Source organism: Balaenoptera borealis, assembly GCF_965194805.1.
Source record: "Balaenoptera borealis genome assembly, chromosome: 8".
Classification (NCBI taxonomy): Eukaryota; Metazoa; Chordata; class Mammalia; order Artiodactyla; family Balaenopteridae; genus Balaenoptera; species Balaenoptera borealis.
The window spans coordinates 64,752,885-64,824,973 of NC_138865.1; positions in this window are offsets into that span (position 1 = coordinate 64,752,885).

Here is a 72,089-nt window from a genome sequence, read left to right on the forward strand (position 1 = left end):
ACTGCTGGTAACACGAAGCTCCTTTGTATTCTGACTCTTCTCTTTCTCTTACATCAACATCAACAAGAATTTTGTGGGAAAGACTGAAATGTCAGTCTTTCCGAGGAGCAAGCAAGTCCAGTTTATTCTTCGCTCTGTAATTAAAGCCTGTTTTTGTGAGAAAAGTAAACCAATACCCAGCAACCCAAGATAAACTGCCATGCTATTTTTAATCTACAGCAACCCTTTCAACAGTATGAACCCTTGGAGACTTGCTACAGTTTTTCATTCTTGAGCCAATAGAAGAAAGATTCACAGAAGACAATAGTGGGTAATAGTCTTACAGTATTAAAATGGGATGTCTTCTTTTAAATGCTTGTTTCTAAACAAACAGCATTACAAAGGAGGAGGATGAAAGTGGAGGATTTGATACATGTGCTTCACCCACCCAAAATATGGATGCAGTCCTTCCTTCCATTTCCCTGAGGAAGAGCCTAACCAACTCCAATATTTGACTTTGTTACAGACTTGAGAATAAAAAAAAAAAAAAAGAAGTTCCAAGACAGAAAGGGAGAAGATCTTAAAATTGGTTATTAGACATTACTTCTCCTCAAGTTCCACCATAAGGGGTCCCCTAGAGCCAGCTTCCCCCTTAGCTTTCAGATGACAGCCACGTTCTAATTCTAGGCCACCCTCATCCTCAGAAATATAGATACTGTGCTCAGCTAACTCTTTCCTGAATCCCAGGCTCCTCTTCTCATGTTTGGCCACTAGCTTATCTCTCTAGAAAAGAGAAAAATCTTAACTCCACAATAATTTCATCAATTCAGGAAAGCAACTTTTTCAGTTTTTAATACCAGTTAGGGATTCCTCCATTCAATCCCCTTCTTCTATTATTTGATACTTATATAATCTAAAGGTACTTTAAAAGGATTTCCTAAACCAAAATGCAGCCTCTCCCCAAAGATATGTAGAGCCAATCCTATGAAATTTTTAAATAGTAAGATTTTGAACAGGTGAGTCTTTTCTCCTTAGCTCCTGAGTCCAAAAAGGGCCTTCTCACTACAAACTGCTTTGTCCTGGTTATGGAAAATGTATACTATGTGAGCATTTGTAAAGGATTTCTCAGGGACAACATCACCCTCACTCCCGAGACTTTAATATGTCAACCCTCTATTCCAGTGCTGTCCAAGAGGAATACAATGGAAGCCACAAATGTGACCTACCTATGAAATTACAAATTTTTCTCCTGGGCACTATAAAAAAAGTAAGAAGAAAGAGGTGAAATTAATCTTAGTAATATATTTCATTCAACCTAATATATCCCCAATATTATCATTTAACACATGCTCAATATTAAAATATCACTGTTATTTTTCTCTCTTTTTCTTTTTTCATAAGGAGGCTCTGAAATTCAGTGTGCATTGTACATTTACAGCACATCTCATTTCAAATTAGCTACATTTCAAATGCACAATAGCCATACAAAACTAGAGGCTACTGTACTGGACAGCACAGCTCTACACCTTCACTGTCAGCTGAGTCCTTTATCTAGACTGAGAGAGTGAATACACAGATAGACAATGGCCAAATCATATATGACATAAACTCTGACCTAAATAAGAAGCCCAGGAAGTCAACCCACAATGTCTGCAGCAATTGGCCCAGAATAATAAGGACTTGGTCAAGGACTGCCAACTTTGCTTTCCCTCTCCCACCTCATCCCTGCATTTCAGGATCAACCAAAGAAAGTCAAATATGCTCCCCAATCAACCACATAAGATACCCACTTCTAGTTAGCTGCCTCCAGTTTTGCATATAAACAAACTCCAATCAGAGCATACCTGAAACCTCCTTTTTCACTAGAAAGCTTTCCCACTCCCTTGCCTGCCATTGAGTCATTGTCGAACACAAATGGTGGCAGCTGACTGCTTCAGAGAGTTCTGAATTAATAGCCTCTGTTTGTTATCATTTGGGTGGTCTTAGGTTATTTCTATAAGACTTGAGCTTCACTTTTGATTATGTAGAAATTCTCCCTTACATTTGAAAATCCAAATATGTGAACTCAGTGAGGAAGGGGAGGAGGGTGGTATAGGGAAGGTGCTTTTGGCCCAAAGCAACATGAAGTAGAGCAGCTATATTTTGCTGAAAACACACACATTGTGGTGTTTTGTTGTTGTTGTTGTTGTTGTTGTTGAAGATATTACTTTCAGGTAGTGGCAGATAAATGTTCACCAAGATTTAGGCATAATGTGGTATTATGCTGGTAGGGAGCTGAGAAAAGAGTGCTTCCTCATCTCTGCTTAAAAGACATGTACTTTCAAATATGGAGAGGAAAACAGTCCTTGATATTCCTGGATTTTTCACAATCCATTTTCTACTCTGTAGCCTGTGCCTGTAGAGACACATTTTAAAACCTCTCTGATAATACAGGCTGGCGGTTGAGGATTCTAGGAGCAGGCAAGATGTCTGCCCAAAATGTGGGATTAGCACTTCATTTTTGGCTGAAGCTAAAGTAGGGAGAAAGCCCAAAGGAAAATCACATTACTTCTGTGGCTGCACAAACAGTGGAATAATATATATAAGTGGTACTAAGACAATCTAGAAAAATCTTTGCAAGCCCAGCAATATAAATGCTGTTTTTAAGACTTGAATTAAAGGAAAATTTAATCAAGGGAAACAGATAATGCCTTTTTTTTTCAGTTAAGTGAAAACTGGATCCATCTCTTGTTAAAGAAATTTAAGGAATTTTTTTCCAAATAGTGCCTCTCTGCTTAGAATTCTGACCTATTAAAATGGGTTTAAGGTGGACAAAATGAAAGCCTTTGAGTTTTGAAGTTGCCTTTAAATAGAAATACTTTATTTTAGGAAAAAAATTAAATGAAATCCATTTAAGGGAATTATGAGGCTCTACAGAGAAAGAATATCTAATTATTTGCAAAGCATTTATGACCTGAGAGTCCAGGGCTCCCTGTTACTGTATTTACCACGTTATAGCCACAGCTCAACACAAGGAACCTTGGGGACTTGAAAGGGCCCGCAAAGTTAATCACTTCCCACTCCTGCAGTAACTAGTTATCTGGCAGTGTCCCACTCAATCTGTTTTAAAATGTTATATGAAATGCACTATTTTTATATGAAATGCACTATTTCTCAGATTCTATTAAAAAAAAAAAAACTTCCTCTCACTATAGGCCCACTTTGAGATAGTATTACATGGCGAGAATGTAGCATTCCTGCCCTCTAAAAGATTTACAATATAAATATCATCTAAAGAGGGAGAATTACATCACCTCACTAAGAAGATGAGCTCTAGTTCATCAATCACTAATTGGGAAACTTAGCCAAATAGTAATATAAATGTCATATCTCTGTCAGACAGGACACAGAGAAGCGGTTTTGATTTGGTCATAACTTACATCGTCTGTGAGCCTTGATGTCTGCTATCTTGCCTGTGCAGCAAGGGTCTTATCTAGGATGTGAATTTCACTGGAAAGCTGGCTGTCTTGAAAAGGAAAGAAGAGATGAGAAAGAAAAACTAGACTCAGAGGACCAACAGCATTTTCATTCATGAACAGTTCAGATTAACTCATAAACAACAGAAACATTTCATGGCTGGGCCATGGCACTCTGTCTGCTGTCCACATTCCTCATCCTTTGGAGGAAACTGGCCCAGCCAGGGTGACCTCTCTCACTAGTAATATGGAGACTTAAACTGCTTCTAGGACATGGTTCTTGCCACAGTGTAGCTACATATGCTGTAAGACATTAGAGAGCCAGTGAAGAAATTTAGTAATTACAATTCCCTCCTTTTTCTGTTTCAGACCTTTGGTATCTGTTGATATTTATTGAAACAGAAAATGTCACAAGGTGATATAAGAGTAAGAGAAATCCCTCCCTACTGCCAAGTGCACACACAAGGGGAAAGGTAGCAACTGGGCCCTCTGCTAAAAACCACATCATATGTGATTTGAAAGCTTCCAGAGATTAAGTCTATTAAGGTATCCATTTTGTGTCATAATTATGTGATCCACAACCATCGCTGCTAAACCTGAGTTTGGTGTTTAATTTGCCATTCAAAGTGTGTCACTCCAGACTTCAGGAATTTGGCTTCAACCCCCTCACGTTAAAGTCGTCTTGTAACATATGTCTTCCCTACCAGATTATACCTGTCTAAGAATATTTACGTATTGTTTATATGTTGTTAGCATTTTACTCTAAGTCACTTTTATGTATTAACTCACATTAATGCTCACAGGAAATTTTTGTAGTAAGCAATAGAACTATTTAATCATACAGATGAGGAAACAGGCACAGAGTGATTAAGTAACTAGCCTAAGATTTCTCAGCCAGAAAGTGGCCAAGCCAAGTTTGGAACCCGCCTCTCAGCTCTTAACCACCTACATACACTACGGCTTTTTGAGGAACAAGCCTATGTTTTCCTTATCTCTTTGTTCTCAGCCCCTAGTACGAGGCCTGGAACAAATGTTCAATGAATCGGGCATGACACTGAAAGCAAAATCTCTATGTAGTACTCATCACACTGAGGTGTAGGTGCTCAGTTAACATGATCCTTGAAGCTTACTAAGTGCTGCATCCTCTATCAAGCTGACCTTGCTGTCATCTCTATTACTCAATCTGGACTCCTCTTTCTTGCCTGGGATTATTAATAAAGCCAAGGTGATAATAGCACTGCGATCATATCGCTGCCTTCTAACCTGTTCCTTCCTCTAACACTAGTTTACCTCTTTCAGTCCCTCTTTCTATTTCTAAATGAAATGTGAAACCCCTCTGTACTAAACAATGGAAAAAAAATGGCCAGATATTGATTTGCTAATTATATAGCAAAGGAGACTTATTTAGTAAAGTCTGCCTTGTATAGTCACTTTAACTTTTGGTCAGTCATAATCTTCAGGAATATCACTGGTTAAAGAAGTCGATATGGGCTTCCCTGGCGGCACAGTGGTTAAGAATCTGCCTGCCGATGCAGGGGACATGGGTTCAAGCCCTGGTCCAGGAAGATCCCAAGTGTCGTGGAGCAACTAAGCCCGTGAGCCACAACTACTGAGCCTACGTGCCACAACCACCGAAGCCTGCGCACCTAGAGCCTGTGCTCTGCAACGAGAGAAGCCACCGCAATGAGAAGCCCACACACCACAATGAAGAGTAGCCCCCACTTGCCGCAGCTAGAGAAAGCCCATGCATGGCAACGAAGACCCAACACAGCCAAAAATAAATAAATTAAATAAATTTTAAAAAAAAGTCGATATGATCATATCACAATCCTATCCCTGAACCAAATCCCCACCTAGTAGAATGTCAGTTCCTTTTGCTTCATAACATTCTCACCTCATCTATGCAACTAAAATGTTTCCTATTCTCCTCAGTATATGTATTTTGGAAACCAATCAAAGCAGGAGAAATAGGCACATGTCTTCTATGTGTTTCTGGAATATGAGTGCTAATAGTTTCAACATTGGGAAGGTAAGGATCCACATCCTGAAGTGGATATTCAGACTGCCTAGAGGCCAAGCACTTCCCTAGAAGTCAAACACTTTCTCCCAGTTAGGAGAGTATTATGGAATGGGGAGGAGGGCATTACTGAGCCTTGGGCTTCATCACTGGTACATCAGTACTGAGGATACAATGATGAATAAGACAAGTCCCTGGCTTCAAGGAGCTCATAATCCATCAGAGGAGACAAATTATTTCTCAATGTGTTACCTACTATACTAGTCATCTACATAACATATCACAGAATAAACACATGCAGGAGTGGCTACATAAGTTTCAGGGTCCAGTGCAAAATGAAAATGCAAGGCCCTTAGCCACAGCGATCAGTCAAGCAAGAAAAAGAAATAAAAGAAATCCAAATTGGAAAGGAAGAAGTAAAACTGTCACTGTTTGCAGATGGCATGGTACTATATATAGAAAATCCCAAAGATACTACCAAAAAACTATTAGAACTCATCAATGAATTCAGTAAAGTTGCAGGATAAAAAATTAATATACAGAAATCTATTGCATTTCTATATACTAACAATGAACTAGCAGAAAGAGAAATTAAGAAAATAATCCCATTTACAATTAAATAAAAAATAATAAAATACCTAGGAATAAATCTAACCAAGGAGGTAAAAGATTTGTCCTGGAAAATCTCTAAGACCCTGATGAAAGAAAATGAAGACAACAAAAACAAGTGGAAAAATATACCATGCTCACAGACTGGAAGAATTAATACTGTTAAAATGTCCATACTACTTGAGAAAATCTAAAAAGTCAATGAAATTCCTATCAAAAAACTCCCTGATTTCAAGCTGTACTACAAAGCTACAGTAATCAAAACAATATGGAATAAAAAAGACACATTTTTATTAGAATAGAATAGAATAGGGAGTCCAGAAATAAGCCCACACTTACAAGGTCAATCAATCTATGACAAAGGAGTCAAGAATATACAGTGGGAAAAAGACAGCCTCTTCAATAAATGATTTTGGGAAAACTGGACAGCTGCATGCAAAAGAATCAAACTGGACTACTTTCTCACACCACACACAAAAATAAACTCAAAAATGGATCAAAGACTTAAATGTAAGACTGGAAAACATAAAACTCCTGGAAGAAAATATAGACAGTATGCTCTTTGACATTGGCCTTAGCAATATTTTTTTGGTTATGTCTTTTCAAACAAACAAAAGCTAAAATAAACCAATGGTACTACATCAAACTAAAAAGCTTTTGCACAGCGAAGGAAATATCAACAAAACAAAAAGATCACCTACTGAATGGGAGAAGATATTTGCAAATGGTGTATCTGATAAAGGGTTCATATCCAAAATATGCCAAGAACTCATATAACAACATCAAAAACACAAACCACCCAATTAAAAACTGAGGAGGACCTGAATAGACATTCTTCCAAAGAAGACACAGAGATGGCCAACAGATACATGAAAAGATGTGCAACATTGCTAATCATCAGAGAAATGCAAATCAAAACCGCAATGAGATATCACCTCACACCTGTTAGAATGGCTATTATTATCAAAAAGACTACAAATAACAAGTGTTGGTGAGGATGTGGAGAAAAGGGAACCCTTGTGCATTGTTGGTGGAAATGTAAATTGGTGCAACCACTATGGAAAACAATGTGGAGATTCCTCAAAAATTTAAAAAGAGAACTACCATGCAATCCAGCAATTCCACTTCTGGGTATTTTTCCTAAGAAAACAAAAACACTACTTTGAAAAGATATATTCACCCCTATGTTCATTGAAGCATTATTTAAATAGCCAAGATAGAAAAATATAGAAGCAACCTAAGTGTCCATCAATAGATGAATGGATAAAGAAGATGTGGTGTGTATACACACACACACACACACACACACACACACACACAAACACACATAAGAAATATTAGCTGGCCAAAAAAAAAGAATGAAATCTTACCATTTCAAACAACACAGGTGGACCTAGAGGGTATATGCTAAGTGAAATAACTCTGAGGAAGACAAATACTGTATGATTTCACTTACATGTAGAATCTAAAAAACAAAACAAATGAACAAACATAACTAAACAGAAACAGGCACGTAGATACAGAGAATAAATAGGTGGCTGCCAGAGTGGAGGGGGGAGTAGGAGGATGGGTGAAATAGGCAAGGGAGATTAAGAGCTACAAACTTCTAGTTACAAAATAAATGAGTTAGGGGGATGAAATGTATAGCATGGTGAATATAGGCAATTATATTGTAATATCTTTGAATGGTGACAGATGGTAACTAGACTTATCATGGTGATCATTTTGTAATGTATAGAAATGTCAAATCACTATTTTGTGTGCCTGGAACTAACATAGTGTTGTAGGAAAATTATACTTCAGTTATAAAAAAAATATGGAGACACTGGGAGGAAATGCGTCAAAATGCTAATGGGTTATCTCTGTGGGGGGGATTATTGGTGAATGTTATTTTTTACTTTATGTTTTTATGCATTTCTAGTTGTCTGTTACGAAAATGTATTGCTTATAGAATTAGAAAGAAAACAATAAATACTATTAAAAATAGAAAAAAGAAAAGAAAATGCAGGGTTCTTGTTCATAAATTCTTAAGAATTTCAAAAGGCATTAAACCAAGCGCAGATCCCTTGGACTGCACATCCATGAAGCTGGCCTTGAACACATGGAAGAGGTAATGGGATCAGGGTATGGAGCATTGAAAAGGCTTCAAAAGAAAGTGATATTTGTGCTGGTTCTTGCAGGATGACTAGGAGTTTGGCACATGGAGAAGGAGGAAAGCACATTCTGGGCAAGAAAAGAGGTTAACAAAATAAAAAGGAAGAGTGTGTGAGAGCAGTTTGCCAGTCTATTTGGGGGATAACAAACTGAGACCAGAGAGTCTTGGACTGCAGGATGCCCGAATACATCTATAGAGGAAAGTTGAGGCCAGCGTGTCAGGAGCTTAGAGAAATAAACACAGGAAAGAATGAGGCAAATCATAATTTAATTGTAGTTTCTCCACTTACTGCCTGTGAGCTCTTTAATAAGTGACAACATCCCTAGCTTCAATTTTTTTCATCTGAAAATTGGAGAGTTCTAACCTTGGCTCAGCCATTAATTAGTTGTGAGACCTTAAATAAGTCACTTTCCCTATCTGAATCTTAGCATCTCCACATATAAAATGAAAAGCTAAGGCTAGATGAGTGGTTTTCAAACTGAGCTCTGAGGAGGTACCTCAGGAGATGTGGGGAAGGTGGGTGAGGACGAAGGGACAGCCCAGCAGGATTTAGCCGCCAAATATGTAAACTAGAGCGGCAACATCTTTATCAATGTTATATATGTATATGTGTACATATGTATTTGTTTTTATATATGCATATATGTGCATATTTACACATGGATAAATATATATTTATGTGTATTATGTATAGCATATGCTATATGTTATATGTTATAGTATGCATTTATGTATATGTATGTTACATCACTTAATAAATATGTGCTATATATTATGGTATAATAAAATATATTATAACATATTTGTTACATACGTATTATTTATTCAACAAAGCATCTCAGTTGCCACATCTGAAAACTGGGGATATTTAATAGTACCTCACTTATAGGTTAGTATGAAGATTAAATGTCAAAAATGTGTGTAATGTTCCTAAAAAAGTATCAGGAACAGAGTAAGCATTGCTTAGTCTTAGCCCTTACTCTTTTATAAGTCACAGTCTAAGCCCAAGGAGTCAGGAATATGTGCATCTTTTGTTCACTACTGTCTTCCCAACACCTTGACAAGTGCTAGCACTTAGTGGATATTCACTGTATTTGCTGAATATATGAATATACAGTGTCTACAACACACTAGTTTCTAGGCTAATGTTTGAGACGCAAAGGTAAACAAAAAATATGGGCCCAGCCCTTGTGGCTGTTAAACATATAAACACACAATTAAAGAACAACTGGAATTTGTGTTTAGTGCTTTATCAGGATTACAGATAAGAATTAGTTTGAAGAAATGGCTTCCTCTCTGCTAACAGTTGGAAACCTCCAAGAGTGAATAGTCCCAAATGCCTGTCAAAGTTGTAAATTTTTCTAATATGTGAGGAAATAGGCAGAGAGATGGAGGGAATACTTCTCATCGAATAGCAGGGAACAACCTGGCTAAGCCTTTGGGCAACTAGAAATAGAAAGTAGGAATGACTGTCTTAGGAAAACAACTATTTCCCTAATAGGCTATATTCTCTATATTCCTGCTGTGTCATCCTGGGAAGTGAAGAAGGAAGAAGAGATGGGCCCTGTCCTTAAGGAATTTCCCATCCCCTGGAAAAGAAAACATTACGATACATTCATAAAATAGTAGCAAGACCTTTCCTCCACCCACTGCTGCCATAAGCAAAGATATTCCCAGGGAACGATGCTGAATGGATTGGATGTGCTCTGGGACGGTTTAAGAAACAGATGAATTTACAGCAGAGCAAAGAGAAGAGGTGACTGAAAATCTGGCACGGAGCAACTGGTTAAGTGACGAGCCTTCTATCTTGGGGCCAAGGACATAAACAGGTGCTAGTGTGAGGCAAACGGGTTAGCAGAGATCAGTGTCTTGGGGGTGATGAATGAGTTAACAAACGCCCCTATGGACACTTCCTGTTACTCAGATGGCTGAGTATTTTCACAGCAATAGAATTTCTTTGAACCCAGAGGCCTGATTGGACTGCTATAGCCGTTTGTCAATTAGCTATGTCGCAACAATTATTTAATCCTACAAGGACAAGGAAAAGTAAAACTAGGACCCCCAGGGCAATCATAACTCACCCACATGGCTCATACATGTTCATTTGGTTTCTAAGTGGATTGCTTAGTTTATGGCATGCTCAGTATGTAAGAGTTTTCTTAGAATTAGTTTAAATTGTCTTTAATTGGAAATATGTCATGCAACAGTCTTTTTCTCCAAATGAGTATTTTACTAGTGGCACACAGCCTGTGGTCATTAAGCCCAAAATTAAAGAACATGAAACAATTAACATTTTTCATACCTACTGTTTCTTTTTCTTTTTTTTTCTGTGCCTACGTTTGCGGAAATGGGAATGTTTTAGTTTCTCACAGAATCATTTGAGTAATGTTATTCTAACAATTTGAAATTCTTATCTTCTTTAAACCATGTAGGTGTGTACTAAACAAGGTAGGAGAAAATGCCTTTTCACTCACATTTTCCCCAATGCAGAGACTGTGACGAAAATCAGATAGTAGAGATTTATGTCTGCTGGGCTGGCAGTCATTTCATATTTACTTGGACTATGAGATTGAAATCACATTGGAGGCTCCCTATCCAGGAATGTGTTATTTGCTATCTAAATAACTATATGTGAGCAAATCAGATGTGGATAAGATGTTTCCATCATCACTGTGTGTGTTAGCTCTGATTCTTGAAGTCCTAGCTCCATCTATGCTAGTTTTATCAAAGCTGCTCTTTTTGGTTTTATGTATTTGCTATGGTTGGACAGGAGAGTCTGTTCTCATTAATTTCTCAACTGGTAATAACAAAGGAAAAATTTAATGAAAGGAACCAAGGAAATACATTTTGTACATGAAAGTGGTTAATAGACAAACCCACTGCTGGATAAGGAATTAAGGGGGAAATTGTTCGAAGAATTTGTGGAAGCAGCAGGAGTTTGTTTTGTTCACACTATACAAGCCTCAAATTCCAAAATGCCAGATTGGAGACTATTTATATTTCCATTCTTCTATCTGGGGTCTTTTGTCTACTTCTTACTAACAATCTTACCTTTAGTTTGCAAGTAGAAAAAAAATATGATGCAAACCTATTTTTGTCATACAACTTCATAAACTCTATTTGACCTTAACTTTGTGAGTAGAAATATGCTTATTTACCAACACTTACGCTATCAGTCAAGGGTCTTGTTTGCAAACCTACAGCTGATTTTGGATATTTTAAACAAAAAAAGGAATTTTTTCTTTCTTTTTTTTTTTTGGAAAGAACACAACAAACACATCAAAGATATTTTAACTGGAACTCTCTGGCAAGGAAAGCCTTTCACTGCTGCAGATTCCCACTGCTCCTGGTCACTCTCACAGCTACCAGGAATAATTCCTACGCCTCTTTTCGTTAAGGAACTCAAGGCCCCAGGTAAGAGGGTCCAGCTGGCAGAGACGAGGTCTTGTGGCTGCTTGTGCCCTGCTATGAAGCCATAGAGAGACGGAGCATCTTTCCTGTTCAGGTTCTACAATGGAGGAAAGACACCATCCCCTTCAATGCTATATCCATGGGCTGTTACCTCCAAATGGGAGAAGGGATTATATATTAGAATCCCCCGAAATGACAAAGGTTTGCTACTTCCTCTTTATTAATGATTTTATTTAAAGTAACAGATGATAAACATATTGATACTTTTAAAAAAAGTAAAATTGAACATTTCTGCACTCTTGGTATTTGATATGCTGTACAGTAAACCTTTTGGGACTCATTTTGTGTTTAATGGGAATATAAAATTAGAGGGAGCTTTCATCTTTAACTGATATCAGTATTATCTCTCAGATATCTATAAGTAGTTTAAATGTTTAACTCTCCTTCTTAATTCCCAGCTCCATGAATAGCATGTTTATTTCAAAATGACTACTATGCCCTTACTACCTAAGGAATCTAGTGTGGATGGTCCCCAAAACCATTGTCAGCCCCCTTCTCCCTTGAACATTCCAATATAGAGACTGGAAATGCACATAATTTCCCAGCCTTTTTTGCAGAGAGGGGTTTGTATGTAAGCCACTTCCAGATCATGACATATATGCAAAATTCAATCAGGGAAGCTTCTAGGAAAGTTATTGTTTACTGAAATTAAAGGATAGATGCAGCCTAAGCAATGTCCCTCACTTCCTCTACTTTCTACCTTGAGCATGGTCAGTGATACTTAGAGCTAAAATGAAAAGGCCAAAGAACTGAGAGATGTTAGTGCTGACATATCAAGTCTCACACTGTTGGGTCTGCGACAATCTACATCCAACCCCTCCCTTCCTTGCGGAATGTAAGTCAAGTTTGCAGTAACTTGCAGCTGAGAGCATTCCTAAGTGATATGATGGTTTCAACAACTGACATCCATACATAACTGGACATTTCAAATAACCTACTCCTACTATTTATTGAGCATTGATTTCAGGCTAGCACCATGGGAAGTGAGGTACAATCCAGACTCTCAAGGAGAAAAATAGTATATATAAGAAGATACATAAATAATACAATGTAGTAAATGCTAAAATGGAGTCATGTTCCCTGAGCTGTGAGAACACAGGTCAATTTTGGTATGAGCTATTAGGACTATCTCCAGTAAAATGGAATAATCTGGTAATAGAGCAAGTTGTGGCCTATTTACCATGTTAGCAGGGATACTTAGTATTTGACAATGAATATTATTATAGTAAATTATTATTTACAATGAATAATGAGAATAGAATATATTTGTTATTTATTATTATGGACACTTTTACATCATTATCTCATTTTATCTTAGAAAAACTGGTGTGAGGTGGGACACATATGTAGATGGGGGAAATTGAACTCCAAAAATCTCTAAATCAGGTTTTGTCAGCCTTAGCACTGTTGACATTGTAGGCTAGATAATTTGTTTTTATTTCACTGTGGTTATTAGAAGAGTTAACATGAGATCTACCTTCTTAGCAGATTTTAAAGTGTACAATATGGTATTGTTATTTATAGGCACAGTGTTGTACAACAGATCTCTAGAACTTATTCATCTTGCATAACTTAAATTTAATACCCGTTAATTAGCAACTCTCCATTTCCCCCCTTCCCCTAGCTCCTGGAAACCACCATTCTATTCTTTGCTTCTGTGAGTTCGACTAGTTTAGATAATTCATATAAGCGGAATCATGCAGTATTTGTCTTTGTATGACTGGCTTATTTCCCTTAGCATCATGTCGTCAAGTTTCATCCATGTTGTTGCATATTGAAGGATTTCCTTCTTTTTTAAGGCTGAATAATAGTCTATGTATATACCATATATTTTAATCCATTCATCCATCAATAGACATTTAAGTAGTTTCCATATCCTGGCTATGGTGAATAGTGCGTCAGTGAGTATGGGAGTGCTACTGTCACTTTGAGGTCCTGACTTAGGATAAGACTTCATTTGTCTGGGGCTATCCTGCGCTCTGTAGGATGCTTAGCGGCATCTTTGGTCTCTATCCACCTAGAGTACCATCTGCCTCAATCCTGCTTATAGTACCAGCCTCCCCCCAGTGGTGAAAACCAAAATTGTCTCCCGATATATAGCCAAACGTCCCCTGGGATGGAGGAACAAATTATCGCCTCCCCTCCAGTGAAAACACTGGTTTAGGGGACTTGAACAAAGTCACTCAGAAAGTGTGACAAAACCAAAACCAAAACCTACTCCACCTGATTTCCTGGTCTGTCCTTTCATCTTTGGAGAACTGGAATTCAGGGGATAAGATTACCCAGCTACTATAACCACTTATATACAGATATATGCCCAAGGATAACTCAGAACATACACTTTCCAGATATAAAATCAAATCATCAAGTATAAATAGACACCCAACACATGAAAAGGATTACATGAGGCGCTCTGAGGGCAACTGTAATAATGTGCCACCTATTTCATGTGCCTATTTCTCATATTTCTCATAACCTCTGCAACTGGGCCAACCACCCTAGATTTTGAGGCCAAGCTTATTCCCAGTAGGAGAAATTTAAACAAATGCATATCAGTGGACCACAATCACAAAATTAATTTAGCCTTTGTTGAGACTGTACTCTAGTTCAGGGCAAACTTTCTTTGTCAAGGGCCAGATAGTAAATATTTGAGTCTTTGTTGGACACATAGTCTCTATCACAGCTATTCAACTCTGCCTTTGTAGCTAGAAATCAACCATAAATAATATGTATATGAATGGATGCAGCTCTGTTCCAACAAAACTTTATTTACAGAAACATGTTGGACTTGGCCCATGGGGTATAAAGTTTGCCAACCTCTGCTCTAGTTGGATGAACTCCGTTTTTTCTTTATTTCTATGTCAAATCCTTCTTCTATCCATCCCAGTATCCAAATTGCAGTCTATAAGCTCAAAGGTACATGATTTATAACTTCCTTTACTTTTCTATAACTTAGATTGATTTCTGTTTCAGGCCTGCTTTCTGGTAGGTGGTAAAAACTAAATCACAGCCAATTCAGATTCATCTCAGCTTATTCATAATACATTCATGATTATCTCATTGATTTTAGAGCTTTCTCCATCAAATCAGGATGTTTCCCTCCATTCCCAGGTTGTGTCTCTGTTTAGGAAGGCTCCTGTAGTGTCATGTATCAGGGGAGAAACTAACAGGTCCCTGGTCTTGATCTGTCCACTGGCCTTAACATTCCTTCTGGTTTCTGCTTATTGATCTCAATGTACTTCCTGTTTTAATATAGGTTTTATTATTATTTAGCTATGGTCAGGCCAATAGATCAGGATATAACTGCCATTGTAAAGATAGTTTGTTTACTCACAGATTCCAAAAGGAAGAGGCACACCACATGCCATGGGGGCCACATGAGGAAGCACTAGGGTCTCCAGGAAGCAGAGGGAGAGGTGAAAACCATGGACGAGAGATCTTATTGTGGTTTCTGTAGGAAGAAAGGAGTGAAGCAGGTTAAGCAGGCTTAGGATTGGCTGGTTTGAATAATTTCAGCCGGGTCTGGGACACAGGAACTCTCCCTAGTTGTCTGGTACCTGGCCATGGGGTGATTAGGATAGGTGGATAGTGGCGTAGAGTGTAAGAGTTTAAAAAGGAAAGGTGGTTGGGAGCGTGGGCTCTGGATTGGTTGGTCTGCACTTGAAAACCTGGCTATCTGGACTAGCAAGTTGCTTACTATCTCTAGGAATTGGCTAAACCTGGGAGGGACAGTCCCTCCAGGATCCACAAGGACACTGGTATTAAAGTACCGTAATACATAAAATAAAAGACACTGTTAATACACGTCCCTCTTCAGACTACAAGGCCTTATAGACCAATGCTCCTTGGGCTGAATTTATACCACTCTCAGGCATGTGGTGAAAGTTCTGAGGATCCTAACACCATGCTCAGGACACAGGAATTTCATAAGGTTACCTTACAGTGAACCAGAATCTTTCTGGCCATCTCTACTCCTCTGCATGGCACAGAGGAAACAGCCAAAGCCGGCTGCCTCCTCCAAGTCCAGTTAGGAAGTAAGGCACTGATCTATCCTACCATCAGTCCTCCCAGACTTATTTGGGTTTCTAAAGTTTCAATAGGATGGAAAAACAGAGGCACAGGACCCTTCCTCATGTGTCTAAAACCTTGCTTTCCTCTGGTTTAACTCTCTCATCCAGCCTAAAGAAATATAACCTTGCTGGAGGCAGAGGAGAGATGAGGTGGGAAAAACTAGCTCTTGCCAGCTTTGTATTTTTCCCCCATCTACTGCTTAGTGCATAAACGTTATGCCCGGTATTCCTCGGCGCTGTGGATTTTGAAAAGAAAAACCAAGGCTTTTGAAACTCATATCTCTTTTTCTCTCACACCACTCTCTACCACACTATTTAAAAAGTTTATTTTGACACTTAAAAGCTGAGCTTTGACTCTTTTTTTCTTTTGTAGTATATCATAGGAAAAGCCCTGAGAAGGAGAAACATATTGGTAAATATACCAAAATATTATCTTGCAATACCAGTTATATGCACTGCGTACCTGTCTTATTCCCCTTGCTTAACTTCCACCTTGAATGCCTGACTCTTCCGTCCTGGACTTTCTCATCCTGCTCCTTCTCCGGCAATCCTTATACCCTTCCCTTCCCTGGTGGAGCTGTGCTCCTACTGCTGAATAATTTTCCCAGATATACAGACATAAAAAAGGAGTTTCTGTCCTTGAGGAAATTATGGGAATTACATATTCTGCAATTTCACCTAATATAACTTTTCTCTTCTTTTTCTTTCTTTCTTTTCTATTCTTTTTTTTTTTTTGGTCTCACAAACCTGTATACCAGAACATCTGGATAAAAAGGGAAAAGTTTAATATGTCAATTCTCTACCTTAGAAACATTGAAGGACTTTTAAATTTAAAATGCGAAGATAGGTGAGAAATTAAAACTAAGTTTAATGCTTTTGTGTGCAGTCAAATATGGTTTAACTATAGATTCTCATCCCGGTACACAAAAAGGACCAGCTCCGTTTCCATGCATTTTTCCATTGTTCCTTCAGTTCTTCAATAAATATTTATTGAGCACTTACTATGAGCCAGAAACTAATCTATTTGCTGAGGATACATTAGTAAACAAAAGAGAGAAAATCAGCCACCTTCATGGAATATACATTCTAATTTCAGGAAAAAAATATTTAATTACTAACATTTATGTGGTGCTTATTATCTCTAGGCATTGATCTAATCCCCACAGTAGCATGATGAGTTAGCTTTATTACCATACCTGTTTTATAGATAATAGTTAGCAATTTGCTCAAGATTTCAGCGCTAGTAAGAGGTGGAGCCATAACTTGAATGCAGGTAGACTAGCTCCAGTGTCTGTTCATGTTCTCAATCCCTCTAGTCTACCACCACTAGCTTATAAGTAAATTATAGAGTTTGTTAGAATTCAATGATTTCTATGGGAAAAATTAAGTATAAAAAGGGAGTAGAGAATGCTAGGGAAGGTTAGAATCTTAGATAGGGTAGTGAGGAGAGACTTAACTAAGACATGTGATTTGAGTAAAAACTTGAAGGAAGTGAGGGAGCAAGAGAGATAAATATCTACAGTAAAGATGTTTAGGAAGAAGGAATAGCAATTGCAAAGTCCCTGAGGCAGAACCATGCCTGGAAATCCACAGGTGCAATTGTGCATTGTACTTCATCAAAATAGATCACATATGTTTAACACAAAATGCCCATCTTTGAGTTCTTCTATTATTTTGGCAAAATGCAAAACTTTCGAAAATAATTTATCATGTCTTCTAATAATTTCAAAACAGCATTTTTATAACTTGGATGAGACTAAGAAGAGTTAAAAACAAAGAGTAAGAAATAAAAGAAAGGCATTATTACTCCTTGATATTGCTGAGGTGCATGATAAGGGATTGATAAAATGTTGGGCAAACAAAAATAAAAACAAGCTCTGATTTTACTGTACGTTTCTTTCGAGGTGAGAATGATCATTCTTATTCTTACTAATTAAAAAAAAAAAAAAAACTAAATGGCATGAATACTGTTCTTGGTAATACATGCATCACGCTAATGGTAAACCTTCAAGGATCTGCCCCCAAAAGAGAAAGGATGCGGAGAGCTGGTCTTGGCTAGCGCTAAGTTGGAGTTTGTTGTTGCATTTACTTTGCCCTAGATGTCTCCAAACTCGTCATCAACCAGTTGATATTGTTCCTGATTCACAGGAATTAGAGATTAAACAGCTTGCAACAGAGGCTGCCCAGCCAGACTCTGGCAGAACTTATGTGAGGCTCACAAGTGCCTAGCTGTTTTGCTCTGCTCTGTAACAGATGGCTTGTTTCTAAGGACAAAGTTCTTTATTTTCTTTCAAGTTTTCTATGGGTTGTAAAAAGAATGGGGGTCCTGGCAGGTCAGTATTCACCCTCCTCAGTCCTAGACGACATTCATCAAGGTCTAATGGGTAGAAGAGATCTTAGGCTCAGACTCAAAAGAATGGGACACAGATCTCAGCCTTTTCTCTAACTAGAGGTTCAGTTTATAAAAATGGACTTTTTATCCTCTCTCAACCTCAGTATCCTCATTAAAAATGAACACAAAAATTAATTCTCTACGGTTTTCATAGTATATTGTAAGAAAAAAGTCAGATAGTAGGCTGAAGTGCACTAAAAATTAAAGTCTTTAGCAACAAAAGTTTTTCTGTTATCCTGTCTTATTTTTCCTACCTTTTTATTTGTTAATAATTCTTAACATTTTCCCAATCTGTTTATTCTCTTGTCTAACTTCTTAATCTTTCCTAGCCTCCTCTGTCTTTTTTCCCCTATATTTACTCCTTAAGCTATTTTCCTTCAAACCTGACTTATTTTTAAATTATTTTGAATCAGTTCACTAACCTAAACATTCCTTAGTACTACAGTTTTGCTGATTCTTCTCCTCTGATATGTCCTCATGTCTGCACTTAATTTGTATGTATTCTTAGCTGACATTGGCCAGCATTCACTTTGATATAACACAAGGGTCCCAGCAGTAAGCTAGATTTCATCCAAGTCTCTGACTGTACTGGTTTGGCCACACTGCTCCCACCTGCCTGAACCAAAGAGACGAAATGCAAACGGCTGGTTCTCCCGGAACAGAAGGAATGCTAATGCATTTGGGTGGAAGTATGGAATCCATGCTGAGTAAGGTTAAACAAAAAGGGAGGGGAACCTAAAAAAAACACAGCAAATGAGGAGACACAGGAAAATGGTGTTTGAATTAGATGGAAAGTTACTCACAGACTCTTTAAGGAGGCTGAAGAGGTTTTTTCCTCCCTATTTTCCACATTTTCCCCACTTTTATATGCAATATTTAATGACTTTCATTAGAAATATAACTTAGTCTCAAAACACTAATATGAAGATTGAGTCAGAAAAAAAAATTTCTCCTCTAATGAATTATCTGATGTCTTTGGAGGCTAAGCTGATGTTAATTTCTCTTTCTCCTCTGCCATCCATTCTCCACTATGTCTCCCTGTCTTTATCCTGTCTACTGTATTTCCTTCAATCCTATACTCTTCACTTTTTTTTCCAGAGAAAAAAGACCAGTGTCTGGTCTCTTATGCTCTCCTAGACTGTGCTCCTCTAGAAGTCAGGGGTTGCCTGGTTTATACAGTATTTATATTCCCAACTCCATATACTAAGGCGAGTCCTCAGTAGGCTGATAAATGAACAGCCCTCACTTAATCTTGTATGGACTCACACTGCCATCCCTAAATTAACCTTGCACACTAACGAAATGGTTGGAGATTCCTTACTACTTCTACTTCTCATCTTAGTGCAGTGGTGGTCTCAAACTCTGTACCTTAGAGTCCTAGGGGCTCCTTAGATTCTGGATAAAAGAAAACAAAAAACAGTGCTCCAGTGAGAAAACACAACCATGTCTAGCTGCAGCTTGGAATCTCCAGAAAAAGATGCTGAGACATTTTGGGGTGTGAGGTGTTTATTAGGGATCAACATCTATGAAAGTTAGGAAGAAGAAGCACATTTGGGAAGAGAAAGATTGCAAACTCTCACGGAGGTCCAAAAAGCTTGAGCCAACCTAAGCCAGAGTGGGGGTAGGGGACGTCTGGAGTAAATATTGCTTGGTAGAGACGGTCTTATGCATTATGGGCCAAAATGGCTGGATCTTTATACTCCCCCACCCCCAGCACACACACACACACACACACACACACACAAACACACACACTCAGTCACTGTGTGGGCTGTGACCTCGGATGAAGAGGCTCTTTGCAGCTGAGGTCCACCCTGAAGGAGCTGCCAGCTGGAGGCTATGGGCTGACCACACTGCCCACAGCTGGGCAGCTAGTCTCTCCTTGAAGAGAAATGTGTGTGGCACATCTCTTCATCTACCACTTGACAGGTCATAATTATAATTGTGTGTACAGATTAAACAGGACATATGTGCAAGGTTAGCTTTTAGGAATTTAGTTCCACGAGGCCTATCATTGAGCAATCTTGAGTCTACTATAAAAGAAAACTATGAAACATCTCTGTGCTTTCTTCTTTCAGAGTTCACGCTTCCTCCTTTGTCCATAGCTAGCTGTCCTTTCCTTAGAGTGGGTTATAAACAAACTAGCTGATCTCTTGCAACCACAGTTGCAGAAAAGGTGGACATTATTTTGGGTGATAAAGTTGCTAGCCAAGAACTTCTTTGCTTGGTGCCATTGTCCTCATATATCAGATACTAACAAAGGAGCAGAGGTCATATGCCATCCCGAAATATGCTTCAATGAGCATCTGCTGTTAGCTGTATTAGCAAGAAATGAATGGGAACTGTAAAAATTAATCAGAGACTTTGCACTTGCTGAAATATTTATGAGAAAGCAGTTATAAACCATGCAATATGGTTTCCTCTTGTTTTTCTTTCCTCTCCCCTGATCCTCTGTCTCCTCTCCATGCTATCATGTCTTCCCCCTCTTGTTTGGACACTTCTGACTTTTACAAGCATATTCCCCTTTAGGGAATAAAAGGGGTCAGGGAGACGGGGGCTGAAATTGATTGTATGAACTACATAGAAAGTCACCATTCTGAAGCAGTTGCATCCGTGAAAGTCTGCACCTATTCTCAGTGGTCCATGAGGATTGTGTGGTTTCCTGGCAAGGCCTGACCAAAGCTCCAGTGTTGTCTGAGGGTTCTTTCCTCCTGGGGTTTCACGTATGTACAGATGTACTTCATTATAGTTTGAGCAGAGGTGTCACCAATAGCAAATTACATCCTAACTTAATGGTTTTCCAGAGCAGCTGAGCAAAAAGAAGTCATCAAGAGTTTCCTCTTTTCTTCCTTTTTCAGACATGGGTAAATTAACATACAGCTGGGATTTCAAGAATCTCAAGGAGGGGGTTCAAATGAATCTATTAATTAGTGTTTGTTTGGGCAGTAGGCTGCTAAAATTTGACAGAAAATAAGAAGAGTACTATTTGACTTCTTTAGGCACAAATGTTTGCTAAGGGAGGTCTTCTAAAGGCAATGTTCATTACTCTAGGTTAAAGTTCTAAGGAACAGTTTTGATTCACCCTAAGTTCAATGACTGAAATCACGACCATGGCCTGTTACTTATAGGTATAATCCATGTATCTGTAGCTCTGCTATAAAGGTTCAAATTCCTTATGTGTGTATGTGCACATGCGTGGCATGTGTATGTGTGTGTGTGAGAGAGAGAGAGAGAGAGAGAAAGAAAGAAAGAGAGAGACAGGGAGGGAGGGAGGGAGAGGGAGAGAGAACGTTCATGTGTGTGCTATGGGGCATGGAGGAAAGAGGTATCACACTTCATTTTACATAGTAACTACCAAGTGTCACTCAGAATAAATAAAGTACTAGATGGCAAATTTTCTCCCCAGGCATGCATGCATAGTTAAACTCATAGAATGTTAATGTTTACTGAGCATTTATTGTATATAAGCCTCAGTTCTGAAAGTTCTCTAAGTATACATGTGTTATTTAATTAAATATTTACCACAGCCCTACTATTAGGTGCTATTGTTATCTCCATTTTACAGATGAGGAAATTGATACTTAGGAAGTTTTAAGCCGCTTGCTTAGGGTCACACAACTAGTAAGTGGCAGAGCCAGGACTGAAGTCAGCTCTCTGTGGCTCTAGAATGGATGGTCATTCAGACAGTAAGTGGCAGAGTTGAAATTCAAACCCAGGTCTTTTGACTCCAAAACTCATGCTTTTAACCAGATTTTACAGCCTTGGTATTTAGAAAACAACTTAAGAAATATTACATCTGCAGATGATATGTGGAAGCTGAACCCAAGAGCAAATACACACATATACCTATGCAATAAAACAAACAAAAAACAAAATAAATGTCCTCCTCCTAATTTATGATGCTCAAAAGGCAAGGCAGTGTCTTGTCCCATAGGTTTTCTCTCCCTTTCTCTACCTTAGCTCAACGGGACCCACGCTCCAGATTCTTGGGTCCCTCCGGAAGATTCAGCTTTGTGTTTTGTTTCCTCAATAGCTGAAACAACAGGAGTGTTCTCCTGCCTCCTTCACAATCTCAAATCTGATCTACCAAATAATCCAAAGTCAGCAGAAAGAAGGAAAGAAGAGAAGGAGGCCTCTGTCTTCCAATCTTTTCCAAGCGCTGATGTTTTTTTTCTCCTCAAGAGGAACAACAGTAAAAACGAAGCAAACAAATACAACTCCCACTTCTGCAAATCCCCAGAAAATTCCTTTTTCCAGAGTTCCCAGTCACTAATTTGGCTAACATTCCTGCTGGTAACAGACCCAATGAATCCTCCATAACTGATGTGAGTTGCATAGGGAAAAGACTGGGAGGAAATCTTCACTTCTCTTCTGTAACAGCAAACCGCAGAAATGAAAGAGGCTGGGGATTTTGAAAAATGCCAACTGCCTAGAATTAAGAACAAGAGCTTTTCTTGCCAGACCTAACCTATGCTGGCCATCATGAAATGGTATATACTGTCATTTTATAGCAATTTGATAATCAACAGCTTATTATAATTCTTAAGATCCCATATTTTGCTGTGTGTCTGTTAGTGTGTGTGTGTGTGTAGTAGAAGGAGTGAAAGACAGCTGGACAGCCACAAATGAGAACAAAATAGTTGTTGTTATTGTTAGTTCTCCTCAGAATGACCCTTCCCTCTGGAAGAACAATGTCCTATGATCTTTGGCTACCCAGGCTTTACATCATCCATATTACCCTGCAGCAGCAACAGATTGATGTGTATTTTCACTGCCCCCACAGCTGTCCTCTAATCCTTCATTTGCCACTGCAGCACAACTGCACAGAAGCAATAGCAGGGATAGTTAGAGTGCATACAATTGATTCCAATCTATCAATCACTTAAACTACAGTCTAGGACATCAAAAGGTCAAAAAAAAAACCCCAAAACTTTTAAATCAAGAAATGCTTTTGTCCATTCCAGGTCAAGGAAAATCATCATACAATTTGGCTTTATTCTTTGCCTTTAGTATAGTTTCCCACTTTTCAGTAGATAAAATTTAATGTCCGTGTGTGAACATTCAGTAATGAAGTAGTAGTGGACGTGATGGTAAGCATTTTTAAACTGCATTTGAGGAAGAGCAGCTTCTACCTACCACAAACTTTGGATTCTATTATTAACTCTTCTGATTGGACATCATGGAAATAGGGCTTAGTCTAATTAACTTTAATGGATTTGGGGGAGTTTAACCTTAGTTCATGGGCTCTCAAATATATACTTAAGGATAAGTGAGTAAACAGAAAAAATATTTAGGGACTCAAGTACTTTTGATGCAAGCTAATGAACATTCATCATGTAAGGGACTGGTCCTATTCCTTTAAAAGATCAAAGATGACAGAGCCAAAGATCCCACCCTCAAGCTGCTTATAATCTAGGATAGAAGGGTAAAAGGCTACACATATGACGGAGTCATCTATAATTCTGTATTTGAGGTCATTGTTCCTAAGTTTAAATTCTCCAATCCCACATTTATCTCCACTAGAATCAAAAGAGTCAATGCTAGAAATTGAAAGGCCATTATACCTTGGAATTATAGGAACAGGAAGGAGACAGGAAGGACACTACAGGCAGAGAAATCATACTGGAGTCAAAGGGATTACTAAAATGCTCCATATGAGGCATTAAGAGGGTGCACCTGGTACTTAGGTTTGTGGCTTCTTCAATAACTGTCTACAGTTAAATATAACCTAAAAGGAACAATGAAAAACAAAGGGAAAAGCTATCTCTACAAAAGAATAATGCACTCTAAAAATTCTTAGGCATTTTCTCCTCATACTTCTAAGAAACAAGTCTTTGCAGTTACAATTTGAGTTTAACTTTTTGAATGTGAAAAGCAATTCCATATGTGTATATACTTTTTGCAGCCTGTGTGATTTAGCAAAAAACAGGCAAATCTATTGCTTTCATACTTATATTAGAAATGCCAGATGCATAACCACAATTTAGATTTGATTTTTTTCAGTTCAAACAATAGTGTTCCTTTAAGCAAAATTGGCTTGACTTTGAGAGTGAATGCGAAAACTTAATGTTTTGAAATCTTGCAGAATAATTTGTTGGCAGCTCAAGATCTTGTTTTGCCAAGTTTTACTCCAAAATAATTTTCTTACTCAGAGCTGATACAGGGAATGGCAATTCTCACTTGACTATATGGCAGTTACACAACTGAGCCAACTGGCACGCTGGAAGAGGGAGGACATCTTACACTCAGGGAAGAGGCCTGGTTATTTCAGTGATGGGGACTCAGAGGCCCAAAGAGTACAAGCTTGCACTATTAACTAGTAGAAAAGGCAGGACTAGTAATATGTTTGAGATGATGAGCTTTCAAAAATACTGCCCGAAAAAGACAAAATTAAAGAGAACTCTGGGAAAATGGTGGCTTGAGACATTCCACACACTTCCATTCAGTGCTCCAACTCCAACTCAGCCTCTTCTTGTGGGCCACTAGGCAGGGATGAGCCAAGACCTGTTACCCTACTCTCTCCCCTTTGCGTCAGTACTCTAGGGCTCAGTACAAAAGCCCAAGGAAAGGATCTGAAAGCAGCCCTCCCTAAGGAGAAAGTCCATTTCAGCTCTCCTGGACTCCAGGGTCTCCCTGACCCTAAGAATCTGCAGAGGAGGTGAACATTTGGGTTTACTCATCTCTACCTCTGAGATTCAGAGAACACAAAGAGATCACAGAGCAAAGATGCTCTGTCTTCACTCACTGAGAGAGCAGAGATGAACAGTCTGCTGTATGTTCAGCAAGCCATAGTGCAGAGATGGATGCTCCCTCCATTTACTCTCTGAAGCGCTGCCATGGAAGCTGTCCTGATTAGCAGACACAGAAAAATGGCATCCCATTAAAAGGGCAAATAAGCCAGAGAGCAGAATAAACAAAAATCAGAATAGACTACCAAAGAAATAGAGAGGCTTCTTTCAAAACTACATTTAAAAGAAGTAAAAGAACATGTACAGAAATCCAAATATAGCACCCAGCACAGTTCCTGGCACTAAAACCACGATTTTTTTTAATTTAAAAATTGAATAGATGAAGTGAAAGAGAAAGTTAGTACTATAGATGCTTAAGCTGGTGCCTTAGGAGATCAGGTTGAAGATTATATTAAATCAAAAAGGGAAAAAAACGAAAAACTATATAGAAAATGAGGGAAAATATACACATTTTGGAAAAGAGATTCATGAGAAAAATAGAAGTTCTAGAATAAGAAAAAGATGCAAACGGAGACAAAAATTAACCAAATGATTGACGAAATTTTCTGTGAGCTGAAGAAGACCTGGGCCAGTAGATTTAAAAAGCTCATCAATTTTGAGATAGTACCTACACCTAGGTGTGTCCTTATCAAATAACTGAACTCCAGTGATGAAGACAAATAAATATTTAATGCAGCCAGATAGAAACAAGTAACTTACAACAACAACAACAAAAAGAATTAGATTGGTAATGAATTTGTGCAATTCCAAAACCTTGAGGTGGTGGGATAATATCTACAGATGCTTTCAAATAAAGGACTAGATATGTGATAAGACATTATTCCCCAACAGTCTATAAGAATGTTATTCAAAGAGATTCTTTTCACTCATATACTCCATCTGAGGAAACACTTAAGAAAAGACTCAAACCAGAGAATAATAAATCTGAACCTCATGATAGCTGGAACAGAAGAAGAGGTAAAGCTGCTGAGCAAAGAATTTTGTAATAGATTTATAATTAAATATAATTGAATAATAATAGTCTATCTGGGAATTTTTACACTAAGGGATAAACAAGAATTTGTAAAATAAAACAGCCAAAATGTGTGGAAAATTCTGATAATTGTATGAAACTCTAAGTATTAAATTGTTTTAGAAGGAGTTCGGATGGAGAAAGAAGAGTAAAATAACAGCATTCCAGAAGTCTCATATGATGTGCAGATGGGGGGAAGTTAGTGAGCAAGTGAAAATATTCTAGAGGTCTTGCCTTATTGGGAGGAGGGAGAGAAGCAGTAGAGAAATAAAGAACCTTAATAGGGAGCTATGACCTTGTTTTCATAAACTTTAAACTAAATATGCATATGAATATGAGTAGGTGGACAAATAAGGTAACCATTAATGAAAGTTAAATTATAGTAGAACTCCTTAGGTAAAAAGGGGAAAGAAGCAATTAATAGTTAATAAAACCACAAAAACATAAGGAAAAAGAAAAAAACAGAAAACATAAAGTAATAAAGTATCAATAGTATGGTATAAAATCAACTATATCATGATGCAAACATAAAAGACTTAATTCTTCCAATAAAGACTAGGGAATATTAGACTGGAGTAAGAAATCAAATCCAAGCTATCTACTATTTATCACAAACACAGTTAAAAATGAAGTGATGAAGTTTGAAAATAAAGGGATAGACAAAGACTAGGTGAATATAAATGAAAACAAAGTAGAAGGGACAATATCAAACTAAGACTAAATTTAAAATCCCTAAATAGAAAAAAAAAAGGAGAGAAATTACATAATATTAAAAGGTATAATTTATGAGGCAAGAAAAACAACCATAACCCTGTAAATAACAAACAACACTAAAGTTAAAGAAATAAAACAAAACCTATAGCAATTCTAGGAGAATTGATTACAAGATAAATGATGGTAGTTTATTTCTATTTCATTTTTCAAACTCAGACAGATCTAGTAGAGGAAATATTAATAAGAATATAGAAAAATTAATAATATATTCAATCAATTTTATTTAATAGGCCTATTGAATCTTCTATTTTGGGAATAGAGAATAGTTTTGTTACATTCAGTAGAAATATATAAAAATCAATCACATATTTGGATATGAATAAGACTTCAATATAATTTTTCTATCATAAAGACCACACTGAAAATAACATAATAAAATAAGAAAAAATGCTTAACTGTAATATTTTATACTATTTGAAATAATGAATCATTTTTTTATATAACCTTCGGTTTAAGAGGGAAGTAAAAGTTAAATTACATCTATCTGGAAAGAATGAAAGTAAAAAGCACTTTGTGCTAAAACTATTTGAACATTTTTTTAGTTGTTAGGAAACAACAAAACCAATATTCATGACAAAAGCGATGACTTAAAATGCCTTCATATTAAGTAAGAATGAAATAAAGGGAAGTTAACATTCATCTTAAAAAACGTGAAACAGGCCTGCGCGGCTCTTCGGTGGGGCTAATGGTGGATTCTGGGAGGGCTCACGCCAAGGAGTACTTCCCAGAACTTCTGCTGCCAATGTCCTTGTCCACACGGTGAGCCACAGCCACCCCCTCGCCTCTGCTGGAGACCCTCCAACACTAGCTAGCAGCCATGTGGCTGACAGGGTCTTGGTGCTCCAGCTGGTGTCAGGCCTGAGCTTCTGAGGTGGGAGAGCCGAGTTCAGGATATTGGTCCACCAGAGACCTCCCGGCCCCACATAATATCAAACGGTGAGAGATCTCCCAGAGATCTCCATCCCAATGCTAAGACCCAGCTCCAATCAACGACCAGCAAGCTCCAGTGCTGGACATCCTATGTCAAATAACTAGCAAGACAGGAACACAACCCCACCAATTAGCAGAGAGGCTGCCTAAAATCATAATAAGTTCACAGACACCCCAAAATACACCACCAGATGTGGTCCTGCCCTCCAGAAGGACAAGATCCAGCCTCATCCACCAGAACACAGGCACCAATCCCCTCCACCAGGAAGCCTACACAACACACTGAACCAAACTTACCCACTGGGGACAGACACCAAAAACAATGGGAACTACCAATCTGGAGCCTGCGAAAAGCAGACCCCAAACACAGTAAGTTAAGCAAAATGGGAAGACAGAGAAATATGTGTCAGATGAAGGAGCAAGGTAAAAACACACCAGACCAAACAAATGAAGAGGAAATAGGCATTCTACCTGAAAAAGAATTCAGAGTAATGACAGTAAAGATGATCCAAAATCTTGGAAACAGAATGGAGAAAATACAAGAAACGTTTAAACAAGGACCTAGAAGAACTAAAGAGCAAACAAACAATGATGAACAACAAACTAAATGAAATTAAACATTCTCTAGAAGGAATCAATAGCAGAATAATGGAGGGAGAAGAACAGAAAACTGACCTGGAAGATAAAACTGTGGAAATAACTACCGCAGAGCAGAATAAAGAAAAAAGAATGAAAACAATTGAGGACAGTCTCAGAGACCTCTGGGACAACATTAAACACACCAACATTTAAATTACAGTGGTCCCAGAAGAAGAAGAGAAAAAGAAAGGGACTGAGAAAATACTTGAAGAGATTATAGTTGAAAACTTCCCTAATATGGGAAACGAAATAATCAAGTCCAGGAAGCATAGACAGTCCCATACAGGATAAATACAAGGAGGAACATGCCAAGACACATATTAATCAAACTATCAAAAATTAAATACGAAGAAAAAATATTAAAAGCAGCAAGGGAAAAGCAACAAATAATATACAAAGAAATACCCATAAGGTTAACAGTTGATCTTTTAGCAGAAACTGTGCAAGCCAGAAGGGAGTGGCAGGACATATTTAAAGTGATGAAAGGGAAAAACCTACAACCAAGATTACTCTACCCAGCAAGGATCTCATTCAGATTTGACGGAGAAATTAAAACCTTTACACACAACCAAAAGCTAAGAGAATTCAGCACCACCAAACCAGCTTTACAACAAATGCTAAAGGAACTTCTCTAGGCAGGAAACACAAGAGAAGGAAAAGACCTACAAAAACAAACCCAAAACAATTAAGAAAATGGTAATAGGAACATACATATTGATAATTACCTTAAATATAAATGGATTAAATGCTCCAACAAAAAGACATAGACTGGCTGAATGGATACAACAACAAGACCCATATATATGCTCTCTACAAGAGAACCCACTTCAGACCTAGGGACACATACAGACTGAAAGTGAGGGGATGGAAAAAGATATTCCATGCAAATGGAAGTCAACAGAAAGCTGGAGGAGCAATTCTCATATCAGAAAAAATAGATTTTAAAATAAAGACTATTACCAGAGACAAACAAGGACACTACATAATGATCAAGGGATCAATCCAAGAAGAAGATATAACAATTGTAAATATTTATGCACCCAACATAGGAGCACCTCAATACATAAGGCAAATGCTAACAGCCATAAAAGGGGAAATCGATAGTAAAAAAATAATAGTAGGGGACTTTAACACCTCACTTTCACCAATGGACAGATCATCCAAAATGAAAATAAATAAGGAAACACAAGCTTTAAATGATACATTAAACAAGATGGACTTAATTGATATTTATAGGACATTCCATCCAAAAAAAACAGAATACAGTTTCTTCTCAAGTGCTCATGGAACATTCTCCAGGATAGATCATATCTTGGATCACAAATCAAGCCTTGGTAAATGTAAGAAAATTGAAATCGTATCAAGTACCTTTTCCGATGACAACGCTATGAGACTAGATATCAATTACAAGAAAAAAACTGTAAAAAATACAAACACATGGAGGTTAAACAATACACTACTAAATAACCAAGAGATCACTGGAGAAATCAAAGAGGAAATCAAAAAATACCTACAAACAAATGACAATGAAAACCTGACAACCCAAAACCTATGGGATGCAGCAAAAGCAGTTTTAACAGGGAAGTTTATACCTATACAATCTTAACTCAAGAAACAAGAAACATCTCAGATGAACAACCTAACTTTACACCTAAAGCAATTAGAGAAAGAAGAACAAAAAAACCCCACAGTTAGCAGAAGGAAAGAAATCATAAAGATCAGATCAGAAATAAATGAAAAAGAAATGAAGGAAATGATAGGAAAGATTAATAAAACTAAAAGCTGGTTCTTTAAGAAGATAAACAAAATTGATAAACCATTAGCCAGACTCATCAAGGAAAAAAAAGGAGAAGACTCATATCAACAGAATTATAAAGAAAAAGGAGAAGTAACAAACTGACACTGCAGAAATACAAAGGATCATGAGAGATGACTACAAGCAACTCTATACCAATAAAATGGACAACCTGGAAGAAATGGACAAATTCTTAGAAAAGCACAACCTTCCGAGACTGAGCCAGGAAGAAATAGAAAATATAAACCGATGAATCAGAAGCACTGAAATTGAGACTGTGATTAAAAATCTTCTAACAAACAAAAGTCCAGGACCAGATGGCTTCACAGGAGAATTCTATCAAACATTTAGAGAATAGCTAACACCTATCCTTCTCAAACTCTTCCAAAATATAGCAGAGGGAGGACCACTCACAAACTCATTCTACAAGGCCACCATCACCCTGATACCAAAACGAGACAAAGATGTCACAAAAAAAGAAAACTACAGGCCAATATCACTGATGAACACAGATGAAAAAAATCCTCAACAAGATACTAGCAAACAGAATCCAACAGCACATTAAAAGGATCATACACCATGATCAAGTGGGGTTTATCCCAGGAATGCAAGGATTCTTCAATATACACAAATCAATCAATGTGATACACCATATTAACAAACTGAAGGAGAAAAACCATATGATCATCTCAATAGATGCAGGAAAAGCTTTCGACAAAATTCAACACCCAATTTTGATAAAAACCCTCCAGAAAATAGGCATAGAGGGATCTTACCTCATCATAATAAAGGCTATATATGACAAATCCACAGCCAACATCGTTCTCAATGGTGAAAAACTGAAAACTTTTCCACTAAGATCAGGAACAAGACAAGGTTGCCCACCCTCACCACTATTATTCAACATAGTTTTGGAAGTTTTACCCACAGCAATCAGAGAAGAAAAAGAAATAAAAGGAAACCAAATCGTAAAAGAAAAAGTAAAACTGTCACTGTCTGCAGATGACATGATACTATACATAGAGAATCCTAAAGATGCTACCAGAAAACTACTAGAGTTGATCAATGAATCTGGTAAAGTCGCAGGATACAAAATTAATTCACAGAAATCTCTTGCATTCGTATACACTAATGATTAAAAATCTGAAAGAGAAATTAAGGAAACCCTCCTAGTTACCACTGCAACAAAAAGAATAAAATATCTAGGAATAAACCTACCGAAGGAGGCAAAAGACCTGTATGCAGAAAACTATAAGACACTGATGAAAGAAATTAAAGATGATACAGATGGAGAGATATACCATGTTCTTGGATTGGAAGAATCAAAATTGTGAAAATGACTACACTACCCAAAGCAATCTACAGATTCCATGCAATCCCTATCAAACTACCACTGGCATTTTTCACCGAACTAGAACAAAAAATTTCACAGTTTGTATGGAAACACAAAAGACCCCGAATAGACAAAGCAATCTTGAGAAAGAAAAACGGAGCTGGAGGAATCAGGCTCCCTGACTTCAGACTATACTACAAAGCTGCAGTAATCAACACAGTATGGTACTGGTACAAAAACAGAAATATAGATCAATGGAACAGGATAGAAAGCCCAGAGATAAACCCACGCACATATGGTCACCTTATCTTTCATAGAAAAGACAGTCTCTTCAATAAGTGGTGCTGGGAAAACCGGAGAGCTACATGTAAAAGAATGAGATTAGAACACTCCTTAACACCATACACAAAAATAAACTTAAAATCGATTAAAGACCTAAATGTAAGGCCAGACACTATAAAACTCTTAGAGGAATATAGGCAGAACACTCTATGACATAAATCACAGCAAGATCCTTTTTGACCCAGCTCCTAGAGAAATGGAAATAAAACCAAAAATAAACAAATGGGAGCTAATGAAACTTAAAAGCTTTTGCACAGCAAAGGGAACCATAAACAAGACGAAAAGACAACCCTCAGAATCGGAGAAAATATTTGCAAATGAAGCAACTGACAAAGGATTAATCTCCAAAATATACAAATAGCTCATGAAGCTCAATATCAAAAAAACAAACAATCCAATCCAAAAATGGGCAGAAGACCTAAATAGACATTTCTCCAAAGAAGACATACAGGTTGCCAACAAACACATGAAAGGATGCTCAACATCACTAATCATTAGAGAAATGTAAATCAAAACTACAGTGAGGTATCACCTCACACCAGTCAGAATGGCCATCGTCAAAAAATCTAGAAACAATAAATGCTGGAGAGGGTGTGGAGAAAATGGAACCCTGTTGCACTGTTGGTGGAATGTAAATTGATACAGCCACTATGGAGAACAGCATAGAGGTTCTTTAAAAAACTAAAAACAGAACTACCATATGACCCAGTAATCCCACTACTGGCATATACCCAGAGAAAACTATAATTCAAAAAGAGTCATGTACCACAATGTTCATTGCAGCACTATTTACAATAGCCAGGACATGGAAGCAACCTAAGTGTCCACTGACAGATGAATGGATAAAGAAGATGTGGCACATATATACAATGGAATATTACTCAGCCATAAAAAGAAATGAAATTGAGTTATTTGTAATGAGGTGGATGGACCTAGAATCTGTCATACAGAGTGAAGTAAGTCAGAAAGAGAAAAACAAATACCGTATGCTAACACATATATATGTAATCTAAAAAAAAAAGGTTCTGAAGAACCTAGGGGCAGGACAGGAATTAAGACACAGATGTAGAGAATGGACTTGAGGACACACAGAGGGGGAACGGTAAGCTGGAAAGAAGTGAGAGAATGGCATGACATATATCCACTACCAAATGTAAAATAGCTAGCTAGTGGGAAGCAGCTGCATAGCACAGGGAGATCAGCTTGGTGCTTTGTGACCACCTAGAGGGGTGGGATAGGGAGGGTGGGAGGGGGATGCAAGAGGGAGGGAATATGGGATATATGTATATGTATAGCTGATTCACTTTGTTATTCAGCAGAAACTAACACAACAATGTAAAGTAATTATACTCCAATAAAGATGTTAAAAAAAAAAAAGGTGAAAATCTTCATGGTGACTGTAAATAAACTATTAGAAGTTTTGGATTAAAAAAAAAAAAGTGAAACAACAAACCTACCAAAACAGAGTAGGGAAAGAGAATTAATTTAATGCAATCTGACAGTAATGGACTAGAAAACAAAACAAAATTAAAAAAAGAGATAAATACCAAAGCTAGTTTTTTGACAAGCCCCAAAGAAATAAACATTTTATATTCCAAATTAAGGAGAAAAGAGAGAAAAAGGACAAAAATCTACAAGGTAATGGATAAGAATATAACCACATCTAGAAACAGAATAAATTCAAAGAACGTAAGAAATATTACATGCAACTCTATGGCAACAAATTTATAAACCTAGAGAAAATGCGTCATATAAATAACTCAGTTAAATGAAGAAGTATCAGAAAACTTGAGTAGATGAGGCAATATAGGACAGGGTGAAAAAGCATACATATTTTCTATCAAAAATAGCAACTGGTAACATTATAGTTGATTTTCACCAAGGTTTTAAAAATACAGACCCTTGCATTTTTCCCTCCCATTCTTTGTGCCTTTCTTCCTTTGTACCTTAGACAAACATTTATCTAGCGTTTAGTATGTCAGTCACTGTTTTAGGCTCTAGAATGCAACATTAAATAAAGCAAGGTTGGGCTTTCCTGGTGGCACAGTGGTTAAGAATCCACCTGCCAATGCAGGGGACATGGGTTCGATCCCTGGACCAGGAAGATCCCATGTGCCACGGAGCAACTAAGCCCATGTGCCACAACTACTGAGCCCACATGCCACAACTACTGAAGCCCACGTGCCTAGAGCCCATGCTTCACAACAAGAGAAGCCACTGCAATGAGAAGCCCGCACACCGCAACGAAGAGTAGCCCCAGCTCGCCACAACTAGGGAAAGCCCACGTTCAGCAACAAAGACCCAACGCAGCCAAAGATAAGTAAGTAAATAAATAAATAAATAGATTAATTAAATAAATAAAAATAAAAAAGTAAAAAAAAAAGGCAAGGTCCTTGTCCCCAAAGAGTTTACCTTCTATTTTACAGTTCTTAGATAAAGATGGTAGACTGCTCAATTCATTTTACATCATAAATTGTAAAACTTGTAACAAATAGTATCAAAAAACAAATCCACAGACCAATCTCACTAACGAATATAAGTATAAAAATTATAAATGAGACATAATCAAATAGAATGTAGATAGTGTTGAAAGCCAAAGCTAGACTGACTAAAAATGTCTGTTCCAGGATTTTAATCATGGCCTTAAATCAGGAAATCCATCAATATAATTCACTGTATCAACAAATTAAAGCAAGAAACAGTATTTAAACATACAAACAGAAAAAGTATCATAAAATTCAACAATTTCTGAAATAATACTCAAACAAATTAGGAATAGAAGGAAAAGTATTAACTACATAAAGAGGTAAGATATTGGTTCTGTTATTAAGTAAACTATTCTCCTAAAACACGGAGCCTCTTCCCTACATTTGAAGTAGTTCTATGGAATTAAAATTTTAATACTAGTTTTTACATTTTATCAGAACAATTATAGCCATACCAGTTACAATGGAAATTCAGGATTTAGACATAGGCAAATCTAAGCATCCCCTGCAAAATGAAAGGCCAAGAGCCCAATGAGTTTCCTGTGGAATTTCCAGTCACTTGACCTTTGCACAGGAAAAGTGCTTAATAAATATTTGTTCAAGGTGAGCAAACCATTTAACCTCCATGAGCCCCAGTTTTCTCATAGAATAGGAAGGCATGCTCTGCCTGTCTCAATGAGATGCTAAGACAGTACAATCAATAATGTATGTGAAATTGTTTTGTGAACTGAAATGCCAAACAATTGTAAGTTCTTTTGGTTAATATAAAAGAGAATATGCTTAGATGCCAAATGAGTAATGAAGACAAATTCTAAGGGTTTTCAGAGAAGTCTGAATGAGGTCATTCTAGGCATGCATCCTCAAGACAGACTTCTTGAAGGACACTATCCTGGGCTATATACTTATCCTTACCTCTTCTGGCCATCACTATCTGATATTACAATTGTTCATGTTTTGATTGTTCTTGCTTACTCTGAGGCTTATCTGGAATTCTACCCATTCAGTTGACAAATATTTAATGAGCATATTCTATGTGCTAAACATAGACATTGTTTTAGACAAAAGTGGCCAGTCTAGTTTCTTTCCTCAAAGAACTTATAATATGTGAAGAAATATTTCCAAAACTTCAAACATATGTATACTAATATCATTATTTATATTGTATCAACCATCTTAATTTTGTTTACTCAATGTTTTTCTTTAACTTCATTCAGTTTCTAAATTTATATCTTATGTTAGCTTTGACTTAAGCAATCCTATTCCTGAAACACCCAACTTTATATGCTAGTTTCACATTTTTCAAATACATGTTAAAGATTGCACATACACACACAAATTATTTGCTTATTTGTGTGCCAGCAAAATGATCTCCCAAACCACCAGTAATACATGCATCTTACTCTTGAAAACAGAGAAGGAACACAGAGTAGTTCATAGTAAATTGAGATGCACACATTGTGTTCTAGGGTTAGTTTAATGTTGAGGCAAGTCTTGTGTCAGGACTAAATTTTGGCAGGTAAGAGGAAAAAGCTATATTCTCTTCCCTGCAGCCCCTTATTAGGAAGGTCACTTGTCAACAAATGCAGAGGCAGACCCCCACCAGAGTACCTGCAACAAGAAGTTGAACTTGTTGCTTGCTAGGGAAGGAGAGGCTATGCTTGTAGAACATAATTTATCAAAACAAGCAAGTATAGGGTGTTGGGAAGTGTGGAGTTCAGGATTGGTAGGCTTTCAGAAGGGCCTGGTTACAGGTTTGTTGGTCCTTAATGCAGAAGCCTAGAGAGAAGATGTTGCTAATGGGCTCTCAGAAGCTGAGGCTACCCTTGATTGGCTCTCAAAAGCTGGGACTGTTACTGACTGACTGACTCTCAGAAGCTGGGTTCTGATGCACAGGAGCAAAGGCTCATGTGGAAAGGGTTTAACATCAGTGCTCGTGTGGCTAAAAAAATATTCAGTACCTTCCCCGGAAGACAGGAAAATTTTATTCTTGCAACCAAAAAGAAGAGATAGATATGTAACAACATGATTCTAAAGTGGACAATAAATTGAGTTAACCAACTAGCTTCAAAACTGTATCTACTGAAGAATTATTTTAAATTTTTATTTATTTTTTACAAATAGTAAAACCTGTTAGAGCAGCACTATCAGTTTAATCACAACTGCCCAGACTACCAATCAAGGCTTAGAAGGAAAAGTGCCTGCCTGTCCATAAATAAATAAATCTCTTCTGCTACTTGCTCTGGAACCCACCACACAGAGTTGCCTATGTGAAAATCAGATTCCTTTGAGTATGTGCTCTTAGAACTTTGCATGATGTCTTATTACTTATGGTCCATCTCAACTTTAGCCACCTGTAGAAGGTGACTGCCTGTTTTGCAGGTGCACCTCAGAATTCCCAAAATGAATTTTGCATAGGCCACACAGCCTTTATTTTAACTTTTATTATCCAAAATATCCCCACTCAATTTAGCAAAACACTGGCTACTCAATTTTTTCAGACACAGTGACTAATAGACAGATATATACGTGTATAGTGCACATGTGGACTCAGGAATCCTCAGGTGCACAGATGGCTTACTTCCTTGTTAGAACCACATTTTTGCTGATACCTTAAATATGGAAGTTATGCTTTTCTGTCTCCTTACTCCCCCACCCCTCTGAACTACATAGAGTAGATCCAGGCAACAGATTCATGATTTTAAAAATATGTGAAATATAATTTCTTTTATATATGTATAAATACACACACATGCACATATATACACACACATATGTGCCCTTCCATTAACTTGTGTGTGTGTCTGTGTGTGTGTGTACTTCTACTAACTGCCCTAAACACTGGGTAATTTTTTTCTTTAAAATGTATTTGAAATTTAGTTTATAAATAATTCCCAGAATTTAGTGTCATGGGACAAGGTTCACAACCAATTTAGGCATAACAACAAATATGTAAGCCTCTTATATCACTAATTCATATTCTGTAAAATGTTCTAAAGTATTATACTGCAAAGTTATCATTTATGCCATGGGAGTACAGGATTCATTGTTTTAATTAATCCTGAGTGATCAAGTTTTAGAACATTAATATATATTGGGACTGCTCTGTTGCAAATTCAATAACATCTTCTTGGAGTGTGACACTGCTATTATCTTTCCATGTAGACTCCTACTGTGCTTTTTCTCTTTATTTTTGGAAAAATAATGTGACAGTTAATTAATATTCTCTAGGTTTATATATCATGATATATAATTCACCACAGTTGCTAGGGAATGTGGCCTTTCCTATTATATTATTAATAAACAGATATTAATATGATAACAGTAACAATAACTTTCTTATCTGTTCTTTCATTCATATTTATGAATCATAAAACTTGCTGAGTTCCTACTAGGTGCCAATATTCTGTGAGATGCTTCAGGAGATACAAACATGAATAGTTTGCAATCTAATGAGAGGCTTATACTGTTATTCACAGAATCTCGATAATTTATAATGTGAACATGAGCTATGAATGTACATAAAGTGGTTCTGACTCGACCACTTACAACCAGGGTGGGTTGTGACAAGTTACCTGATTATTCTAAGCTTCAATTTCTACATCTGTAAAATGAAGACAGTGGTAATAAGACCCTCACAGAGACTGTGGAGCATCACAGAAAGTATGTGAGCAATATGCCTACACAGTGTCCAGAACACTGTAAAGACATACTTAATTTTAAAAACTAATTTAATTTTTAAAATTCTAGAATATATGTATAATTTTGTTCAAAGAGCAGGAATGATTATTTCCTATTATACAGAGAGGTACAGAAAAGGGAAATGACTTATTCAGGGTCACCCAGCAAGTCACTGGCAAGTCAATACCAGAAGTATCCTCAAGAAAAAGCATGTCCAAAGGTGGCTGGCATCAGTCACCCAGAGCTTTTCTTTAACTCAGAATAAAGCTTCTCGAGTGAAATCATCAGATTAGGGATGACTTACAACTACTACTGTGGAGAAGCAAAGGACATATTTATTAGTTTTAAACCGTGCACTTGCTTCCAACCCACCAAAGGATAGGATATGGCTTGCAAAGTTCTGACCATGATTAGAATCATATACTGTATGCATGGTAGGGCTTACTTTTGCTTTTCTACCTACAGCCTTAGGTCTGATTGTGCTGCATCTCTCAAACAGTCTTTACTCCTGGCGAAAAGAAAATAGCCCTTGCTCTAAAATGCCCTCCTGAGTGGGTCTGTCTATTATGTTCTTTGAGACTCTCATTAGCTTATCCTCTATGCTACAGATTGCATTTGGCAAATCCCCAGTGGGCAGGATTCCATTTAAAACAAAAATTTAAGGATTGAAAGTGGAAAAGAAATTGATCTCATTTGGTATTTCCAATGTACCACTTCTGGTAGTTTGTTTGGTTCATCCCTCCAGAGAGGGAAGGATGGCAAAGGCACAAGGTGTGTCTTTTCCAGCTGACTTTCTCAAGTACTATGTAGAAACAAACTAAATCAACAAACAAGAAAATACAACAGTGGGGGTTTTGGTGGTCTATCTTCCCCACCAGGCTGTGCATGTTCATCTTGTGACACACCTTGCATAGTGCCTGGCACAAAGAAAAGCTGCCAGGCAGAGTAGAAAGAAAATTATATATATTTGGAGTCAACCGGATAGCAGTTCAAATCTTGTTCCAGCTCCTTGCTAACTGTACTATGTTAACTAAATTATGTAAATTATTTAAGCATCAGTTTCTTAATCTGTAAAATAGGAATAATGCTACTTTCTCTATAGAGTTTTTTTGAAGATTAGAAGTAGCAAATGCAAAGCATCTGTCACACAGTAGAAATTTAATAAATAATTTATTATTATTACAGTAGATGCCTAATGAATGTTTGCTAAGAGAGATTATGAATTATGATAATGCTTATTGTGAGCCTCAGAACTCTGTACTTATTTAAAAACATGCATCGTTTTTTTCCTCCATTTCAGAAGTACTTTTCCCCATACAGAATTATAGAATATGGGGCGGGGAGGGATTTTATGTAATTGAGGTACAATGGAACCTTTATATATAAAAATCCTCTTAAATGAATGAGCCAACATTTTCTCACTGTACATATATTTTATATATATATAAAATATATAGTATAGACCAAACTATACATACTATATATGTGTGTGCGTATATATATATATATATATATATAAAATGCAGTATAGTATATATATATATATATATATAAAATACAGTATAGTATATAATAACATGCTCACTAAATGGGAAGAGAAGTATAAAAAGACTCCATGCTGTCCCTTTGCAAGAGCACTGCGTTAATGCCCATGTGCAGAGGACGGACAGCAGCAGGCTAGCCAAACAGCCACCATATGGTCAGCTGGAAGAGGAAAAACCTCCAGGTAGGAGAGCAGAACTGTTCCAAGGACATAGTGAAGTACAGTTTGCAAGAACATGGCATCAAATGACCTGGGGTGCTTAGGGCAGGAAAGTGATGAGGGTCAGGCCTACACTACAGCAGTCAATAGACTACGGACAAGACTTGCTTATTCATTTTTTTTGTTACTATCGCTATTTTTAAGCAAAGTGATTGATATTGTTATTATTTTTAAACAAGATTTTGTTCTGCAATGGGTAGGGGAAAGGATTGGAAAAGTTAATTAAATATTAGAGGGCACACCAGCTGGGGTTGAAAATGGGATCATGTTATTGTCTACAGCACATAGTTTACTAGCTCTGACTCCTGCCTGCTAGTGCAAATCCAAGAGACAGACATCATCATGCAGGTGCTGTAATGCAGGAGTCTCTTTGGAATCACCCATACCTGGGTTGGTTCAAATCTATTTCCTAACTGAGTAACCTTGGAGATATATATTTTATTTCATATATTATACATACATATATGTAACTGAGCTGTACTGAAGATTAAATACAGTATTAGGTACTTGGTAAATGATAGCTATATTATTTTTATTCAGAATGGCACTTTGCTTGTACACACGTACACACACACACACACACACATCACATGTGGCCCTGACAAGGAGAGGACATGTGGATTAACTTGACTCCTGTCCTTAGGTCGACTTCCTTTCAGAGGGCTCCTACTCCTGTTCTATAAATAAACCACATAGAGCGTCCCACAATCTCACCAGTCTTTTCCATCGTCCTTGCTTCATGTGTCACCTCTCACCAAAATATACTCCCCAAATTAAATAAAAGTCAAGGATTGAGGGGGCAAAAAAATCCTTGTTATTGATCCACATATGCAAATAGACTCTTCTCTTTACTCTTCACCAAAACAAACCCCTATCCAGAAAGCCTCATTAACAGCGAACTTACCAATAGTATGAGGATTTATATCCAGAACTGTAAACATTTAAAATTAAATATTACACATCTATATTGTTAAAAGTCCTTTAGTTGTTTTAGCCTAGTTAGCCTTCAGCTTCCTTCCATGTTTCTCAGTCCTTGCCCTCTTTTTTCTCCTCCCCATTCTGGCCCTCTCTAATCTGCTTTCCACCTTTCCATCAAATTCCCTTCCTCTAAGTTTCTAAGATTTAGAATTCCAATCTCTACCATTGTCTTCTCAATTCTAGTGATAGAAACTACTTCCTGGAGTTGCTATTTCCGTGATGTCTTAGTTACTTGGTTAACAAATTTATACCTTATTAATGATTGTTTATCTTAATTCTCCAGGTTCCCATAAGCGGTGTGGAATCAATCTCCTAACTGGGCCCTGTAGATACAGAGCTAACGCTTGTTGAGCATCTCCTATGTTCCAAATATTGTGCCTGTCCTCTACATTTCTTATCTCAGGTAAGTGACAGATTATGTGGAAGAGTATCAGATATGTTTAGCAGCAAAGAACTAGTCTTTTTCTTGTTCTCACCCATGTAAGGCCCCAAAGTCTAGAAGGATCATTATCACCCTGATCTTCCCATCTTCAAGTAGAACTGTGCCTGCAGAGGACTCTTAATCACGTGGAGAATAATGTCACCAGCTACTGCATCTTGGAACATTCCCTGTCCAATAGAATTTTCTGCAATGGTGGAAATATATCATATCTGTGCTGTACAATATGGTAGCCACTGGTCAGGTAAAGCTACTGAGCACTTGAAATGGAACTACTGTGACTGAGGAACCAAATTTTTAATTTTAATTTTAATTAAAATTTCTATATATGGTCAGTGATATTATAATGGACAGCAGAGTTAGACTTTTCAGGGCAGCAACAAACTTGGGTGGGGTAGAGGAAGCACCTTTTGGTCTTCTGGAGGTACAATTTCACAGGCAACACAAATAGCAATTGGGACTGTTGAATTGTGTGCCTAGGTGACTTGTCAATGAGCTTTCATGTATAAAAAGACTGTCAAAAACAGATCATTCATGCTGGGGCTCACCTCCACAGGTGCCAGGGAGCATCTTGACTCGGGGAAGAAAGCAAATCTATACTCCATGATTAGCATGTGATTATATTTTACAGACAGGCATCAATGCCTGGTGATTTTGATGCACTGGGCTTTTATCTTGTGAGATTTATTTAAAGAAGCATATGCATGGCTTAGAGCCTTAGGGAATGATAACACATAAAAATAAGAAAGCAAAAGAAAACCTGCTTCATTTGTAAAAAGGCTTGTTCCTCTTTCAGTACCTGCAAATTCTACACCTGCACCTCTTTTCTTAACAAGTCCTTGGCTAACTCAACCCTTACAGAATGTCTTTCAGAATCCACCCATCAGAGAAAGCTCTTGCCCACACTCCATTCCCCAACCCCCAGCTTTTAGTAGAAGAGGCCAAAAAGGGCAAGGGAAAAACAGTGCTGACTAGGAGGTTGAGAAGAGGGAGTTACAATGAGTTTTCATTGTATTTGTTAATGCTTTATTTCTTTAAAAAAAACTGGAAGTATATATAAATAAAATTTTAACTTATTTCAAGATGATGGAAATTGTTTATTCTTATTCTTCTTACTTTCCTTGATTCAATTTTTTAAAACATTAAAAATGAAAAGAAAAGCAATTGTGAAAACACCATTAACTCCAGACAGTATCCTGCTCTACTTTTCTATGTTGGTATTTTCAACTATTATCACTCTGGAAGAGATGGATCTTCATACTGTCCATGTTGTTAACTTAATGTTGTCCAGTAACTATTTATGTTTAACTTTTTTCAAGTTCATTTGGTATATATTTGGAAATGTCCCCGAACAAGACTGTTTCCATTAAATAGCCACAGGATGGGATAAGGCACGTAGAACATATTGCAAAATTGCCCCCAGCTTAACCTTCAGCTTTACATATATACATTTCCTTATGTAAGTTTGCATAGTACTTTATAGGTTGTTAAAAGTAAGACACTTCACTAAAGTGCTCTCCATTTAAATAAAGGATAGTGAGTAGGTTAAAAGTTCAGATCTAAAAGAACAAGACTAGAACTCAATAACAAAGCTACACTCAAACCAGAGTATTTAAAGGCACTTGCTTTTTCAAGTTGGTTTCAGCTTCAAATTTTTTCCGTATGGGCTCTTGAGTTCATTTATATTTATCAGATTATGTATGCCAATTTTGGTTTGGAAATGATCATTTTTGATATCTAAATATTAAATAGAGCATACCTACTCTTTTCTGAGTGATTCTGTTTCTATGGCTGTTGGCCTTCTGAATGCTGGACTAGTTCCAAAGGTGAGAAGGGTAAAGGCTCTTTTCCAAGGATATCTCAAATTCTTAGCTGAAATATGTTACTTGTGATAATAACTTTTTCTGACTGTCTCCTGTTTTGCTGGCATTGGCTATGTCACCCATACTATGAAGGCTGCACTGGAAGTGCTAGAATTGTGTTTCAAAGAGAAGAATAATTTTAATGTTCTTTCGAATTTCTCATATAGGAACATACAAAAGCTTTATGGATGTTGATGGGCAATGATACTCTTATTTGATATGGAGACTTTTGAAGTAAGTATCAGGATCCTGAAGTAGGATCAAAGAGAACTGTAACACTAGACATCATTGCTACACAAATTCTCTACAGAAACAGCAGAGAAATATTGAATTTTATATAAAATACTCCCATATTTTTACTCATTATAATGGACTTTCTCATCGGACATCTTTTTATACTATGTCTCTAAACAGATGGTATGCTAGTCTTTTAGCAAGTCTTTTATTTTGGGCAGCCTTGTACAGATTTTATTAACAACATGCAGATTTTGGTTTTTTTCAATGTTAATTTAATACATACAATTATGTACAGATAACAGTGTTTTCTGACTCAGTACTGAGAGTCTTTTATTATTATTGCACATTCTATTTTGGCTATTATACTTGTTTAATCAAAAACTATAATCTGTAATATTTCTCGGTTTCAACATAACAAGTGATATGATACCTCACTATTAGAAACAGTGACTCACGGTGGTAATGATTGGGGGGCTGTGTGATAAGTGATAAGACAAATACAACTGGGAGGCTGCCCTTACCACACCAATTATTAAGAATCTCTTCTTATAAGTAATAAGTGGAGTTAATGTTGTCATTCCGAGGCCATTTTAAATGATAAATTTCTTCGCATCCAAATGAATGCAAACCAATATTTTGAAAAATCTAAGTTTCCACAGTGATTTTTCCTAAAATTTTATTTATTTTTTTTTAAGCTTTCTTTTGCCACACAGCTTGTGGGATCTTAGTTCCCCAACCAGGGATTGAACCCGTATCCTCAGCAGTGAAAGCGTGGTGTCCTAACCACTGGACCACCAGGGAATCCCCTTTCCCAACATTTTAGAAAATGATACACAACATATAAGAACTATACTAGTTCATAATCAGTTTCTTAAATTGTGAACGTTGCATTGACTCACATCTGTTTTTGTGAGTCCAGTGTTTCAGTGAAGGAGCAATACATTATGGTGGCCTTAATCAAACCATGTAATTTCTCTGAGTCTACAATGAGTTTCTTCATTTATAAGGCAATTTAGCCAAGACAAAAATTTCCCAAAGTTTCCATGGAATGCTAGCTACATTCCATAGACCTAAAAAGCAATGTTTTCCATCGTCAAAAACATTTGAGAAATATTACGCACAAAACTCTCCTTCTGGTGATTCATATTAAATATCAACATATTACAAGCTCATTAATTTGACCCCATAATTTCTTTTTTAGTATGAATTATCTAGTAATAACCCATAGTGCTCATGGTAAAACAGCAAATGGACTCAATGTGATATATCATACTGAACATTTCTTACATAGCAGAGGTAAGTTCTAGCAAGTGATCAAGAAACAAAAGTCATAAATAAGTAATCCTAGGGCTGAAAAAATAGAAATAGCTATAGTTACAACATAGATGATCAAAAGAGAACGCTATAAACATTTTATTCCAACAAACTTGAAAGCCGAGATGAATTTTCTATAATTTTCTGAAATTGCTTTCTAGAAATATTATCAAAAATCACTCAAGAAAAAAATTCTACATATCGATTATCATTATTAAAATTGAAATCAGTAATCAAAAATTTACTCCAAACCATTTCTGTACCAATTGATTATACATTCCTCTCCTAAAAATTTCTTCTAAAAGTTTTTAGTAGGGACTTCCCTGGTAGTCCAGTGGTTAAGAATCTGTGCTTCCACTACAGGGGCCATGGGTTCAATCCCTGGTCACTGAACTAAGATCCTACATGCCACGGGGTGTGGCCAAAAAAGTAAATAATAATAATAATAAAATAAATAAATAAATACAAGTTTTTAGTAAATGCCTTACTAAATCTTCCTTCAACAGAAAATCCCCAACCTATAAAATTGTATTAGACATAGAAAATTAGGGAAAGCTACCTATCTGTTTTGTTTTATGGGACTAGTATAACTTTATAACAAAACCAGATAGTTCAGTATACCAAAAATAAAATAAAATTAAAAAACAATATTAAACAAACCAAAAAACCTGAGACCAATCTCAATTATAAACAAAAAATTAATTAAAATATTAGCAAATAGAATGTAGCAGTGTATTAAATACTACCCTACCAACCATAGATTTTTCCTAATTACAAAAATATAATACTTCAAAAATATAATAGAACTTAAAAGAAAATGTTCATGTATTTACCATAATAAATACATGACATTCAATGCAATTCAACATCCACGCTTGATTAAAAAAAAAAAACTCTAAGGAAGCTAAAAATAGAAGAGAATTTCTTTAATAAATATTTACAAAAGAGCTACCTCAAATCCTCTACTCAATATTAAAACTCTACATGCAGTCCCAACATGAGGGTTTTCACTATTGATTATTTTATTCAATATCACATAGGAGGTCCTAGGCAATTCAGTAAGACAAAGTAAAGAAGTAGGAGGTATGAGAATTGGAAAGAGGCATGCTTTATAGTCACGTGACCCTAAACTAATATGGAAGAACAAAGGATCAAGAACAAACAGAAAAGTTTAAGATAATTTTGAGAAACAAGGTTGGGGAGACTTTTTGTGCCATATATTAAGCCTTATTAAGGCTCTAATAATGAAGACAGTGTGGTCTTGGAACATGAATAGATGGTGGACCAGTAGAACAGAGTAAAGAGCTCTGACAGGGGAACTTAATATAAGACAGAGATGGTATCACAGATCAGAGAGTAATATATAATGTGAAATTGATTATCTACATGAAAAGCTAAAATATGATCAGATACCTATATCACACTTGACATAAAATTGAGTTCCAGGTGGATTAAAGATCTGTATGTGAAAACTAACACTTTAAACTTTTAAAATAAATTAAAAGAAAACGTTTTTTAACTGACCTCAGGTTAGAGAAAAAGTTTCTTGAAATCATTAAAACACAGGCATAATAAAAAAACAAAAACCTGCTAAAATTGATGACTTCAGAATTTCTGTTCAAAGTCTCTCTATAAGTTTAAAAACAAGGAACAGACAAAAAGAAGATGATTGATAAAGATTAATATTCAATTTAAGAACTCTTATTAATAATTATAAAAACATCAAACAACCTAATGGAAAGGAAGAAAAAGGATATAAACAGGTACTTCACAGAAGAAGAAATCAGAGTTAATAATAAACTCATGAAAAGATGCTCAACCTTACTAGTAAACAGGGAAATGTTGATAAATCAAAAGGAAATACCATTTCACATCAGTCATACCAGCAAAGATTGAAAAGTCTGCTAATGCCAAGAATTGATGAGGATGTAAAGGAATACAGGCTGGAGAGCAATTTGTCATTAAATTGCTTCAACACAGCAATGCTAGGTCATACAATTTCACAAGGAAACATACACAGCAATATTAACTATAACATTGTGGTGAATAGAAAACCTTAAGAAGAACGTAACTGTCTGTCCAAAAGAAAAATGAATAGACTAGGGTATATTTATATAGTAGACTACTACACAACAGTTAAAATTAATGAATCATAGATACAAGATTAAATATCAAAACAAAGTATAGCAAAAGAAGCAAGTTGCAGAAGGACAAAAACTGTATAGTATTCTTTGTATATGTTATGAAATTTGTAAGCAATATATTGTTTAGATACATACATGCTATGCTCTGAAACATGGATGGGAAAGATAGTAACTTCCAAATAGAAATTATTTCCGGATGGGAGGGAGGCAAATGGGATTGGGGAGGAGCACACAGGTGGATTCAACTATATCTATAACGTTTTAGCCCTTAAACATATCTCAAGCAAAAATAGCAGCATTTAAAAATTTGATGAGGCTGAGTGGTAAGTAGTACATGGGTGTGTGTTTTACTGTTTTTATATTTTTGAATGTTTTTAATATTTTTAAATAAAAATATTTTAATAAGAAACAAGAGTACAGCGAGCTTGGAAAACTCAAACATAACTAAAACCAGTAACGTATGACTGTCCTAGATTGTCCTGATTTGCCTGGATCTCAAGGCTAAGGAATCACTGCATGAACTTTTTCCCAGCTCTAACTGGGACAAAACACTTCCTTTTTCCCCAGCATCCATCTTTGGCTTCCAACCTGGATTACTTACTGGGTGCTCCTTTTGTTTCCCTCCTCAACTCTACAGCAACACCCTTGTACAAAGCTTTCAGACTCCAGGAGCCGATTCTTAATCCAGATGGTGCATACTGAATCATTTCCCTTGGCAGACCGGTCCCTACCCATCTGTTTAGATTCATCCCTGAACATGGGGAGGCTGTGGTATATTCATACTATGAACCATTTCACAGCAGTTAAAATGAAGGAACTATTGCCACATTTCTCACCATGGATACATCAAAACATAATAGGAAACAAAAGAAGCAAGTGCTCCTCCCAAGAGCCATTTATTTTGCCCTCCTTGGATTCTACCCACAGCATGGCCTCAAGCTGGAAGTAGGCACTGCCATTTCGTGGCTGCAGCAGTTGAAGATTCTGAAACAACATGGAAAAAGCTTCTGCTCTACCGTTTATTGAAAAAACATGAGTAGAATACAAAATTATACCTCTGATAGGTTTTAACATTGTAAAAATTATATATACAGACCAGGACTGGAAGGGAATGGAGAAAAATGGAAATAGAATTTTTTTTTTTTAATGTGCCAGGATTGTGGGTAATTTTCTTCCCTTTCTTTTTCAATCTATCAATACTGTTACGTGTTTGTGTAACAAGTTATTTTAAAATGTTAAAATGTAGGTTGTAGGACAGATAGAATCAATCTGTAATCTTTCTGGTAATGAAGAGCGAGTTTTCTCAGAGTTGATAATGGGCTTCAATTCTGCTCTCAGAAGCAGTTTATCTACAATTCCAGGACAGCCATTTTCCACTGATCACATGCTCTGGAATAAGAATGACAGGACACCACTGTACTACATGGTGTCCGAAATTTTAATTACAACTTGCTTTTCAAAGCCTTTTACAGATTAATTACTTCATTTGCATTGCAGAAATGGTGAACAAAGGTTACACGTATTTCAAAGGCAGTTGGTGGAGTTGGTGTGAACAAACTGCTTGACCAATGCTATTGGAATGTTAAGATCCGCTGGTGGAATGACCATAGTCCAGTAAATGCCACACTGGGAAGGCGATGAAGTGCTTCTGGGGGCAGAAGTATAACATTTGATCAAAATGATCGGCTTTGGTGTTCAGGAGTCCTTGGTTCCAATCCCAGCTCTGCCACTGGGTAGCTGTGAGCACCATATTTGGCTCATCTAAATTTCAGTTTCCTCTTTGGAGAAACGGGGATAATAGTGACCTGACAGAATGAACATGAGCATGAATTGAGGTATTAGACATACAACAGCTAGCCAGGGACCTGGCCCATAGCAGATGCTCAATACATAGCTGCTTTTATTTTTCACTCAGCTCCTTTTCCCTGAGTTTTACTATAGAGCGCACTGAACTAAGTAATACAGGTGGGCCATTTCTCAGCAGGCCCATAGGTAGAGTAGCAATTTATGTGAACAGGAATTGCCAAGGATGTTGTTAAGTCTGGTAAATGCTGTTTGAAGAGTACTCACACCTATGGATTTACACTACACTCCAAGTCTCCGTCCCGTGAATCTCTCCACCTAGGACAAATCCATAGATATGTATCCATATTACATAGAGCTGAACACACACTTTTCAGCCTGCAGATCCAAAGTAATCTTGTGAGTAATAGTGTTTCAGGACTCCATGTGCTTGGGTTGGTAAATCATTCCTAAACTGGCAGTTTGCTAAATATTCTTATTAACGGTAAAAGAATAAAAAGAAAGCAAAGCAGAAACAAAAGTAAGGAAGGAAAAAGCAGAAACAAAAGTAAGCCTGGGCTTTCAGACTTACTTAGGCAAGTCGCTTTACACCCTCCCTATCACCCCTTAATAGGTAACAAAAGGGAAGAGGAATCTATTGCAAACTCCAATCCATTGTTACAGGGCAGAATCTGTAGAGCTGTGACATAGGATCTGGCAACTAGAAGAAACCCCTTTGCCACAAGCATCCAGAAAACCACTGGTTCATCTCTCTCATTTTCTTTTTTCCAGAGTCCATACATTCATCTACAACTATTGCTCAATGATCAAGGAAGGAAAGGGGAGGGGAGGAAGAAGGATGGACCAATGATGTTGATGCGAGCTTAGGAAAAAACTCTGAAAGCAGCTGTTTTCACAGATGCATCTCCTATAAAATCCCAGAGAGGCTGCACCTTGTTCTTGGGAATATTCCAAACCATATCCTATTGGCATCAGTCATGGTGGGATACCAATCATCTAAAGACTCTGTATAAGAAACTGTCCTGGGAATTCCCTGGCAGTCCAGTGGTTAGGACTCCACGCTTTCACTGCTGAGGACCCGGGTTCGATCCCTGGTCAGGGAACTGAGATCCTGCAAGCCATGTGGCAAAAAAAAAAAAAAGAAAAGAAAGGGAAAATCTTCCCACCTCACCCCAGGTACTCAATTTTTCTCTTTCTGTCTGAACTTTGCTCATTTTTACTGAAAAAAAAATACAATAGATCTCACACTAAAGTTTTTATATTCCTCCAGGGTATTTTTCTTCCATTTATTTCAGGAACCATGCCCAGAAAATATTTTGAGAATGAAATTACACCAAGAATGAAATAACTTACAGAACCTCAACCTTTTGGGGCATGACTTCATATCACTTATTTTAAATAACTGCTGGTGTCTGGGATTGCTATAGATATTTGTCCTGTTGCATCATTGCAGGATATCTGACAAATGTTTTATTGGCAGCTCGCGAAGGAAAGACAAGTGATGAAGACAAGGCTATGGAACATAATATGGCAGGGTCTGTATGGAGATCCCAGCTCCTCTGAGCTCTCAGACTTATTTAGGCAAGTCACTTTACACCCTCCCTATCACTCCCTAAGGTTTCTTGCCTGGCAAGCAGGGATAATAATATTTTTCCAATTTACCTCTCATGGTTGTCATAAAAATAAAATTTTAAAAATCTATATGATGGTCCATTGAGAAAAACATAAACGTACACGTAAGCCATTGCTATTTTTCAGCCTCCAAATTCCATTTGGGGACTTATTCCACTGGAATTAAGTTATAGTTTCCCACAGCTGTTATCTCTCACCTACTTCTGCAAAAACAAAATCATTTAGAGAGTGTTAATAGACTGAATTGTGCTGTATGTTGAAGCCCTAACACCCAACATGACTGTTTTTGAAGACAGGGACTTCAAGAGGTAATTAAGGTTAAAAGAGGTAATAAGGGTAGAGCCCTAATCTGATAGCACTGGTGTCCTTATGAGAAGAGGAAGAGACACCTGAGGTCCTTCTCCATATGCACAGAGAGGAAAGGCCACACGAGGACACAGCGAGGAGACAGCTGTCTGCAAGCCAGGAAGAGAGCTTTCACCAGGAACTAAATTTGACAGCACCTTGACCTAGGACTTCCAGCCTTCAGAACTGTGAGAAAATAAATGTATGCTGTTGAAGCCACCCAGATGGTGGTTCCTTGTCAGCCTGAGCTGAGTGATACAGAGAGAAAGAAAATAGGGGTACCTGTTTAGCCCCACTCTGGACTCAGGACGCTATACTCCTAGCCTCAGGCCACCTATGCCCCAATACCTTAGAGGGCACTAGAAAAAGACTATACAGACCCATTTCTCCCTCTTGCCTTAACCCTTTCCCTCCCAAAGGTAGCCTTAGTATCTGAGGTTTCCACCATTAAGCACACCGTCCAGCCACAGTTCAGAATCAACTAAAATACAAACATCCTTATATCTGTATTCCTTATAGCTGTATTCATTGGGCATCCTTATATCTGTATTCATTGGTTCCATTAAAGTAGCTTCCCAGCTTGTGAAACGTCCCCAAGAGCCCTACTGGGGATGCCCTCATCTGCCACACATATCCCAAAGCCCCGAGATATAGATGCCTAAGATTTTAGCTAAACCATAAGGTGACTAGTCTTGTACCTCAGTTGTCCTTACATGATGGAAAAATTTTTCCTGCTGCATCTAAATTGTGGGCTGTTTATTGTGGTTGAGATTTAAAGCCATGTTAATGTACAATGATAGAAGTCAATGTTAAGGTTTAAAATTTAATTTTATTCCTAGATGTTTATTAATTTGTTTTGTACCTTGTCCAGCTGAATCCAGCTATATTTCAGACTCTACTAAACTAATACATGATCTGCTGTAACTGCCTGCCACTTGGTCATCCTTCCAGACACTGTGGGCACGTCTTGGGTCAGAAATAAAATAATAGTTTTTAAAAAACCCTCTGCATTCTATATTTTTCTTTTCCTTCATTTTTTTTTTTTTAAGGAGGGAGACACATTGACATAAATCCCTAGCAGGTGATTTTTCAAGTCTCAGTGTAGCCTGTGCTGTTACCCAAACTGAAGAAAACATCGTTCCATTTCACTGCCAACTCTCTGGCCATGCAACTGCCCTCAAATGGACTTTACTAAAAGAGCACTTCAAATCAGCACCACAGAAAGGATGCCATTCTGTGTCTGTCAAAGCCATTTTCCCTCTCCCTTTTCAGCTGTGCTTTTCCACCTGCAGAAAACCCCACCTACTTCCTGAACCAAAGCAGGCATTATGTGAGGAGTCCTGGGTTTACTAGCAGAAGGGGTCCAAAAATAGCTGTTTAGCCACAAATTCAGAATCTGGTTTGCCTGGTGTGAGTGCTGGGTACCTGGGGCCTGACCAAATGGTAATCCTCTCCTTCCCTCTGTATTCTGGGCCTGGTCCACATGGCCTGGCCTTCTGCCTCAGCTTCCCGCTAGGACTTCAGCCCTTTGCTGAATCACAACACTCTGGACTAAGGCCCTACACATCGCCTGGCTCCTCAAAGACATTTCCCCTGGGGAGAAAAAGCATGCTCTCTCTCCTTTCTTCCTTCTTCCTCATTACTGACAATCACTGTCTTTCCAACAACTGGCTAGGCTCCGGTCTGAATACAGATACCCAGATGAATACCACTATATTATAAAGATTGAGTATTTGGTGCCAGATTTAAATACATCCTGGTGGGGGATAGTGGCTTGACCAATTGTCCCCTTTTCACCTGTCACTTGTGGGACAGGAGTAGAGAACTTTCTCAGCCCCCCAAAACTTTGTATAACTCTGATCTGGTCTAACCTACATACAGATAAGGAACCTAGGACTCAAGAGAAAAGCTGGGGCAAGACTCTATGGACCATTCATTATTCATTAGTCTATTCAGTAAATATTCAGTGAATATCTAGAATGTGCAAAATATACACTGCTGTGGTTTCACTCTCATTTGAAGGCTTTTTCCCACTTCAACATAAGTCCCACCACTCCTCTATAACAAATCTTCGCATATTGAAAAAGGAAAGGGTCACGACACTGAGTTCTCCCTCTATTAAACCACAGGCTGTACATGTAGACAGTAGAAGAGGATCAAGGAGACTAGCCTTTCCTTCTGCAATCTACAGGAGCCACTTTTGGTACATGATTAAAGGAGTGAGTCCTTTCCCCAGCCTTCTTGTGAATAGTTTCTACAGTCCACAGTTTGTGGATTTTTCTGTAGGCAAGGCGGCGGGGGGGCAAACTCATGACTGAAGAAGAGACAGAAAAAGTCCATGAGAAAAAATTATGCTATATCATGAAAACTTTGGGGAAAAACAAGTTCCTTGAATTTTAGCTAGTGAAATCTTTGACGACAATATTTTAAAAGCTCTGGTATTGTCCAGGATCCTAGGAAACGACCCTTTGGCAGTTCTTTAATTTGGAGTTTTCTTGTTAATCCACGTGCCATAGACTTGGCAGAGTATCCCATGGAGCCATAAAACAATAATCCTCAAACAAGGCTGTGAAAGATTATGTCATCATGAGAAAATGGGGTCTGGCCAAACGTACGTTACTCAAACAGCACTTACACTTTCTTATAATAAAATAGCCTCTGCACTCTTTGGTGTATATTTGTCCAGTTCTCCCACTGAAGGTCCCCAGAGGCCCCTTTTATTTGTGAAGTGATTGCTACAGAATGGAGGCAGAGTCCAAAGGCCTCACTCGGTCTCCTCTGTGAGGACTGGAGCTATTTTCTCATCTATCTCTAGTCTCTGTGCAGACATTATATAAATTACTTTCTCTGTATTATTTAAATTTCACTGCAATGACCGCTTATCAGAAGCAACAATAAAGTTACTTTCATCTTAAAAAGTATACATATACGTGTACGTGTGCATATGTAGACATATATACACAGGTATGTATGTATATTTATCTACCTTTGAGGATATAAAAGGTAAATAAATATTGCAATTCATTTTTGTATTATTTTGTGCTTAGCTGTACAAATTTTAATACTCATAATAAACATTTTGAGCATATTGATGCTAGGTGCCTTGCTAATTGCTTAATCACAGTAACACTGTAAGGCACATGCTATTATTATTCCCATTTTACATATAAGGACATTAAAGCTAAGAACATTAAATAACATATCCAAACTAATGCAATTAGTAAGTGTCAGGGCCTGAGAATTCATGAAACCCAGGCCTTTCTAACTCCAGACCCCGGTTCTTAATAATTGAGCTACACTTTCTCTCTTGGAGGGACAGAGATGTGGGTAGGAAGAGAGGACAGACCTGTTCTATGAGGGTATGCCAGGAAGCAATCAGAACATACACTTCTTGAACAGGACGTCCTATTCTCCACTACCCCCCACCCCCCAACAAATGGCCTTTGGATTTGAGGAACTTATCCAGCTCGCTTGCATGAAAGTAAGCCATTTTTATGGTTATTTGGTGCTCTTTTTAGCTTGGAGAAAGGGGTATTGGGTGGGGAGGCTCTCTGCTTGTGTTTAAACAGTACCATACATAATAAGATAAAATATGATGGTGATGAATGCCATGTTGGGAGGTACAAATGGATCTATTTTCCCAACTAACTGGATGTTCATCCAATACATTCCATCGTACCAGAGAGTGGCCTGAAAATAGCAATAGAGAGACCCTGACATTGTCAACCTCCAAACAGCAGATTTCTAACTAATAATTTTAAGAATTAAACCAAGTCAGACCTTTTCATTTGCAAAATAGCAGTATTCTAACTTTAATAACTGTAAGTACCAGGTACAGTTGAATGAATGAATGAAAAAATGAATGAATGAATGAGCAAATTCTACATTATCATACTTTCTGCTAGTCTTGCTATGGCCTTAGTCACCATTCTGATAACCAGGTCCTTGTCTTGTTCCAGAGTCTGCATTTTTTCCTTTTACTCCAGTTTTACATTATGGTAACAATGCAGGAAGACAGAAGAAAGAATACATTAGACAAACTTCACTCTGGCTGTACCCTAAGCGAGTAAAATATACTTGGGTCATTAACAAAATTTGGAATTAAAAATAAAAGAAGGAGTTAGGGCTTCCCTGGTGGCGCAGTGGTTGAGAATCTGCCTGCCAATGCAGGGGACACGGGTTCGAGCCCTGGTCTGGGAAGATCCCACATGCCACAGAGCGACTGGGCCCGTGAGCCACAACTGCTGAGCCTGCGCGTCTGGAGCCTGTGCTCCGCAACGAGATAGGCCACGATGGTGAGAGGCCCGCGCACCGCGATGAAGAGTGGCCCCCGCTTGCCGCAACTGGAGAAAGCCCTCGCACAGAAACGAGGACCCAACACAGCCAAAAATAAAAAATAAATAAATAAATTAATTAATTAATTAATTTTTAAAAAAAAAAGGAGGAGTTAATGTTATTGACAGGACTTTCCCCTACATATAATTAAAAATTGGGGGACAAAAAATTATTTCAGAACTCAGAGCAACTACATTGCAAACAACCTTCCTCCCTGGAGTCTACCGTGTTCTACACTTTGCTCAAACAAGTTCTTTATTTTTAGGCACATGAATTCTCAGGGTTTTTAATTATTTTCAAACATGAACTCTTACTGACTAATCTGCCTGAAGAACATTCTGGAAGATATAAAAAAGGATCCTAAACCATCAACCCTCATGAAATTTTAAGTTTTCCTCTGGATGTTTTTTAAACCATATTTCACAAAGATAAGAAAAAGGAACATTTGCTCAGTGAAACTTCAGGCAGGAAAAGATGAACTCTTAGATTAAGCCAATTGTCCATAGGCAGTTTCTCTTGGCTTTTTTTTTTTTTTTTTTTTTTTAAGCATTTAGAAAGTGTTTCCTCTTCTCATCATGTGATTTTGGCACTTTTGATTTGTATTACTTTTGGAAAGAGCAAAGTTAGTTAATTAAAATCATAAACTTAGATGAGTTGGGTTAGGTTTCCACTCTGCTAATAGCACTGATATGTCACAGCATTTTAGACTATATAATAGTGTAGAAGTCCCTATTTTACCTTCTTTGAAATACTCGCAATTGCTTTCTTGTGAGGAGCTCAAATAAAATTTTTGTTTTTGTTTTCTAAATGGTAAAGAAGTGTTCATGCCAATAAGAAAAGTAATCGTGTTTCTGGATATGTAAACGTGAAATCTATAAAACAAATGTTTTGATAAAATACGTCTTTTTGGCACTGATTTATTTGGCAATCAAAAGTGTTTTCCTGAGGAACAAAAGTTTTGTGGAACCCTCTGTATCCTAAAACTGACTGATTACAGAAACTAAGTTATAGAGCCAAGAATGAGAATTTATTCCTCTATCCAAATCAGAAGATGCTTAGATTTATATACCCTCATTGAAGTTGTCTTCATGTGTGTAGTTGCATTACCTACTCCTACTCCTTTGTCAATAATTCACACTCACAAAACAGTCAAGTTTCTGTTGGATCTAGAATACTGACATTTTGGCCAGTGGAATCAAAACAAGGTCAAACCAATTTCATTGTCTTTATGCACCTCAGTCTTCAGATTTTAGTGAATTTGATGGAGCTGGTCCAAAAATATTTGTAAGCTGCAATAGACTGCATTTCATTTTCCCCACCTTCAAACTAGGAGCAACACAGGGAAAGTGTTAATAAAAATTACAACCAAATCTCTGAAAAATAAAAAACCTTTTTCCCTTCTTTCAATCTAGAAGAGGAAGCGTCCAGGAATGATAACCTGGAGATAAAAAAAAGGGGATATTTTAAAATTCATTGAGGCAAATAATGAAAGTAACACTTCAGGAATCCTGGACTTGCATGGTAGTTCTGTCTTTTAAGTGTGTGATGATTCTCCCAAGCCTCAGTGTCTTTATTTGGAAAATAGGTCTATAATGCTTCTCCTATGTATCTCATAGGATTGTTATATTGCAATGGTTATTTTGCATAAAAGTGTTTTATACATATTTAAGTACCAAACCATTTTATTATTAATATTATCACTCTTTTTAGGTGATTTTTGTTGGTGATTTTAGTTGATGTTGTGTTGTTTTGAATGATAGCCTCCCAGGAGAATCATCTCTGTTTTCATTGGGATTCCAGAGACAACAGTCAATGCTATTCAAGTAATCTTTGTCATACAAGCAGGTCGGCATAGAACACTAGGTAATTAATAGTCCCTATTTTTTGATCCTGACAAAATGAATGATCAAAGCATTCTAAACAGTCAATGAACCTGACTCTTTTTAAAGATATCAACTATTTTATTACTTTTCTCTGGAGTGACTGACCAAATCAGGAAGGGGAAGGGGCAGATATACCAACAAAACCAAGAAGACATTCTCAGGTTAAATCATTCAAAGCAAAATTGTTATAATGCTAGGAGATTGTAAGCACACTTTATAAAATTATACATCCATCTACCTGTTACTGCAGTTCTATATAATGGTAACGATTTAGGAAGGTAAAAGATGGTGGATGGAAGGATGGATGGATGGATGGATGGAAGGACAGGGGACAGATGCGTAGATAGATGGATGAATAGATAACTATTGTATACAGATTTATAAAATTTAAAATATAATACATGCTTCCAGCAGGGATTTAACAATGCAGTCAAGTAGGAGAAAGAAAAGTTTACTCTTAATTCCATACCTACAGATAATGAATGTAAATGTTTTAACACATATTAATATTCTTCATAGTATTTTCCTATGCATAGTTTTTTGTTTGTTTTACATAATTGAATTATACTTTTATTAGTTTTTAAATCAGCTTAAAGGTTAGGATATTATTATACTTATCCTAACTTAAAGGTTAGGATATTATTACATGATTAAAATGAATAAATTTTAAGTATACAATTTGATAATTTTTGACAAATATATACTCCCATGTAACAACTTCCCTATCAAGATACAGAACATTTATATCACTCCAAAATAGTCCCTTGCTCTCCTCTGCAGTGAATACCTCTTAACCCATGCCTCAGGCTACCACTGATCTGCTTTTTGTTACCATAGATTAGTTTTACCTATTCTAGAAATTCATATATGGAGACATAGAGTATATAACTTTTGTGTCTGGCTTTTATTCACTCAAAAATAGTATTTTTGAGATTTATTCATGTATAGTCAGTTTCTTCTTTTTATTTTTGTTTATCCACCACAATTTTGTTTATCCACTTACATTCCAAGGAACATTTGGATTGTTTTCAGTTCTTTGGTATTAAGAATAAAGCTATTATGAACATTCATATATTGTACATATAATATACATATTGTATATATCTTAATAGAGATGTTGTTACATAGAAGTATATATTCGTCAAAAATCATCAAATTATCAAATGCTTTTGTCATTTTATATAAAATGAGAGTAATATTTTAATTTTTCCAGATATATCATTTTAAATGTCTGCCTAATTTTTATTTTGTGGATATACCATAATTTACATAAACATCCTCTATATTTATATATTTAAATTGTTTCTAATTGTTTTCTTTTATAAATAATAATGCAAGGAACATCCTTGCTTTTTCTCTACTTTGGGTGTCAGCAAAGTTTTTCAGAGCAGTTCAAACTCAAGCTGACACACACAAAAAATTAAAGAAAATGCTCAATAATGTTCTTTTCATTCTTTGATTTATAATATACATGAAAACACTAGACACCTTACCAGTATAATTAAAAATGCAGTCTAAAGTCTAAATGCTTTCTAAAGAATTTCTTCTCTTCTTGCTTTTTTTTCCTAAGAACTTCTGAAGAATGTGAGCTTCACTTATTATTTTCCCCCATTTTCAATTGACAATCGCCTTGATGAATAGAGGAAGCAACAAGCATCTCAACTCTATTTGGATTAATTGTTAATTGTAAGGAAAGAAACTGTTCAATGAGGCCAAATGTGCAGGTGTTGAGCACTGTTTGTTGTTGTTTTTTTTAAAGCTTGGGAAATGTGTTTTTGCAACATGGCAGTCAAGCCTGCATAAAGAAGCAAAATATAGAATAACAGAACAAAAAAGAAAATCCTTTTTGGAGCCAAAAAATGATCAAAACAAAGCATCAAAGGTAGAGGCTATAGTGACAGAACTGCTGGGGACTGAAGTATTTAAAGTACACCTGTGTTTGTGCTAATTGAAAAACTCATATTCACAACCTTCGCAGTCCTTAAACAAGCAATATACTTAATGTTTCTGTTCTAAATGTTCTCCCAATATTATTTTAGTGAGAAAGAGAACACTGGGTCCATTTCTACACTTTATCTTAAAAAGCAAGGCATATTCAAGGTTTTTAAAAATTTAACTCATGCAGGTAGGTAATTTCTCCAATGTATCCCTCTGCTTTCTATACCAAAACATGGATTCTTTAAATATCCCAGTTCCCTCAATTTTTCTATGCAATTCTTATGATTGTACTCAAATATTCTTGATAATTGTGTGTTTGCATATCTTGTCTTTCTCTCTGGGATTTTATATCGCATCATGGATTTTGTCTATCCAATCCACATTTCTCTTCTTTTGGACTTTCAGGGCACTGTTTCTCACTGATATCAGGTATACGAGTCTGGTGCAGCTGCCACTGTCAATGTCTACTTCTATGGACTGAATGTTTTGTGTCCCAACAAAATTCGTATGTTAAAGTCTAATCCTCAATGTGATGGTGTTTAGAAGTGAGGCCTGGAGGAGGTCATTAGGTCATGAGGGTGGAGCTCTCATGAATTGGATTAGTGGCCCTATAAGAAGTAACAGGAGAGAAATGATCTCTCTCTCTCTCTCCACTAGGTGAGGATACAGTGAGAAGACAGCTGTCCGTAAGCCAGAAGAGGGCCCTTGCTGGAACCCAATGATGCTGCTACCCTAATCTCGAACCTTCAGGCCTCAGCCGGTAGAAATAAATTTCTGTTGTTTAAGCCACCTAGTCTATGTTTTTTGTTTGTTTGTTTGGTTGGTTGTTTATGTTGCTGTTGTTATAGCAGCCCAGGCAGACTAAGACACATATTTAGCCAATAGTAGAGGGGGAGTTCATAAGACCCAAGATGGGTAACTGTAGTTACCTACACACCTATCTATGATGATTGGTCTAAAGTGATAGCAAATCACACAAATCAAGCCAGATCCCTTGCCTATGACTTTTTTTTTTTTTTTAATGTAAGCCTGATTCCAGGAGTTGATCAGCAGTCTCATACTGAGTCACAAGAGCTGAGTGCTAAATTTTCAGGAACTTTGTAAGCCAATCAATAAACAGCTGATAGCTTGAACTCTACTGTGATGTGAATATTCACAGTACAGAACCTAGAAAGTGCTTAATCAATATACACCGCATTAACAAAATGAAGGATGAAATCATATGACTGTATCAACAAATTCAGAAAAAGAATTTGACAAAATTCAACAAACATCCTTTCATGATAAAACTTTCAAGAAGTTATGAAAAGTACTTCAAAATAATACAGACAATATGTGACAAGCCCACAGCTAACATCATGCTTAATAGTGAAAAGCTGAAAGCTTTTCCTTTAAGATCATAAATAATACAATGATGCCTACTTTCACCACTTTTATTCAATGTAGTATCAAAACTCCTAGCCAGAGCAATTTGACAAGAAAAAGAAATAGAAGGTAACCAAATCAGAAAGAAAAGTAAAATTGTCTCTGTTTGCAGATGACATGATATTATATATAGAAAACCCTCAAGATGCCACCAAAAAACTGTTAGAACTTTAGAACTAATAAAAGAACTCAGTAAATTTGCAGGATACAAAATCAATACATAAGGGAGACGCAAGAGGGAAGAGATATGGGGACATATGCATATGTATAACTGATTCACTTTGTTATAAAGCAGAAACTAACACACCATTGTAAAGCAATTATACTCCAATAAAGATGTTTAAAAAAAAATCAATACATAAAAATCAGTTGCATTTTTATATACCAGCAATGAACTATCAAAAAGAAAAGTTAAAAAAACACTCCCACTTACAATAACACCAAAATGAATAAAACACTTAGGAAAAATTTAACCAAGGAGGTAAAAGATCTGTACACTGAAAACTATAAAACATTGATGAAGGAAGACAAATAAATGGAAAGATATTCTGTGTTCATGGTTGGAAAAATTAATATTGTTTAAATGTCCACACTACCCAAAGTGATGTACCAATTCAGTGCAATCCCTATCAAAATTCCAATGGCATTTTTTACAGAAATAGAACAAACAATCCTAAGATTTGTATGGAACCATAAAAGACCACAAATAGCCAAAGAAGAAAGAAGAACAAAGCAGGAGGCAGCATACCCCCTGATTTCAAAGCTATATTTCAAAACTATATTATAAAGCTATTAATCAAAACAGTATGGTATTAGCATAAAAACAGACACATAGTCAATAGAACAGAATAGAGAGCCCAGAAATAAATCCACACACATAAGGTCCATTAATTTTAAACAAAGGAGCCAAGAATATAAAATGGGGAAACGCTAGTCTCTTCCATAAATGGTGTTGTGAAAACAAGATATCCACATGCAAAATATGAACCTGGACTACTCTCTCATATCATACACGAAAATCAAGTCAAAATGGGTTAAACACTTGAACATAATACCTGAAATCATAAAATGCCTAGAAGAAAACATAGGGGGTAAATTCCATGACACTGTTCTTGGCAATGACGTTTTGAATTTGATACCAAAAGCAAAGTCAACAAAAGCACAAATAAACTAGACACACTACATCAAAATAAAAAGCTTCTGCACAGTTGAGGAAACAATCAGCAAAATGAAAAGGCAACCTATTAAAATATATATCCAATAAGGGGTTAACAAACAAAATATACAAAGGACACATACAATTCATTAGCAAAAAATAAATAACCCAATTAAAAATGGCAATAGACCTGAAGAGACATTTTTCCAAAGAAGAATGGCCAACAGGTACATGAAAAGGAGCTCAACATCACTAATCATAAGAGCAAGGCAAACCAAAACCATAATGAGATGTCATCTCACACCTGTTAGGATGCCTATTATCAAAAAGACAAGCAATAACAAATGCTGGTGAGGATGTGGAGAAAAGGTAATCCCTGTGCACTTTTGAAGAGCATGCAAAGTTGTGTAGCCACTATGGAAACCAGTATATAAGTTCCTCAAGAAATTAAAAATAGAACTACCATATGATCCAACAATCCTACTTCAAGATATATATCCAAAAGAAATAAATTCTAAAATCCTATCTTTAAGAGAGATCTGTACCCCATGTTCACATTAGCATTATTTACAATAGCCAAGATATGGAAACAACCTAAGGGTCTGTAAATGTGATATATATATATATGGAATATATATAATGGAATATTACTCAGCCTTCAAAAAGAAATTCTGCCTTTTACAACAACATGAATGAACCTGGAGGGCATTATGGTAAGTGAAATAAACCAGAGAAAGACAAATACAGCATGATTTCAGTTATAAGTGGGATCTAAAAACAAACAAACAAAAACAAAAATGCAAATAAAAAAAAACCAAAACACCTCATAGAAACAAAGTAGAATGGTACTGCCATGGAGTAGGGGATGGGGAAATAGAGAGAGGCTGGTCAAAGGGTACAAACTTTCAGTTATAAGATGAATAAGGTCTGTAGATCTAATGTATAACATGGTGGCTATAGTTGATAATACCGTATTGTATAATTGAAATTTGCTAAGTAGAACTTAAGTGCTCTCACCAAAAAAACAGTAAATATGTGAGGTGACAAATGTACTAATTAACTCAATTATGGGAATCCTTTCACAATGTATACATATATCAAATCATAATGTTGTAAACTTTAAATATAGCATATATTTATCAATTACACTTCAATGAAACTGGGGGAAAAAAGAAATTGAAAAGTATTACAAATTAGGTTTTTGCTTTTTTTTCTTAATTGCAGGGAGGTTCTTTACCTATTAATATCATGAGTTAGATATAAAAGGGCGGGGACAATATCCTGTATTTATCATTTTTCTACCTAGAAGGTATTCTGTAGGTGTCTAACAAATCCTTGTTGAGTCACATCATCAGGCTTTGATCATCATGACAGTATTATAATGAGATGTGGTGGTGTCAAGATGGGAACCAAGAGTTAGGATGTTGGGTTTTTGAGAACTAAGATCTCACTTCTGTAGTACAGCATTGAGTATTTAGGCTTTGGAACAAGAGAGAACTCAATTCAAATCCTACTTCTGGCCCTCACAATCTTACTTGGACATGTTCCTCAAGCCTGCCTTTAGGATGGTTGTGAGTAACAATACTTGGTAGAGAGGCATAACCTTTCCCAAAAAGGGAATTTCCTCTCCGCTTATCGCCATGTGCTTCCCAGAATCCATGGAATGCCCTGATATACATATTTTTAATTCCAAAATTCTTGGCAATGATTTCTAGACCACACTGTCTGCTGATAAATACTTTATGTTTGTGTAGCATTTTTTTTACTTCATGAATAATTTTCCCCATTCCTTATTGCATTTGATCAGATTCTGGAAATGTATACTATGACTGACTGACATGGCTTTCATCTCAAGGTATATGACAGGGAAGAGCAGGTCCAATTTGAACATTAACTTGGTGACTAATTAGTAAATTTTGAAAGGTCCTGTTTACTGTTACCAGCAACATCTTTTGTGGATAACATACCTTATAAAGTTTTCATGGATTATGAACCCATCACCATATATGTGATTACATAGCCTAGCAAGGTGGCAAGGAAGCCAACTCATCCCTATAACTATAGATAGATAGATAGATAGATAGATAGATAGATAGATAGATAGATAGACAGACAGACAGACAGACAGACAGACAGACAGACAGACAGACAGAAGCTTAGGTGTAGAAGAAAATCTCTTCTTTGACAAATGTCACAGTCAAGTCAGTTTGGGGATTCTGGTACCTTAATTTAGTTATAGACCATGGCATAAGACTTAATTGTCATTGTCCAATTCAATAATCATTTATAGAGCACATTTCTAAATTAGAAGACAGAGGGATCTATATTTGGATCTCTAAAGCAAATCTTTGCCTTTCAAGAATATAACCTGAATTTTTTGGTCAGTTGAATCAAAATATTTTGAAGTAACCCTATAACTTGCTAATTATCCAATGATTTTTCTTTCAAAAATTTATTGGTTGCCTCATGAAATTATAACAAAATACTTTTAAAAAATATCTTCCCTGACTACTCGTTATCAAGCTTCCAGGTATGATCATTATAAACCTCCCTGACCTGGACTCCATCTGTATTGCTGATCCAAGTGTCAATATGAGAACAAAATGAAACAGCCAAAGGAAGGAAAATATCATTTATTCAACGACCTTAACAGGAAAAAAAAAAAAGAGCAGGATGTAAACTTTAAAATACCACCATTGATTATAACACCAAGCTGAAAGAGGTGGCATCACCAGTGCTTTGATAGTGTCAGCAGCTGTGAGAGACCAGAGCAAGAGATTCCAGAGAGTTCCCGGTTGTTCCCTGCCAGCATTGCCTCAGGGCCTAGTGAGGTTTATCTATGCTCCCTTCATCAGATCTTTTTCAATTGTAAATGAACCCCAACTGAAGCTAGTTTAAGGAAAAACAAAAGTAAGCATGACATCTACTGGCTTTTACACTAAGAAGTTAAAAGATCCAAAGTCTGACTAAATGTAGAGGGTCAAATATTATTCCTAGACCTGGGGTTCTTTCCATTTCTTGCCTCTCAGGATCTTGGCTTCTTCTCAGGTAGTCTCTCCCCACATAGTGACCCCAAGTAGCACTCGTCCAACCATGATGGCCAAGGGCACAAATGTCTGATTGGCCAGGCCTACATCATGTGCCTACCCCAGGAACCAGGAAGTAAGACCATCCCACCCAGACCTCATGACCTGGGGGTAGGTTCTTGTTCTCAAGCAAAGATCAGCATTTTTATTAAAAGTGGGGGGAAAGGATTTTAAGATATCTGGTGTCCATGGCTGCTTTTTGGTTTAATCCTGAGTAGGCAGTGTGGATTTAAAGCTTTATGCTTTAGAGTCAGACAGATCTATATCCCTATGTCAGCTCAGCCACTCCCTAGATATACAGTCTCACACAAGTTGTTTAATCTCTTGGTATGTGTATATATAAAATGGGAATCTTAACTTTACTTAGCTCATAGAATTTCTATGAGGATTACATGAGATTACATAAGGATACAAAGCATACTACCAGTCAAATAGTAAACATCACTTAATAAATATTTAAAGAAGGTGATATAACTTAAAAGGATAGAAAATCTAAAGACATATGAATTTTATCCCTGAACAGACACTGATGCCATTTTTAATCACTGATAAGAAGGTAGAAGCAAAATCCAAACTAAACTCTTCTAGTGGTGGTAAACATTCCATGGGTTTACTAAGATGATTCCCAAGCTTTTCTTAAGGATTCTCATCACTACATTAAAGAATCTCTCTGTGGTCCTGGAACTTCAGGGGGTTAACCACTATTTAGCTTCTGCATTCTTATTACAAGTATATGAATGATTTCGAATAAATATTTTGAAATATTAAGATTATTTCACAGCTTGCAATTACTCCTTTGTACCTGTACATATTTTGATGGGAAAGAAGGGGGGAAATTCAGAACCTACATAAAAGATTCAAATAAAACCTAATACAAAACAGGAATTGCTAACACAGCACAGAGATGCCAAAACTGCATGGATAAGTGATTTTGAAAACCATCAAACAGACATTCCACAAGGTCAACCAAAATGCAGTGTGCATGAGAGTAATGAGTGATTTTAGTCCAATAATCATTAAAATGCCTAAGAGAAAGGGTTTCTCTTCTGCTGGCATCTATTCTTTATTGGAGGATATCATTATATATATAAATTTCATCTTGCCTTTAACTGCCTAGTTTAGCTATAAACACTCAAAAAGAAATTCTTGCCAGAGGAGAAATCTGGCCTCAGCTTGGAGTCACTTGGGGTCAATGACAAGATGAAGGTACACCAAGTAAACTAGTAAAACAGAAGGAAAGGAGCCTCTAATCCAAAAAGATTCATTTACTTTTCTCCCTTCCTTCCTTCCTTCTTTCCTCCCTTCCTTCCTTCTTTCCTTTTACCTCTTAAGTACAAGTAATATGTGCACATTTCATCACAAACATTTAAATAATATTCTTACAGGCAAAAAACACCAATTTAATAATATCCTGAAGTCATGTGCCATGCAATTACATAAACCCTGATGTTAGGGACTGAATTTGCATTATTGATTACAATGATTTTCTGTGTCAACTCTGCACCAAAACACCTAAGTGAAAAATCTAACTGACTCTCTGGATAGTATCACAACCAACAGCCACATACTTGCATAATTAAATGTATTTTTAAAAATACTTCATGGATGAGATGTAGACATCGCTCATATGGATTTCAAGTGGAGTTATTTGTCAGTACAACTAAAATTGAGTACTTCTCCCTAGAAGTAGGACCTTGGTGAATAATAAGGAACTAACTAAAGTAGTTTCCATTTTTAAGATACCTACCCTGAATACTGAAGAATATCTATGATCTTTTTGAAGCACATGGGTTTTGGTATCAAGCAGATGTGGGTTCAGCCTCAGATTTGTCATTTAATAAACATGACTTTGGAAAGTTACTTAATATATTTAAGTTCCAATGTTTTCATCTATACAATGAGTATAACAAAAATACCTTCCTCAAAAATTGGCTGTGTGGCTCTATATCAAAAAAAACAAACAACCCAATCAAAAAATGGGCAGAAGACCTAAATGGACATTTCTCCAAAGAAGACAAACAGATGGGCAACAGGCACATGAAAAGATGCTCAACATCAGAAATTATTAGAGAAATGTAAATCAAAACTACAATGAGGTACCACCTCTCACCTGTCAGAATGGCCATCATCAAAAAGTCTACAATAATAAATGCTGGAGAGGGCGTGGAGAAAAGGGAACTCTCCTACACTGATGGTGGGAATGTAAATTGGTACAGACACTGTGGAGAACAATATGGAGGTTCCTTAAAAAACTAAAAATAGAATTACCATATGATCCAGCAATCCCACTCCTGGGCATATACCTGGACAAAACTATAATTCAAAAAGATACATGTACCCCCTACTGCTCACTATTCACAATAGCCAAGTCATGGAAACAACCTAAATGTCCATCGATAGATGAATGGATAAAGAAGATGTGGTATATATATATATAATGGAATACTACTCAGCCATAAAAAAGAACAAAATAATGCCATTTGCAGCAACATGGATACAACTAGAGATTCTCATACTAAATGAAGTAAGTCAGAAAGAGAAAGACAAATACCATATGATATGACTTATATGTGGAATCTAAAATATGGCACAAATGAACTTATCTACAAAACAGAAACAGACTCACAGACATAGAGAACAGACTTGTGGTTGCCAAGGGGAAGGCGGGTGGGGGAGGGAAGGAGTGGGAGTGTGGGACTGGCAGATATAAACTATTATATATAGGATGGATAAACAACAAGGTCCTACTGTATAGCACAGGGAACTATATTCAATATCCTATGATAAACCATAATGGAAAAAAAATTTCAAAAAGAATGTCAGAAAAATTAGTTCAAATATTGGCTGTGGGAATTAAATAGATACTGCATATAAAATGCTAGCATAATAATGACATACAGTTAGTACACAACACATTTAGCTTTAGATACTTAGATTCTATACTTGTTTGAATTGAGTTTTACTTATTTGTTTTATTTTGTTTTTGAAAGTCTTGGACCCATGAATGATGGATTGAAAGACAGATCAAATATTTTTCTACAAAAGTCTCATAGATCATGTGTCTTTTGAGCACAGGGACGAGCTCAGTTACCACCTTAACCCCAGTGACCCTCCATGGCCTGGGACAGAGTAGGTACTAAATAAATAAGTTGCGCTTGTCATATCCTCTTCACTTTTATTTCCCTTTTTGCGTAACAGATGCAAACTTATGGGTAGGTGTGATTCTCCATAGGCAACCTTAGGTAGAATTCAGCAATTCTCTTCATTCCCAAAAGATAATCTGCTTCACTGGACCTTGGTAAAATAATGGACGTTTTCCGTGAGATACAGCTGAGGGGCAGCAAACAGGGATTTATGTTACATAGAATGCATTTCCTGTTGTGGGCAGGATGTACTTCATTACAAATATGCTCTACATCTGGTGAGCTTGCATGTGTGTGTGCACCTGTGTGCTTGTGTACATGCATATGTGTTGGAGAAGATGCCTTATTACGTTTCTCACACTTACACTGACATTCATTTATCAAAAACTTTAATCCTGTTATGCTTTAACTAATAAGTGAGGATAATGTACTCATTTCCAGATATTGAATCAAAAAGATTATAAACTGAAATTTATAAAAGAATGTTTTGGGTAGCAACAAAGAAACACTGGTTCTGGGAAAGGAATATAGAAAGATTTTGACACACCAGTTCTCATTAGATTCAGACACAGAAGCATTAGAGGTATTTATTTTGATGATTTTTAAAAATTCCTTCATCTACATTGTCAGTTCTTTGTTTTCTTGCATTTCTATTTTCAATCATCTGTGTATTCCTCTCCTATCCTGTGGCCAATTCCCCTGATCTCATTTCTTATTTCCCTCCTATGTTCACTTCCTCCACTTGCTAACTTGATTTATCTTCCTTGCCTGGTTTCAGTTTCTAACCTTTTCCTTTATTTTCCTCTGACTTCCACTTATCCCCCAGCTAATCTTTTGACCTTTTTGTAATCTCGTTTTCTTTCCACATTATCTTGTTTTCAGAGTTGTCCTTATCTGCTTAGCTCATGGTCAAGTTCAGGGGGAACATTCAGTCTGAAAAGTCTTTAGCCTATAAATGGATTACCAGTTGTCTCAAAAGGCTTGGCTCACCCAGATACCTAGAAAAAGGCCCTTCTGTTTCCAAGGCCTTTCCAGAATAGATGGAGCCTCTACACTCTCTTCTCTTAAACACTTTCCCACCTGCTCACTGTTTTGAAATCTTCAGGCAGAATTTCTAAGTAAAAGAAAGCACATTGGTTAACTCAGGTTTTACCCAATCATTTGTTGTTTTCTCTCCATTTCCCCTCTATCCTCTGTCTTAGGGCTTTTAAAGAGCGAGGGGCAATTTGGCAGGGGACTGCTTGCGTCTTTCAGATTTAAATTGATACTCTAAAAAGCCTGGCCACCTCCAAGGCAAATGTTTCCCAAGTTTCAATTTAGGTTTCATTAGGAACCCAGCAGTCCTGTGCCAGTCTGCCTGCCCATTTAAACAAGGCCTCTCTCAGGGGATTATGCAGTTGCAAGCTGAAACATCTATATGCAAATGAGCCTTCCTGTATTTGCTATCAGCTACCACAGAAATTTTCCATTCCTTAAAAGCTATTTTAAAAAAGCAAACAGAAAATAGAAAAGAAAGAAAATCTCTTTAGCATAGACAGAAACCCTGAAGAAGAGTGGAAGACTGACTCCCACCCTACACATTTCCACTCTCTCTCCACCTACTCCTTCAAACAGCTGCAGGAGACAGAGAATTCCTGCCCTCCCTTATCCCTCACCAGGGAAAATAGACATATCCTAAGGCAAGGTTATATTACAATTCTAACTTATCTAAAATAAGTAACTGGTGCACAAAAGGAGTAGAGAAAACTTTTTTGAAGTGAAAAACATAAGGAAGATCCAAATGGATCTAAAGGTTTTGAATAAAATAAAGTTTGATATGCTTAAAAAATGCAGAATTAACTCGTTATTTGCATGAATAAAGGGGAATGGCATTGTGGATGTTATGATTTATATATCATATAAACTTAAAGTATTTTAGTTTGGAATGCAAGGCATATTTGTGCTGTTAAAAAGAAACAACGGGCCCAAAGTGGAGTCACCTATGCTAAGCCCCACCAAGATTTAATATTTAACCTAACTGCAGTTTCAGCCTCTCTAAGGAGTGGAATTTTAAACCAATCAGTCTGGAATTTCCTGATAAACACTGGTGAGGTAATCTGCCTTAAGACCCCTTGTCTTCCCCTAAAAGAAGGTAACCTGAAATAATCAACTCTCTTAACTTTCTTGTCCCACCTTCTTTCTGCCTATAAAAAAACTTCCCTTTTGTACAACTCCTTGGAACACCTTTCAGATGCTGCCCAATTCATGAACTGTTGAATAAAATCAATTAGATCTTCAAATTTACACAACTGAAATTTGTGTTTTAACAGCTTTGGTGGCAGTAGTGGGATCTAAAGTGAGCTTCTGATGGCATTCAGGGACAAGGAGAAACACGGAATGGTACCCCATGAACCCTCAGTTCACTTCACTGTCTTTCTTACTGTTTCTGAGGGCCGTAAGTTCTTCTTGGTTATGAGCCCCACTCTATTTGCATCTAGCCCCCCATCTAATTGGCTTTTCTTTACAAAACAGGGCAGCTTGAGCTAGTAGACAGTTCTGCCCGGAGCCTAACTGAGCTGGTGGATGGTTCTGCCTGGAGCCAAGCCCTTAGCTTTTCACACAGCAATTCCTGGATTTCTGAGTGGAAAACCCCAGCCCTTGATTCTGTTTCCAGATTTCACATTGGAAACTGCTGGTGGTGGCTATAGTTCCCCATTTGTTGAGGTCTGTTGATTCAATCCTTTTTCCCAGTTCAAAGTTCCATAGGAATTGTTGGTGGTTACCAGCTGGGATCAGACCAGATTCAAGTTAAAAACCAGACAGCGTTTGAGGTTGGACTGGGTTCAGCTTGACTTGGACCATGTCCAGCCTATAGCTAATGGGGAGCTCAGAAGTCAAAAGCCACGAAAATTAGTGGGCACAGGTAGACGTTTAAAGGCTATTAGAGCTCTTGCTGTCTCAAGAAGACTCCCCAGATAGGATAAATTGGTCATGGTTGTCAGGGAACTGTTGACCAAAACCACCCGCCTTGGCCAGGCACTATGATAACCACTTGCATGAGTTGTCTTGCAACAAGAGGTCCCAATAAGGAACATGGTGCTGTCACTGAAAACTAACTGGGAGAATTCAGGAGGGGCCAAAAGGAGGGAGGAGATGCCAGTCCATAAATTCTACCAACCACCCAGAATCCTTCTCACTGGAATCCATCTTGGTTGAGAAATGTGCGCACTGCCAAACAGGACACTGAGTCAGACCAAATGTGGGCCAAGCAAGATGATTGGCCAGAGACAACCCAGAAACTAACCCCATTAGCATAAAACCTGAGATTGTGAGCCATGTGGCAGAGCAGTTGTCCTGGGTTTCCTTACCCTACTGCTCTCAGCCTGGGCACCCCTTCCCAATAAAGTCTCTTGCTTTGTCAGCACATGTGTCTCCTCAGACAATTCATCTCTGAGTGTTAGACAAGAGCCCACTCTCAGGCCCTGGAAGGGGTCCCCCTTCCTGCAACATGGTCAGATTGACAATAGGGAACCTGCCAGTTTCAAGGAAATTTTCACTCAACAAGGTACACTCTAGAACACCCTATAAATCCCAACACATCCCTCTTAGGCATTAGTTTGGTTCTAAGAAACCCAAGGGCCTCACTAAAAGAAATGGGATTCTTTATATAAGAAGAGTGGAACACACCACCCTCTGGCACACCTGCTTATTTTATGTCTAAGAAATGTAGTACTAGAAGCTGGAGATTTCTACAAAAATGGCAAAATCTTACTAAAGACAACACAGAATTACCATTGGTCATTATATGGAATGTTACAGTTAGACAAGATTGTTCATTTGAGAAGTATACTTGAAAGTAAGGGTTCCCATATCAAACAGACAGAAGGGGATACCTATTTTATTTGGTATGTAGAAACTTCTAAGAGGCTTTAAGATTCTAAACTAGCTTCACTGAAAGATTTCTTGCAAAAGACTAATGAAAAATTAAAGACAAAAGTCACCTAAAACAACACCTAGGCCTCCCCTATTATATCCTCCTAGAAGGTCTATCATCAAAAAAAAAAAAAAAAAATACTGATCCAGGGATAAATGTCTCAATTGTAATCCACTGGAACACTGGAAAAAAGACTGTCCTCAAAAGCCTTGTGTAATGTACCCAGAGGGGGGAAAAACATTCCAACATAGGTGATAGGTGTGTCAGTCCTTTGAGATCATTTAGGCAGAAACACAATTCTTTGAGGAATTAAAAACAGCTACCTTTGTTTTACAATTCTAGTCTTTATGCAGCACTAGAGATGTGACTGAAAAAAAAAATTTTTTAAGTCCACCAATCCTTTTTACCAATCCCAAAACCTCCCCTATTCACCTCAAAAGGCTTGCAAATACTGGAAACCAAAGCCCTTCTTCGAGGAACTGGCATTCTTTCCTGGTGCCTTTGAGATATAAATGTCAATTTTCATCTAGACCATCTCTTTAAAGTATAAACTTCAACAATAAAAATAATTATTTGATGTGGTTAGAAAATAATTATGGTAATGAAGATAATTAGGAAATTCTAAGGCATTTGCTCTCTGAACCTTTAAGAGCAATGGTACATAGTTAAGTACTTGAGCATCTAATGATGAAGGGGAGGAAGTGCTGATGAACTAGAATATTTCAAAGTCCTTCAATTCTCCAAGTGGTTCATTCCCCCAGAACCTCTGTAAGAGGACGGAACCCTGACTAACCTACCCTAGTCTTCT